Below are 72089 nucleotides of genomic sequence, written 5' to 3' on the forward strand. Positions count from 1 at the left end.
CTGTCTATGTGGCTAAGGGGTATCAAGCAGGCTGGGGAATTGTCCCATCAACCCTGATGGAACAGCAGAAGGTAACCAGCTGTCTTAGCTCTCCTCTTGCTCCATGGAGCGTGTGAAGTTGTTACAGGTATGTGCTGTATGTAGTAACACTCATGCATGATAATTTGGTGCAATTAGTTGTAAATCAAAATCTAAGTTCAATGGAGATGCAATTATGAGACTTTTACTTTCCTTATCAAGTTGTCATGCATGTAAATATCATCAGTTTGTGGTAGAACCATCAAAGAAGTTAATTTGCCTACCATTATGAATGTTATAGGGAGCATGTAATCAGAGTAGCTATAGCCTTGATTCGTAACTGTTGTCCAGGAAAAACTTTCTCTTGTAAGCCAACAAACAAGGCTTCTGTAAAATACTTTCAGCTGTGTTGTGCTTCTCCTCCTCTTCCTTTGCTCCATTAGCTAACAAATCCTCAGAGAATTGCACTTACGACAAGTTTCTTCATCACCTACATGAGTCAAAGGGTGGATGAATGCGTCTCCAAAAGGCTGACAGCAAGAGGAGGTACCTTCTGAAACAAAACAATCATTATGACAACTATATGGCTACTTTACAAAATAGTGTTAAAATCAGTTTTATTTTAAAGTTTTATTGCAGGAAGAGCGATGTAAGCTTAGAAGTATTTTCATAATAAAAAAGAGTCTGGGTTCCTAAGTCCATCAGTATCACAGGTGAGATAAGAAATCTAGCAATGATAGATGACCCAAGGTAACATGGTGCACATCACAATAACATTTTGTTACATTAACAGCAGACAAAATAATCTATGTATCCATACGCGCTGTGAACAAGAGCTGTTGTGAGCATTAACCTTTGTAGCTGATTTTAGTCATCTGTGACCTGATTACGAAAACTCCAGTCTTTTGCAATACACTTGGAAATAGCAGGCTAGGCATGAGAATGCTGATATAAGTTGATTATACTTTATCCAATCTTGTGACCCTTGACCTATCTAAAGTAACTATCAGATGACCTTTCTCGTTTTGTTTCATCAGCAAAGAAGATAGGTTGTTTTAAAGAGCCTTTAATAAGCAGCTTCATGTCACAGCTAGGATTTGGGAGGGTGGTTCAAAATAGCATTCAAGGTGGGAAAGTATTTAATCTAACTGCAGGTACAGAAATTGCCTCAGTGTGAGTCCAACACAGTCCCTGAGGCTCCCTCTATAGGAAATAGAGAAGAATCCCACCAACCTTACATTTGCAGGTGAGATCAGCAGTCCCTTAATACTTTCTGTTTTTCTCTATTAGACAGAGAGATTATACTTAACAACTTCCATCAAGATAATAACATCATTGCAAATTAATTCCACTAGGTATGTCCAAGAACAGAGGCAAACTGAGCTACAATTGCGTGCCATCTCAGTATGGAGCATTGAGCAGTGCTGCTGAAATGGCCTGCCAGAATGCCTGACCAATGAAAAGTAGTCTAAAATTGAACCATATCAAAATAAAAGTGGAACTGAGGAGAAGCCAAGAGCTTGAAGCAGATGTAGCTCAGACTTGGGCTCAGCACCCCAAAGAAGGGCAACTCATTCATGCTGCTATTTCACAACCAAACTTTTACTGACAAATGGTTGAGGTTGGTAAATGAGCACAAATCCTAGAATCTCCTGCATGTATTTTTTTTTTATAATTTGTGTCTGTGTGTGGTAAACATAAAACACTTTTCATCCATCTAATAAAAGGAGAATTTGCCTTATCTTTTTTAAATTATTATTTATTTTTATTGAGAGAGATAACAAGGTCAGTGTACTTGCAATGGTCTACGAGGATATCAGATCTTGCAGCATTGCCATGTCAGGCCCACACAGTGCTGTTCCCCTTAATGATATGCTGATGAAGGGGATCTCTGCATCTCTCCACATTTCAGATCACCACACCCCCTGGACTTACACTGAAGCCTTCTCAAGGGAGATATCAATACAAGACAATACTCCTCCTGCTCTGAAACGGCCTGATGGAGAATAGGGGGAAATGGCTAAGATTACATCATGGCTCCAAGCTATCTGAATCCCACAAATCTGGAAAGCAAATGTTGAACTCAGGAAAACCTTCATGTCACCAATTGTTAAGTGAAAGCCTGGGAGAAAAATGAACAAATACAATGCATTTCTTTCTAAATACTGTTGATCTGCTAAGAATAAATGTTCTAAAAATGCTCTCATGAAAGAATAGTGAGTATAACTGATTTTTGTTCAAGCACATTCATGAGCATGAGTAACTATTCATTTCCTAATTACTTCCTCTCTTGCCAGTACCTATTAAACCTTTCTAAGCATCTGTTTGTCTTGTTGACATTTGATCTGTTCATTGAGAAGAAGAGATTTAAATTTTTTGTTTGTAGGGTATATATGAAGGCTCACATCAATGAATTACTAAGAAGGAAATATTCAATTTGCCTGCAGAAGTGTCAGTTGAATGAAATATTTCTGGGGCCCCTGACAAATTTGCTAAAGGCATTACAGGTTTTGGACACAAGCAATGGGGATGAAACTTTGTTCACAGGGAAGTGATATAATATACCATAATGCCCAGAGCATGCCATTCTTTGTCTTCATAATAAATTTAAATATAAGACTATTAGTTTCATAGGTAAAGACAGACAAAATGAAATTTTAGGTTCTCTTCCATCTTGCACAATATATCAGAAGTCATTTACCTTCTATATTTAACACAAACATATTCTTTTCTTGCACAGAAAAGGTTAATGGATGATTTCAATAGTAAGTTACGTCCCTGACATTTTCCTTAACCAGAGACTGTTCAAGATTCTTCTACAAGTGTTCTCAGCTAAGAGTCTGCCTGCATGCTCCCTGATGGGCATGGCATAGCAGGCTGCATCTTCTGCAACTTTTCTGCTGACCATTGTTCTTATAAGTGGTGACACCTGTGAGTCAGAGCTTCAAGCACGTTACAATCAGCTCTCTCATCGTTACCAAGATAAATAAAGTCCCACGGGCAGCTGTTCTGTGGGCTCACCTCAGCTATTCCCTAGTTTTACCTTTCTCTGTCTCCTGTCCAGGTTTACTCAAGTTTACTCTTAGTGCAAATTTTCTCCTTCTTTCAGTCCCTTTTTGAGAACATGATGTTGGTTCTTCTCTGGTCCAGGTGGACCTGAAGCAAGCAGCTAAAATGAGTTCAACCAGGCTCTCCACTCCCTAGGTCTCCTTGTGGTCTCTGTTCTTAACTAGACTGTTCTACCTGAACAAATATGTGTCCTGCCCTGGTCAATGAGGAATTCACTGGAGTTCAGCATCTGAGCTGCAGAAATTTTCTTACAGTAACATTTTACCATCCTACAGGAATCACTTTGTGTCCATGAACTGTCTTGGAATCCTTGAATCACAGAACCAGAGAATTGTTAAGGATGGAAGAAACCCTGAAGATCACTTAGTTCTAACCACCTGCAATGGGCAGGGATACCTTCCATTAGGCCAGTTTGCTAGGGCCCCATCCAACCAGGCCTTGAACACTTTCAGGAATGGGGCATCCACAGATTCTCAGAACTACCTGCACCAGTGCCTCACTACCCTCATAGTAAAGAATTCCTTCCTAATATCTAATCTAAGCCTACTCTCTTTTAGTTGAAAACCATTACTCCTTGTCCTATCACTAGTAAAATCATAGAATGAAGTCGTGTTGCATTGATAAGGCGTTCATCTGCTAACGCTGCCAGGAATTTCCAATGAACATCACAAAAATATATATTTTAAAAGACTGTGTTGTGAAAATAATTTTTTCTCTTTAAATAGTGCACCCTCTTTCAGGTGAAATTTCTTCATTATGTTTTTCCTCTTTTCATGATGTTTTTTTCCAAGGCCTGTCACCCATCAAATGTAACTGATTTGTCAACAGCAATGAAATTCTCTTTTTCCATATTTCAAGATGAGGTAAGAGTTCTGGAATGTTTCTTCCAAACCATTACTCATGCTAAATATTTTCACTTCCAGCTATAAAATCATATGATCCTAATTATTCTCACCAAGTCAGGAATTTAGAATTGAGGGCGTGTTCTCCTTAGAGATTTTTAAGACCAGATCGTGGAGTGTCTCACAGAATGTTCTTGGCCAAATGCTAATTATATTGATAGTTTTCTATAACATCACTGTGTAAGCTGAGAGTGAAAGAGGTTTCTGAGTCTCAAAAGAGTAGGTCTTCACAAAATAGTGACACTACTCAAGATTACCTAGTGCATAAAATGCACAGCCTTTGTATTGCCCTGTTCCTTCATTTAGACTTAGCTTTAAACAACTCTAGGAGATGTACATTGCTTGTGATGGAAGACTTGATGAGTAGCTTGAACCTTCCCCACACTCCAGCTGATGTGATTCTCTTTTCTCCTTACCTGAAGGCACCATTGCTGTTAAATTCAAATCTAGTAATCTAACTTTGCATCATTGTTACTTGGAACACCCTCCAGCCTGAGAATCCTCCACAGCCACCTTCAAAGTGCTTTCTGCAACTTTGAAGTCACTGTAAGTCAGAGGAGCCAGCTGGTAGGGAAATCTCACTCTTTATCCCCTTTCCCTTTACATCAGGTGGTAGAAAGCCAACTTTTCACCTTGCGCAAGTCATCACAAGGCTGTTGATGACAGAGAAATTATGTATTCAAATTCACATGACTTCTCCAGAGAGCAACTGGAAATAACAGAAAAATATCCAAGGGATGCTCAGAGTTGGTGGTTTATTTATGTTAAGTAGTTCCTTATTCCCATCTTCCTACAAATATAGAAAAATAGCTTATTAAAACTTAAAAGAATACCTGGTCATCTTCTCTTTCCCAGCTTCTTGCCTTCCCAGACAGCTTGTAATTTGTCTAAACTTTACAAGATATTTATTTATCTACCATAATAAGTATGGGAGATTTCCTGTCCCCACTGGCCTTTGTACATATATGATTTTGTTTGCTTGTTTTAGCTCCAGCTCTTTAACAGATGTACAAAGCAGTTTGAGCCTGAAATCAGCATAGAGAATATCACTGCTGTTGAACTTCCGGGCTGTCAGCTTCAATTCCTCATGTTCTGTGAGTCCATCTCTGTAAACTCTCCTCTACCTTTTAGATTGCTCCTCATTCAGAAGTCTTGGAAAGCTGTGTGAGATAAGTGGATTTCCAAAGCTGAGCATAGAGATATGACACAGTGAAGTCACACACACAAGACTGTTCTTTCGAAGGAATCAATGAGCCTACCACTGCCAGCCCTTTGCTTATTAGCTGACACTATTTGCTGTAAAATTGCGTCGACTTCCTCAGCACTGTAATGCCTTAGTGACATTAGGCAAGAATAACCAGTTCAAGTCTATTACCACATACTCAGCAAGTATTAGCAGACGGGGAAAAAGAACAACTCATCACGTTCTGGGAGAAAGGTTATTTTAGTACTTTGGAAATTCTTTTTCTTCTTCTTTGACCTAGCAGAGCCTAGAAGCTGCCCAGTGGTTTCTTAGGAGTTTTGCAACTGAGTGGCAGATTCTGGCAGAATATCAATAATTCTTTCAACAAAAGCATTTGGAAGCAACAAAGCAAAATAAATGAGCCAGCACTAGCTATATTCACTCTTGGTCAACAAAGGATAGGATGCAGTCCTAGTGAGAAGGTGAGCTTTGAACATTATTCTGACACAGAGGCAACGTTACAGTGGAGCAGATCAAGGTACACCTGGAGTTTCAAGCAGAGAAGACAAAGAACAACAAAGGGCAGAGTGTTATTATGATACTGCTGGCTCTTCCTATGTGTTGCATATGATGCTGAACAGCACAAGGGAGTGCCACAGCTCTGATGTCAAATATTTTCTCCCAGGGGCCCAGCTGGCAAGTGATCACTCTGCTGTCCATGTACAAAATTGTGGATCTCTTTCAGTTTTACCATGTAAAGATGTCTTTGTCATCAACCCACACTGGGGCCTGTCAAGATAATAGGCCAGTTCCTAACAATACATAAAAATCTCTTAAACTCGGGGGTTTCTTTTAAGAGCTAGGAGAGGGATATCCTGTACTCCATTCTTCTTCTCCGCAGCACCTCTGGCCCCCTCCTTCTACTTCCACACCCTGAACTAGAGTTTGTAAACCTTTTGAACTATTTTAGAAAACGTACAGCTTGTCCTCCAAGACATAGGAAATTACATTTGATGGTCTATTGTATAAGAATTTCCATATTTAGAGGAAAATCAACAGATACAATCTCTGATTTCCTCTTCCCTATACTCCTCATATTTGCCTCCTCCTTCATTGCTCAATTTGGCAATGTGTCTGCCATTTTGTAGCACAAGCAGATGTCATCAATTAGGAGACAGATTCAAAACTAATGAAAGCTACATTCAAAGAACCTGTCTGCTCCTCTGGCTGTCACTGGAGGGATATATCTCTGCCTCGGCTCTCATCTGGTGTTGTCAATGCTTTGTAGTGCTTTTAAATGTACTCCTGAAATAAGCTTCTGTTCAGCCTATGCAAAAATATTCCACGCATAAGGAAATCATGGCTGACTCATCTACAGATTCTGAAGCAGTCTTTCTGGTACTCAAAAGAAGAGAGATCAGTGACATTAGGCTGAAGCAACAGCTATACGGCTAGACTTTTTTAAACGTACAGTTTGTGTTTCTTGTGGCTAACTCTTCGGTGTAATCTTAGCAGCAGTACTGATTAGGAAGGAACTCATTAAAAGGGTCTCAATTGCATAGTAGCAAACCTCATTTACAGAAGGGATGGAGCAGAAAAGCTACCAAGCAGAATAAAAACTGAAAGTTGTGTTTATAAATTAATGTAGTAGAAGTTAAGCTTTCTGATGTAGAAGTAAGTTTCTTAAGATCTTTAAAACTTTCTGGATAGTTTAAAAGCCAATAAAATAGTAAATTCAATAACTGAATTTGGCTCTCAAATTAAATGAAGATAAATAGCTAAAATCTATAATTTGCCCTTGAGACAATACTTCGGCGCTTTGTCAATTTAGAAAAGGAGTGGCACTCTTCATACATAGTTTCCAAACTGCAATGGGTTCCCATAACCACAAAGATCCAGCCTCTACTCAGAGAAAAGTGCAGACTTTGACTTGGCTTTCCCAGAACAAACAATCTTTTCTGTACCTGTCGCACACATATTTTCCTTGGACAGAGTTTGTGGTGATGGTTCACTGTTAAGACATGGACAAACAAATTTCAGTTTGGTACCAGAAGTAATTTAGGTGTCTAGCTCCTGACAGTAATTCAAAGTGCGGCTGTTGTGTTGTTCAAGAAATCTAAGGATCTGACTAAGTTTTCTCCTGTCGCACTGGGCTTTTTGTGGCAAAATGTGGCTACTCATCACAATTGAAAAGGTTATGTTTCTTGCTTTCCTCAGTCTCACTAGTTTAAATGTTCAGGAAAGCCCACTTTGGCAGGGGGGTTGGACTCGATGATCTCTAGAAGTCTCTTCCAGCCCCTGCAATTCTGTGATTCTGTTTTCTGTTTAGAAGGCACATGTAAAGCTTTCAGCCTGGTCGAGATTTTCTGTAGAATGTTCATTTAAGCTAACAATATTATTTTTCACTGTAAACTTTCTGTCTCTTTTTCACTGGTCTACAAAGAACATTTCGAACTGTGAAATACCCATGTAACTACAATGTTTGTATTCACGTGGAGAAAATTATAAGCACATGAAAGTAAAGTACATTCCTCATGATCTTTACACTGCTTGAAGATTAAGAATACAATAGATTAAAAGAATCCAGGAATAAAGTGGTCTCCGGGGAGCATTCACAATATTTGTGTAAGGCTGTGCAGGTTTAATACATGAATCACAAATAAAGCACTAATAGAAATGTTTGAAATATTTCCCAAACATTCTCATTACATGGCCTCACCCTCCTCCTCATATTTTGTATTTCTGCAGTGGTACTGTTCAGAATGGTTTGTACTGCACACATTTGGAAAAAAAATCAGTCTAATTTATACAACACGAAAGTCAAATCTATGTAGTCTTAGAAAAACTATGTAAACACTCCCAGAAACCCACTGCTTCAAAAAATGGATTCCTAAAATAAACACTTAGTCCTTTCTTGCTGTACTTATGCAATCTGATTTCCTGTAGATGCTCTCAGTGCTCTGGTAAATACTGGGAGCTACATTAAACTAATTCAGTGTAATTTAATTGATTGGCACTGCCTGGAAAGCTTGACCATTTCTTGCTTCCATCGAGACATTACAGCCATCTTGAAGAAAAAGCTGTTATCAAAAGATGTATCTTTTTGAAATGAAAGTTGACATTACATTTTTATATCTTGTTAAAATGCAGTGCACAAATGGCAGGTATGAAAATCTTATCTCGCAGATGCCAGCTGAAAAGCAGTAAAAGCAGCAATAATGTAAAATCACAAATGACATGCTTCAGAAAAAGTTCCTAATTTATTGTTCTTTTTCCACAATATCAGCTTGAGAGCAGTCTTCATACTTTTAGCATTACTCTAACTGCATGTCCCTGGTCTTATGTAGTTTCAACAGCAACTTTAGTTCAAGGCTCATTTGGCAAATTCTAGCAGTCTTCTCATTAGTGGTAAGAAGCTAAAAGCTCAAGTCTGAGGCAAATCCATGCCCAGTAGGGTTTGACTGTCAAGCACAGACTGACACATTTGCTGCTTTTTTAAAGTTAGATTATTTGGAATGAAAGGACAAAATCTTCACAAATATTTTATTATGTACGAATGGAACCTGTACCTTGATTTCTGTGATATTAGGAAAAGAAAGTTACATGAAATGGTATAGAAAGTATTTGCCTTGAAAGAATATTCACTTTTTTCATGTTTAACTGACTCTGTGTTCAGAGAGTATGCGTTTGCCTGCCTCTCTTCTAAAACCTTACAAATGATTTTAAGTCATCTTCATCCAGAATCCAGTCAATACCAGATGACCTAAGCTCCAGATGTTGATATTCTCTGTGAAAGTTCAGAAGTCAATGTGTTCATCTGGCTGAAAGACTAAGGCACAGTACCACAGTACTCCTTAGGCATGGTGTTGTGGCCTTCAGATTGTGAAATTTCCTTGGTTATTAAACTTCACAGCCTGTTAACATCATTGGATATAAACCACAGCTCTCTCTACTCAGCTGTGTACTCTGAATCAGAGTCCTCCATCTGAGTACCTTTACATAAAGTCAGTTCTTGGTCAGCATTGCTTTCTCCATCAAACTCCATTTTGTGGTGTAGACACCTCTGTGTTATCTAAAATAAAGAAAGCTTGTGAAAGAGTCATCATGAAATGAAGACAGTGTTATTGAAGCAGGGAGTTGAACTCGATGATTCCAAGTGAATCCTTCAATCTCAACCATTCTGTGATTCTGTGATTATAATCAGATGTTGTTAGCAATAAAGACGTAATTAGACTCCAGTCCCATGCATGGTACAAAACCCAAATAATCTCTTATGCGTGTGTTTTTATTGTGTGGTGTATTTAACAGAATCCTTCGATGCAATCAGATTCACATCCAGACAATTACAACCCCAAACTCTTGCAGACTTAAATCCTCAAGTGCTGTGGACAGGAGGAAACTTCAAAGCAGAGCTGCTGGCAGCCCCACCTTGCCTCCCATGCACTAGGAGAGTAGTGGATCTGCTGCCTGCTGGAGAGCATGCTGTGTGCACCTCAGCAGTGCTTCAATCCATCCAACCACTGGTGCTCCCACAGGCTCTGCATGCTCCAGCCAGATATTGGGATTGCAGGAATGCTCCTGAGGCTGTGAGTAAGCAGGATAGAGGTGGGCAGTAACGCGTTGTTGCTAGCAACATCTAACATGCAACTATTTCTTTCTTTTTGCTGACAAGGAAAAAGATTAAAAAGAGTCTATGTTTTTACAGAAGTGTTGTGGGCTGAAATCACACCTTCTTGATGATCTGCAGCTACACAACAGGTAACATCTATGCTAGTTAATGAAGTAGGGCCAGTGAGAAGATCAAACCCTCACGCAGGGCAGTCTATATTGTTGGATAGTTACAGTGGTGTCTCAGCCACTTTCCACACTGTGGTTTGTGGGGATAACATGGGCCAGTATAAATCCCCACTCAGCAGGTTGGATGCAGACCCCTAGTTTGGGGAAATAGAGGTGCATACGTAAATGAGTATTACTGAACTGATATGAAGAGCAGCTTTTATTGCAAAAAATTATGTCCAGACCACCTAACAGTCATGACTATTTTAAAAAGCCATCTAAGCAATTGTAAGACAGGTAAATAAAACAGAAAGATTGCTTAAATGACTACAGTGTGTATGAGATTGATTTGATTCATGTTCTAGGAGCAAAAATATTGCAATATTTGTTTAGACCAATGGGCAAGCTTCCCTCATATATGGTGCCAGAAGAGTCAGGAGAGTCTTTATGCTCTTGGAGCGTGATTCTGGTTTGTGAGTCTATGAGTCCTGTCTTACCGGTGCTCTTCTTCCTGTGGCTTCTTTAGGAGATGCTAAGGGCAGGGCAATGTGTCTAGTGGAAAATGAGACTTCTCAAAACAATCTTTCTTGCTCTCAAGTCATTGTATAGAAAGCAAGAGCATAGGAACTTTCTTCAAAACCTGAACAAAACAATTCAGAGGCATGCCAGAAATATCAATCTGAGAACAAATAAATTAGGTAGAAGAGGTCACAGACTTATCAAGGGAATTGAAAAACAAAGCAGAAGCACTGCAATGGCTGGTTCCAGGCCTGAGTGTGCCCACTGTTGTCATGGCAGAGCAACGTGTGACTAGGCTGGATGACCCTGAGTTCTCTTGGCAGAATTCTGCCACTTGCCCACGTCAGATATCTCGCTACTGCTTAGGGCAGGGATTTCCTTAGTTCCTGGATGTATTTCAGTATTGAAAAGGTAATTATGCTATTTTCTGATAATTACAGCCCACTCACATTTCACTGAAGTTAATGGGCGGGGCTATTCACTCCGCTTTTGTAAGTTTAAAGTTATATAAAGAACAAGTTGTATTGGATAGAAGTTCATTGAAAGATGACAGTAAGATATCTTTAAAAATCTTTTTCTAAGGTACTTATGTCCTATTAATTAAAATACAATTCCAATTTTTCCTATTTTCCTTGTTCTGGAGAGAGGAAGAGGGGCCAACCTGGCTCAGTAGTCCAGGAACACATTAGATAAAGTGCTTGAGTGGAAGTAGAATTTCAGAAATGAAAAAAGTTTTGCTATGGTCCACAGGGAGTTTGGAATATGATGTTCAGAATGCTGCTCCCCCCCTTTCATGAAGATGATTTTCCCATTAAGATTCTTATACTACCCTGGGAATACTGCGAGGAATTTTGTCCCCAGTTCAAGAAGGCAAGGGCCACATTCTCTGTGGTTAGATCACTAAGCCTAGAAGAGGCTGCTAGCACTTCTTCACTGTATGTGGCTAGTATGTTTACATCCACTAAGAGCAATTCTGTCCTATTACACTTTCTTCTTTGCCTATATAGAAGTTGAAAGATGTAAAAGAGTGATCAATGTGCAGTTCTTCCCACTATTTTAGTGAACAACAAAAGGTAATTATTTTTTCAGTACAGCTTTTTTTTTTTCTTAGACATATATATCAAGATTATTGCATGAAAACAGAGTTAACAGCAGCATTTACTGTACAGTGCTGTTGTGTGCAGTGCAACTGAGAATCGTGTAGTCTCCATTAACTTTGAAATACCAGGACATTTACTGAAATATCAAGATCTGTTCTGTTAGGTGAGCTTTCCCAGATGTTAGAATGGAGATGAGGACAAGATATAAAAACAAGCCTAAAATCAGAAACCCAATTTTATAGATGGATAAAATGAGGCACAGAAAAATTGACTAATCATTTGTTCTTTCAAGAACTGTACATCTTTAGATTAAAAAAAACAAAACAAAACAAAAAACCCACCAACAAAATCAGATATGATAGAAACTTACAAAGTCATTTGTAGTCATAGAATCATAGAATCATAAAATCATAGAATCGTAGAGTGGTTTGTGTTGGAAGGGACCTTAAAGATCATCTAGTTCCAATCTCCTGCCATGGGCAGGAACATCTTCTGCTAGATCAGGTTGCCCAGGCACCCATCCACACATGTACTGAAGTCTGCAAAAGATGAAATGAGAATGACTGTCTTTCTCCCATAAACTTTTTTAGAGTGCAAGACCCTCAGGAAGCTGATAGACAGTGACTGAAAAAGCAACAAAAAGCCATGATTTTCATATACCCACTAAAATCTGTTGAATGATGGAAACTGATTCCAGAATGCTGGGGGAGGCCAGCCATATAAATCTGTTCAAAATGCAGTCAGTTGAATCTAGGGAGGAAAACATTCAAACTCTTCAATGTAAGAATGTACAAGCAGTCTTATCTCAGGTGTTTGTACAGGCTGGGTGAAGATTTCCTTGAGAGCAGCTCTGCAGAGAAGGACTTAGGGGTCCTGGTGGACAAGGAGCTGGACGTGAGCCAGCAGTATGTGCTTGCAGTCCAGAAGGCCAACTGTGTTCTGGGCTACATTAAAAAAATGTTGGCCAGCAGGGCGAGGCAGGTGATTGATCCCCTCTACTCAGCTCTTGTGAGGCCCCATCTGGAGTACTGCATCCAGGCCTGGGGCCCCCAGCACAAGAAAGACACCAAACGCTTGTAATGGATCCAGAGGAGGGCCGCTAAGATGATCAGAGGGCTAGAGCACCTCTCCTGTGAGGAAAGGTTGAAGGAACTGGGTTTGTTTAGCTTGGAGAAGAGAAAGTTCCGGGGAGACCTCATTGTGGCCTTCCAATACTTGAAGGGAGCATATAAACAGGATGGGAATGACTCTTTATGAGGGTGGATAGTAATAGGACAAGGCAGAATGATTTTAAACTGAGACAAGGGAGGATTACATTGGATATTAGAAGGAAGTTTTTCACACAGAGGGTGGTGACACACTGGAACAAGTTGCCCAAGGAGGTTGTGGATGCCCCATCCCTGGAGGCATTCAAGGCCAGGATGGATGTTGGTCTGGACAGCCTGGTCTGGTGGTTGGTGACCCTGCACATAGCAGGGGGGTTGAAACTAGATGATCACTGTGGTCCTTCTCAACCCAGACCTAATGGGTTGAGAAGGCAACCTGGTCTAGCAGAAGGTGTTCCTGCCCGTGGCAGGAGGTTGGAACTAGATGATCTTTAAGGTCCCTTCCAACATAAACCGTTCTATGATTCTATGATTCTATAATTCTATGATTCTATGATTCTATGAATCTCCAGCAGTGCCTCAGTGTCTGGAGGCTGAAAGTATATATAAAGGAAAGGACCACTTGGTACATGACCTTCTTACTTTTGTGGGCTTTCCTCCATCCATCCATCTATGGATGCCCATTGCTGGATACCAGATCATAAAGACACTTTCAATATCATTCAGCACAGCAGTTCTCATGTTCTTATCTCTAGGTAAGCAATGCTTAGACACAGATTTATTTTAATGCATCTTTATCTCGAAAGTGCTGTCAAGCAATTTCTAAATGATTTGAATAATTTCTTTTCACATCCCTAGTAAGTGATGCCAGGAGCATTTGCTGTTCAGCATTTGTGAAAGTGCTGATCCATAATCAGATACTAATCTGTTCCTTTGCTGCCTGGAAAAAAAACGTTGCAACAAATTCAAAGCTGTCTCATGAGGGCTGAAAAGATCAAATGCTTTTTGTTTCCCGTTTTCATCCACAATAGCCTGCTTCACAAACTAGTTGCAGTAGGCAGTGGTACAGCAAGTGAATTCCGAATCACTCTGCTTTGTTTGACCCAGCAGTCAATATAAGACAGAGAAACAACTGCATTATAACTTCCTTCCCACAACACAGCATTGTTTGGAAGCTGCCCAAAGAATATTACACCACCGACTGCATTCCTAGCCCAGTGGGTATCAGGAGCCCAGAAAATCAGTTCCCTCCTTTGTTAGTTACAGAGCTTCCCAGTTTGTACTTGGTCCCTGATTCTCTGCTCCCTTCCTAGTATCACCAGAGTCAGTAAAAATAGGGATATCTTTGTAAACAGACCAATCCGATGCAGTAGAATTAAAAACATTCTGAACAGAAAAATTATAGCATTTTTATTTTCTGTTCATTAAAGAGCAAGCACTGTTTTAAGTGTTCACTTATTTAATATTTTCTCCCCCTTTCCTTCTCTTGTACCCATTCTTTGTCCTCAAAAACAATTTAGTCATGTTGTGTTATCTTTCAGGTAGCGGGACCAATATGAGCACACAGCTCCTGAATGGGAAAACACGGCATCGACTGAATTTATATGACAGTGATAAGCTATGTATTTTAATTAAAATCATATCAGTGAAAGCCTTTGTTTTCACAGAGGCAGGAACATTATAAACTCTTCCCATAAAAAAAGAGAAGGCAATGAGGGTACAAAGTCAAGTATGCTAATTTTGTGTTCAAGGTTAAGTACACACTAAGCTGCTACACTGATTCAGAGCTTAAGACACTAAGATATTATATCCTAGACATCCAGGAAGACAATTTGAGCTCCTTCAAGAAAAACTGTCTGATTAAACTGGTTAGATATTAACTGCTCATGTTAGGTATTGTAATTCTGACACAAACCTCTCCTTATCTAACGCCAAACAGTCTTTGGACCCAACCCAAAGCCCACTGAGGACAGTAGTTTTTCCACTGGCTTCAATGGGCTTCCAACCATGCCGTTCTGTATCATCCATTTATAAGCAGTGACTGTTGAGTTCTGCTGTATTTTCACACTATCTGGCCAGCTGTTCGGCAACCACACAGTAGTTTAATGGAAAGCATCAAGCAGGAGAGGTCCTTGAGGGACTGGAGCGGGAAGCCATGCTTGATGCCAGGGCAAGGTGCCAGGACTGCCAGGCAGGCCCCCATCCCTGCTAAAGGAGGAGGGAGGGAGGAGTGGAGTGCTGTGCTGCAAGGCATGCTGCTCAGGAAATGGCTTTTGGTTCTGGCCCCACTTATCGAGCATCTCTATGCGGATGTCCAGCCTCAATGTCCAGCTCAGACTGAGGTCCTGGGAGAGTGGGCGGCGGGCTTCCTTCACTTTCCAGAGCTGTTGCTTGCACTCCACCCTGTGCAAAATACAGCTTGGAAAAGGAAAGTGGGTTAATTAAAACCTTAGTGTCCTTCATTCAGACTTCCTTGCCTTTCTCCTGTGGGGTGGATCTGTAATACTTGGCAACGGTGAGCCAGGCAAGGCACCACAGGTGGTGCTATTCCCCAGGGCTGCTCCAACAGACCTGGCAAGGTCCACCCCGGACTGATGAAGGGCTGAGGTAAGGGTGAGTGGTGGGGAGTCCTCCACCTGTAACACTCCACAGTGCCTTTCTGGGAGGTACAGAATGCAAGGACTCCCTGTGTCCTGAAATGAAAACTATACACCAAACTCCAGGGAAGGATAGGATGGCAGGTGAGATAAACCTGTTTCAAACTGGAATACCTCTTGGACTTAAGTAAAAAATGTAATTATATTAAAAAATACATGGCATCTTCAGTGATAGCAGCAGTTCTTTCTTAGCAGCTCAGACGCAACAACATCAGTCTGAACAGGTACACTGCCAGCTGTATTGGACTGGGAGAGATGTTTTTCCTTATTCTAGTTACAGTCTTTATGGAAGACCATAAATTCATATCGAAAATAAAGTTGAATTGCTGCCCACAGAAAATTTATAAGCTCTGCTTTAAACAGAACTGAAAATTAATGGCTGAGACCACAGAGGTGAAGCATTAAAGGGTATCTCTCACTTGAGGGTAAGGATAGACTCTAACTACCTGCTTCACTCTGCCTGTTCAGTGTTGTTGTTCCTGGGAAAATCACTGTGGGTTCCTCTGACCCTGGCCTCCTGTTCTCACACATGCAGGACAGAAAAATGGCTTTTTAAGGTCAGTCCAGTGAGTCCTGGCTGTAGGGTGCCCATCCCAGCCACGCCACAGAAATGCCTGGAGTGGGTGAGCTGAGCCTATGCAAGTAGCTCTCCTTCAGCTGCAGTTTGAGCCAGTAGACAACGGCACCTTCTTGCTTCTTACAGCACCTAGATGGAAGATCTTAGTGCCCCAGATTACCTTCTTCCTGCAATTTTTGAAAGATAGTGTCTGTTTTGTGCCCTCTCTGCAGATTCACACAAAAGGTAACAGCCTCTCTGCTGTCACGTACCCACTGAGGACAGCTGAAAGATGTCTTTGCCGTTGGTCTTACTGAGACTGATAACAGACTGTGCAGGCAGCAGACACGGAATAAAACTAAAAACAAAAAAACAGAAAAACCAATATGTAACAAGATGATCACTGAGAGCTTTACCATTATATGCAAAAAGTAGAAGAATGGTTTCTGTAAGAACATTTCTTAACTTCAGAGGGCTTGACTTTGCAGACATTTGTTTTTGCATTTTAAAACACTGTATGGATAAGCTAAATATTTATCTCTTCATAAAACCTAGGTGACTCACACTACCGAAAATGAGCTGTGTGATTTACACTTCTGGCTTGCCAGCTGGGATCCAGCCCAGATCATTTGTCTGCATCAGGTGCTATCAGCAGGTGTATGCAGAAGCAGAGCGACGTGAGGGCTGTTTTCTACTCTCTGTACCACTTATTCCAGTGCCCAGCTTTGCATTGTCTGCCACGTCTTTCCACGGACAGTCATTGGCATTAAATGTATCATCATACATTAGGCACAAGTACCAAAATTATAGGCCAAGGATGATTTACGCTTAGGCAAAAACTATATGGAGAACTTTGTTTCACTGTGCAATGTATCCACCCTGACTAAGACAAACTGTCATATAGACAACTAAGAATAGTAGAGTTACTCATTGCTAGAGAGAGTGATGACTCACAAAACAGGTTTTAAGCTGAAAAAAACTTCCACATTGTCACTGAAGATTAGACACGCATGAGGAAGGTCACATTAAAATTTGGCATTTGGGCTTTTATTCTTCAAATTATTTGCCAACTTACACATTTCTTCACGCTCATCTACCACACAGTCCTTTTTGAGAAGTAATTTCTGTGCCCCCCTGCCCTTGACATCTGTTCAGTGAAAGAAAACAAAGAAGAAAAAATCAAGCTATGTATTAGCATTACATTTTAAGCTACTCCCCTAGTTTCAAACATAAAAATACATAAAAAAACCTGCTGCTGCTCCTTCCTTCCTTCCGCATCTGTCTCTCTGTTTCTCATTGCAGCAGGCCTGTCCAACTTGTCACCCATAGGTCACATACAGCCCTGGATAGCTAGTAATGTGGCCCCACAAGATCATAAACTTTTAATGTCGTTATGTGATTTTTAACTATGTATTAACCTTGCATTCAGTTTTGATAAAGAAATTTGGGAAAAAGTTTCAAAATTTAAAAAAAAATCGCCAATATTTTTGATACAATTGCAACTTGATTTTCAGTTGACATAATAGGTTGCCGGGTGACTTTCAAATGGAATTTATAGAGTTGCAACTGGATAAAAAATTCAAAGAAAAATGTGATCATGTCTCTTTACCAGACTCTCGCAAGATGTCTCTTATCAGAGAAAAATATCCCTCCCTTCCCAATCATGCCTTATTCATGTCATCACTTTTTGGCAGAATGTACATCTCTAAATAACTCTTCTCATGGGTGAAGTGCAGGAAGAGTAAAATTTCCTGAAAAATCTGATGAATACCTGGAGAACTCAGCAAAAATTGCAACCAATTCTATCGAACCAGACCGATGCATTAGTTTCACAAAAACAAGGTCAGATATCCCACGAGTTTTAAGTTTTTGTTGATTTGTTTTTTGTTTTAATTATATGCATGTATAAAATATTGTATACTGTAAGTACATTTTATACATTTTATATGCAGTCCAAAACAATTCCTCTTCACTCAAAGCAGCCCAGACAAGCCTAAATCATGTTGGGCACGCATGTGTTATTGGATTTCTGCTTGCTTCTAATGCAACTGGCAAGGTACAAAATTGACAGCATGTCACAAGACAGCAAACATTGTTACTAAATTCTCCCATTCCTTAGAATTACTCTGAGATTTCTGCATGATTTTATGTCATGTAATTAGTGTTGGAAAGTGCTAATTCTTAATAAATGTGATTCACTTAGCCACCAAAACAAGTTCAACAAAAATCTGCTGTAATAGTTAATTGAATTCAAAGGTTGTGTAAGTCATGTTGGGTTAACCACATCTTCCCCAAAACAGCTTTAAAATGAAGGATAAAGTATGGCCAACAGAGGTCTCTGGCTTAGGATGCATGTGACTTTTTAACATAAACCTTAATCCTGAGCAACAAAGCATTCACATGATTATTTAATACATATTTAAAATACCAAGAAAAGAACTCAACTTTGTAAGATCACTGATTTACCATTTTCTTTTCTCATGTATGGATGAAAAAACATTTTATAAATGCAGCTGCTTTTCCCGATCTCCTGGGACACTGTGCTCTGTAAGACTGGAAATTAGTTGTATAATCTGTAATATGTTTCCAGCCAAAAATGTGGTTTTTTTTTTTTCTGATTTCACTCAATCTAATCTTAAAGTATACATTAAATTGGAGAGTGCAAACTAGCTGAAAGCATTCTTAAAAAATAATCTATAAAATAATGGATATAGGTAGTCTGAAGAACTTCATTTTAGGACAATATCAGTGTTCCATGTGTCTGGGGCTGGTGACAGTAAAAGCACACAATTTTGGGAAGCACTGAAATGGCAAGACCTAGTTAAACTTTTCCTAGAGCCAAGATTCCTGTGAAAGATGGACAATGTGTCATTGAGGCACAAAGAGGCGCACTTTAGGAAATCTCTCTTCCTTTGTGGTGGCATCATTTCTGCATTTAACCTCTTCTGCCTCAAGATTTGTACTACATAAAAGGGAGTTAGCTGTGTTAAAACATCCGGGCAGAGAACAATATTCCTGTTTCCTCCAACAACATGTTGTCTCAGAAGTCTTTTAAAATAGTTTATAAAAATTCCAGTAGACATAGCAAAACAATAAGATGATAACCTAAATAAAATAATCAGAAACAAAATAGGAAACTAAGCTTTTAGGAAAAAGCTGGGTTTGACTGAAGACTCACTATCCACTTGGGTTTTAGTGCAAAGGGGAGGAAAATATTCTTCAACTGAGTAAGGTGGAGCTATGAAGAGACTTCATCAGGTTGCTGCTAGTCTTGCCTGCTATTAGTAATAAAAAATGGCAGCTCCATCTCCATCAGCTGATGTGTCATGCATCTTGTCCTCATTTCTTTAACAAATGATAGTACATGCTTGTCATGGGTAGTTAACTTTTGATACTTTATTTTGATAAAATAAGCTAATTTTAGCCATCACCATGTCCAAGAAATCTTGAAATAATTCCAACAGAGTGCGACCATCCATCAAATCCATTTTCCTCCAACTTGGTGACCAGAATTTCATGCAGGACAGTGTCAAACAGTACTACTACTTAATCATTATAACAGAATATTTCTCCTTTTGTTTTCTCTCACTTCTTTTCCAAGGCTCAGACTTTTCCTGAAGTATTATCATATAGACTTTTGGAAAACATATAGTCACAGAAAAGTGATAGCTTCTTGTTATTTTCCTTGTATGGTAAATCAGCTTTTACTGTTTCATTTTTTGTTTCAGACATGTTTAATATCACCCTAATCTTTTCCAGGACAAATCAATTGTTAAGATATAAAGACTTTTTACTAAGGAACTCTATGTGTAGAAATCCTATATGACACATCATCTTTGTTGCTACTAGTCAGCTTCACTGTCTGAAGTATCTGTATCTGTCCATACATATTAAAATATGATCTATCAGTAGATTTAGCTGATAGCATCCTGGAATGAAAATGGACCTTTGACAAAGTTTGTTCATCAAAGTATTTTGATCTTTTTTCATTATGAATAGTGTAGAGTTTCTTTTACTTTGCTGCAGAACTAACCCTCTTAGCTCTCTTCCCTTTCAAGTTCACAGGGCAGTATTACATATCCATGTGTGTAAGTTACCTCATTTGAAAATCAACACTCTGAAAAAGCTCTTCACAAAAAGAAAAGCATATATATACTCACAGGAAACCACCCCTGCAGCTGGATCATATTTGTTACCACATACCTATGAGATATCTGGGAAAATTCACAACACATAGGAATTATGGAACACTGAATCTTGTCCAAGCAAAATCCTTAAAATCCTGACCCAAGAATTGCCCTAGCACAAGATGTCCAAAATTATCACTGCAGAGTGTGAGAGAGGGAGACCAGAGACAAAGTCCAACCTACAGTCAGAAACACTGTGCACAAGATAGGAAAAGGACATAGTACCTCACATGGACAGACTCTAGCATGAAACTGTAGAGTGAGGAACACTGAAAAGTATAAAAGCAATGCTGAAAATAAGTGGTATTTTTATAAGAATTTTTCTCAATCTTTACTTTTTTGACAAAAGCATTTTTAAAATCAGTTTAGCGAAGAGCAATTTGCAAACTGACTTATGTGAAAGCATGAAATTTCTGAAAAACTCTTTGTATTTGCTTCAGATTTCTCTCAGTTGCAACTAGGGAATCCAAAAGGAGCAGCATCATTTTTCTTCTTTCTTTTTGTTAATGTTATTTAGCTACCATACAGCAGGATATAAAGTCTCGGACCGTGGCTACATCATCATAAGATGGGTCAAAACCATTTTCTTACACAAACTGCCTTTACCTCCATAGCTATATTTTGATAGTCTTGGTCACCACAGGTCTCATGCTTACCTATGCATGCACAGATTCTATGATTCTATGTATCAGAACTGGACTTATTGTGCCCTCACAGCTCAGAAAGCCAACCGTATCCTGAGTTGCATCAAAAGACAAAAGAAGCTTGATCAGCAGGTCAAGGGAGGTGATCCTGCTCCTCTATTCTGTGCTAGTGACACCTCACCTGGAGTACTGCATTCACATGTGGAGTCCTCAGTACCGGAGAGATGTGGACCTGTTGGGGAACATCAAGAGAAGGGCCACAAAAATGATCCAAGGGATGGAGCACCTCTCCTATAAGGACAGGTTGAGAGAGCTGGGGCTGTTCAGCATAGAGAAGAGAAGGCTGTGAGGTCACCTGATAGGGGCCTTTCAGTATCTAAAGGAGAGCTCCAGGAAAGAACGGGACAGACTCTTTAGCAGGGTCTGTAGTGCTAGAACAAGGGGAAATATCTTCAAGCTCAGGGAGGGTAGATTTAAGTTGGATATAAGGAAAATTCTTCTACAGTGAGGGTGCTGAGGCACTGGAACAGGTTGCCTAGAGATGTGGTTGATGTCCTGTCCCTGGAGACTTCCAAGGTGAGGCTGGATAAGGCCCTGGGCCACCTGATCTAGCTGTAATGTCCCTGTTCATTGCAAGGGAGTTGGACTACATGACCCTCAGAGGTCCCTTCCAATTCTAAGGATTCTATAATTCTGTGATTATTGTAAGGCAGTGAGGTACAGGTGCTTTTCCCCAGAGCTGTCTGGATGACCTTTACTAAGACCAAAGACCTGGCAAAAGTCATACAGAAACATTAGAAGGAAAAGTGAAGGGTGGTGCTACGATCTTGTTGTGCTTTCAGATTCATCTCTTCTCCACAAACTGCTGCACAGGAGTCAATGACTGATTAATTATTGCATTTTAAGGTAATAGATTGCTTAGTTTAACTGAGGAAAGAAAGCTTATCCTCCTTTCTTAACATACATTTAGATATTCAGGATCCCTCAATTCTTCAGTCTTTTAGTCATGTTCTGTCATCCTCACATTTTGAGAAACTTCTGACAAGTTCACAAGATTTAAAAAGTCACAGCCTACAAATGGGTTTGTAAGCAGTAGGAGTACCTCAACCCCATGTGTGTTTGTGTGTCATAAAAAGGATGTGTGTGGAAAGCATGCAAAATACAAAGGATAATGCCATCGTTTATACGTTATTTCCTCTAAAGAGTATCTCCTATTCAAATCCAGATGGTGCTTGGAGAATTTTCTGCTACTGAAAACAGATTTCTCTTCCTCTTGGCTGCCGTACATCCTTGCACCACACCTGGGAGTGACGTTGATCACATTCCCGTCTCCTGGCCATGGATCTGAATGTTCCATCTTGTTATCATAATGCGGACACTCAACTCCAGTCCCTGAGGTGACATTCTCCCCTTTCTCTTGGACCTAAGCAACATGCTGTTATTGAACTCTAGCATCTTTTCTGTGTTTCACCCTTTCCCCATCTGCCAAAATTGGTCTCTCCAGTCTTATGGAGAAAAGAGGAAGAAAAAAATGAAAACTTCTTGGGTGAGTAGTGAGTAATTTCCTGATTTAATAAATAAAACTTGAGAATCCTGCTGCTATTTTGTGCTGCTATGTTTTGTTTCTATTTGTGAGTAGAAAAACTACAGTATTTTTAGAAAGATATGAGGAACAAGGATCCAAATTTAGTTTTGCTTCCAGCATTTTGACTGTTTGTCAGATTGACGAGAACCTCCAGGGAGCCCAAACTGGGTTACATCAATACAAGAGCATTGTTTCTTAGAGCCAAGAAGGACCTTGTAGCCCCTCAGATTCCCACAAAATTTACTAGCACAACAAATGTGTACGAGTTACCAGAGGCATGAAGCTAACATTGAGTTAGGAGAGGAAACTAACTGGAAAGCAGCCCTCAGTACTGTCCAGCTGTTCAGCCCAAGAAGCAGGACAGTCTGCCAGATCTGCAGAAAGAACAGGAAGCCAGGTGGCAGCACGGAGAAACAAGCTGGCATCACCACACCTATGACACATGCGGGTATGTGACTCAGGCCATGCTTTCACAGCTGAGTGAAAGGAAGTGAGTTGCTTTCACTGCTCTTCTAAATAGATGATCATCATGCGTTAACAGAGTTAATCTTGTGTCCTGTGTACACAGTCAGAAATGTCTGTTTTCTTGGCATCACCAGTCCACCACCACTCTCCAGCTGGCTGCTCCTTGGAGCTCAATCGCCAAAGACAGTTCAACCAGAATAGTGCTTATAGCTCGGTGAGCTGTTAATCAAATAGCAGACAATAACAAATATTGCTTAGTAGTCAGGGAGGAAAGGCACATATTTCTAAGCTATTATTCATCTCCTAAAGATCTTTAAAACAAGCCACTAAACCCTTTCTTCACAATGGTCATTATTCTCTGTGAGCTATACAGACGTGATAACTCAGATGGATGATGGTGGGTGAAACTCCTCTGCTGAAGCTGTCAGCAGATTTCCAAGCTTGTTTTATGTGGCAGATCTTATGCAAAGTTTGAGAATATCTTTAGTCCAATCATATGTTTCCAATCTATGAACACCAGGCCTCAAAGGGTCATAGCTATCATACAGGCAAGTCCCACTTTGGATACCCAGAGCTATCATATGGATTTCAGAGAAGAATTCTGGCTTGACTACAGTCAAAGTGAAGACAAAACACACATCCTTCAACTGTTTTCACAGCTTCTATTAAGTAATGTGAAACTTGCACCAAAGAGCAATGCACCAATTCTTCTCTCATCCTAGAAAATCTTTGGGAAGATGACACGCAATTGCCTGGTCAATCACTCTACAATGGTGACAGGAATGAGAAGAGTAGCTTTTTTAAGAGATATCGAATATTCTGTTCTACAAGGCCATATTGACTGTTTTCAAGGCCAGATTGGATGGGGCCCTGGGCAGCCTGGTCTAGTATTAAATGAGGAGGTTGGTGGCCCCACATGTGGCAGGGGAGTTGGAGATTTGTGATCCTTGAGGTCCCTTCCAACCCTGGTCATTCTGTGATTCTGTGATTCTGTGACAAGAACTTCAACTTTTCTAAGCAGTAACAGATACAAAATCTGGTCATATTCATAGACTGGTTCATGACAGCATGCTGCATTCAGATTTAGGGTTTCTTTACTTAGTTCAGGTTTTCTTTCTCTCTCTCTCTCTTTTTATTTGTCACATACTGTTTAACATCCAGCTAATTATTTACTTAAGCAAAGGAGTAACTTCTACCAATACATTACTGTTCAAATAGTTTAAATCTCCTATTTCATATCACAGTTCAGATAGAAAATATGAGTAGTAGAAGGAAATTTATAGTGTTGTTCATTGTCTGAGTAATTTGCTCTTTTTCAATGGTTCTTGTTAAATTTGCTTTTTTTTTTTTCTTTATGTGATTAGCTTTTGACACATTATAACTTGTTCTTGGGAAGCTGAGGAGAAATCAACTGAGCTGTGATTCTCATAGCAGGTGCTGCAGAGGTGAGTTGGGTCTCAGGTACCCATTGCCTCTGGGACTGTTTCAGTATTTTGGTGTCTGAGAACAGTGGTCACTGGTTCTGACTAAAATGGTACATATTAATAGATAATTCTGTGCATGTGCTTGTGTGTGTAGATCTACATATACTATAGATCTTAGTGACGTGAGGAATTTTGTTGTGTCACTGCAGCCATCTGTACCTTTGGCTGATATCCCTTTTCTGAATCCTTCCTATTTAGAGCATGTTTTTTAGGTTTAATACTTTTCTCTTGACAAATTTGTTTTGCATTGCATTACTGAAAACTAGACGTGTGGCGTGGAGGTTTTACAAATGACAAACAGCATGTGCTGACAACCCCAGCTCACAGGCTGTCCTCCTGATTGCGCATCTCAACACAAGGTTTGTCTTTTTTCAATAACATCAATTTTACTGCTTGTATTCAGTCTGTGATCCACTACAGACTCTCAGAGTTTGTGCTGGTTGTTCCTTGTTCTCCATCTGGTGTGTGAGATGCAGCTGATATTGCCCAGCACATTTTTCCCTCCTGAATGTTCCCCTGACTGTTTCAAACTATTTCCTGAGTTTGTTGAAATCATCCCAATTTGAACCCTGCTTTCCGATGTGCTTGCATTTCCTCTCTTCTCCGTATGATCCATAAATAACATCTGTGCTATTATTGAGGAGATTAAATAGGACTAGGCCAGAAGTCCACTCAAAACATCCTACCAGTTTGACACTGAACCAATGACAGTACAGATATTTTTTGTATCCTTTCTCTGTAGGAACAACTCAGTCTAGCCTAAGTTTATAGCACGTTTATGAAAATGTTTAATGGATGACTGTCAGTGCCTTACTGAAGTCACTAAAGGTGAGGTTCACCACTCTCCTTCCAGCCACAAGACTTCTCTGTCACTCTGGTAGAAGAAAATGACATTGGTTTGAGTTGATTTATTCAGATTGACCTCCATTATATTGCTCTCTTTCAGTTTCTCATAAATAGCTTGCCTGCCATTCTATTTGGAATTTTTCGGAGGCTTTGCTATACTCTTTGCCCTGTAAGTTTCTGGCCTCTCATTTTATCCTTCCTCAGAAGTTACAGGACCTGTATTTCTGCTTTTAGTCATATCTATGCAATCATCCCATTCAGAACTTTGTTGTTAGCAACTGGCTTTTTTTTTTGGATTGTTTTTCGAGGTCAGATGCAGTTAATCTAAGATGTGAGCTAGCCATAACACACAGGCCTTGCAAAGGCAGGGGAATACAATCTTCAAATTATTCCTGTTCCTTGACACACATCTTCCAAAGTCATTATCTTAGACTCTAATGGCTGCCTTTTTATTTCATAATGCGATCTCTACCCAAGTGGATACAGCACCAGTATAAACTGTGATGATGGTTCTTGATTACATCACATTCTTCAGGTAGAGGAAGCACCACGGAGAGCCTTAGTGTTGGCTCCTGCACTCCTGGCCAGAGGCTCAGATTCTATCTGGAAAGTGGAGACTTTTATGCAACTACCCTTGAATAATCTGACTGCTTGTTCTCTTGTTAATTTAAATCAAAACATTTATGTTAACCAGGTAATTAGGGGCCTTCAGTGTTATGTCTTATCATTTCAAATTGCTTCATAATCCCACTATTAGCAAAGAGGGAAGATTTGTGAAAGAGTTAATATTCTCTTTAAATGATTTTGCCTATACACGCATATAAGAATCATTAAGGTAAAAAACTGAACGCTATGGTGCAAAGCATGAGAAGGTGGCACAAAGTTATATGAAGCTGTGCCTCTCTGCTAGGAACTTCTGAGTACAAGATAACTGAATCTTCCACATTCACTGTCTTTAATTTTCATATCCAATGTGCAGAGTTTCCAAGTAAAAGCTGAGAGATAAATGAGATTATTGCTGGCATGTTCATTAATGTAAGTATTGTACAGTAGCTAGATACAGGAAATATCTTTTCTTTCCAGTAATTATGTCTGTAGATTTCCCAAAGAAGCATAAAGCTCAGTCAGACTTGATACGGGCTGTGCTTTAGCTGATCTGTCATGCAGCTCCACTACAGACATCTCCTGTAGCTTTAGCCCTAGCTGTTAAAGCATTTATAAGCTTTGAAGCATCAATTTATAAGCTTTGAAGGATCAATTCTCACAGTGTTTTTGACCCTATTGCTCACGCAGATGCCTATATGGAAGCTGTGTCCACAAGGAAATGTGCTAGGAAGTAGATACGTTCACTAGGAAGTAAATTGAGAAAAGCCTTTTTCCCTGCCTTACACATCTCACATAGTATAATCAATATTGGTGACCACATTAAAAAAGTATGCATGTTTTAATCTAACTAGTCTTAACTACCACTCTATTGAGTACCTGAAAATAGATCCAACTGTAATCCAGTTATTGCACCCTTCCTAATCCCTGAATCATGCCATTTCTCACAATTTTAGTTTTTAAAATGTTCATAACATTTGAGGAAATTATATTTAAATATTGATTTCCTACCCAAAAAGTGAAAAAAACAAAACACAATCCTTTGAAAATGCTACATGGACAGTGTCTGCTTTACACAGCTTTCTTTCTCTTTAGTGTCTCAGGGAATACATTATTCCAAATGTTGTTGTACCCTTTAGTCCAAATAACATCATTTTATTGTGTTTCCTATCTGCAGTACAATGGCCAATGGCCAATCACAACGTTCCCCATTGAAATGGCAAGGATGTGCTTTAATTACCTCTTTAACAAAGACCTTGATTACATTTCAATTCCAGGATTTCTGAAGGCGATTTTTCAAGGCATCAGCCTATTTGTTTCTAACTGATTACCCCTTCGGCTCTGCTAACCTTTCACTCCATTTTAACACAGACATCAACAGAACATCTTTAATACAAAATGAAAATTAAGGAAGGTAACAACATCTTAAAAGGCAGAGTTGAGCAAATTTCTATACAGTGAAGAGTTTGTAAGCATGGCAAGGAGTTTCTCTATGAAAAAGATATGTAGTGAGGATCTGTTATGAAGGGCAACTTATTTAATAACTCTGTGTAATCCCCTCCCCCATCTTTGGCATTCCTAGAACAGTTACTGCCTGATGAAATGTCCAATAGGCATCAAGGTAGTGTAACTACAACAGCACCAAAGGCCTTGCGTTGGTCCCTAGGATGTGTGCAAATAAGCTTTGCAATATAATTGCAATACCACAAATGTGAACTCACCAAGAACAACTGAGAAGAGTTTAAAGGTACGTGGGACACCAACACAGGACAAAGACTTTGCTAGAGAGTCTGTGGCCTCTCCTCCCTGCTCCTTGTTGCACAGAAGTGAGTGGATTGTTGTGCACAGAATCACAGATTTAGCTATGCATCACCCAGAGACACTTTCTATTGCAAATAGTCAAATTCTGTCCAGTCCAAGGCAACAGCCACAGCACCCACAGGCCAGAGGCAGCTTTTGCTTGATTTCAGTAGTCCCAATGGTCTCTGTAGCAAGCAGAGGATGAGGTGGGTACTAGATCAAGCTGATTAGCTTAAACAATGCTATTCGTATGCCAGCATCAGGATACTCTCATGCCTAGATTAAGCAGCAGGCAAATGGAAAATTCACACATTTGGCAATGTGTTCAAGACATAGGCATCTTATCATGGTTTGGACATTCATTCCATGAGTATCTAGCCCATGTAAAATGTTTAGTAGAGGAGAAAAGCGTATCTGTAGTTAGGCACGAAACAAACCTTCAGACCACACAGTTCATATAAACTTTAATTTCTTTTGGAGACCCCAAGGACTGCATTATGTGCTGCAGTATCCCAAAGCGCTCCATTTCTGCGCTGATGTGTGCCACCTGCCTCATTGTTTTCGCTTTCCACACTATCAGTCCGGTTGCACTTTTCCTGTTTTGGAAAGTCCCCAGCTCACATGACATTTTGAAGTGACCTTCATATGGAGTGAAAATGCCAAATACTGGGATCCTAATAACATACCTGCGTCTTGTTAGGAATTTTAATCCTCAGACTCTGGAATATTAAATGCAATTCAAAAATCCATACAGAGGAGAGGAGAAAGGTGGGTTGTGTGAGAGGAAAGGAGAAGACAGTAAATGAATGAGAACTGAGTGAACAGTCTTATTTTTTCCCCAGTCCTGGAAAAACACAGCTTGTACCAAACTGAATGTTTATTTCCTTTTCTTGAGGAAGTAAAAAAACTGAAAACTGACATTCAGTTGGAGAGGAAAATTTTCCATTTAAACTCAAGAGAAGCATTTACAGGTTGCTGAAAGAAAAGCAAAGGAAATAAAGAGTGTGTTTGCAGCACTCACCACTCTGCGTGCAGCTCTGAGCTGGAGAACAGCTCGGACAGCTTGTGAATGATGTTATGTTACAAGGGGCAGCGCTTTATTTACAGTCCTTGTAACAGACACTGAAGACTTAGAGTCTCAGAAACTCTGACTCTCACAAATGTGAATCTTAATGGCAAAACAGAAGAATTTGCTCCTTTCTTACCCCCACTTAGGTTGGAGACCCGTATAAAGTTATCTGTAAATCACAACTCATATTTTCTAGGATGCCTCTTGTACCTTCAGGCAGCTGCTTCCAGTGAGTATGCATCGATACAATTGTGATCAAAGCCAGACCTAGTCTCAAGCTTCTCCAATGATAGGTAGAGAAGAAAAGTGACCTTTACATTTTGCATTTACAGATGACATTCACTTCCTAATTATCTGCTCAGCTGCACCGATTCAGATACTGACATTCCGGATCTCCCTTACTGTGAGAATTCATGTTCTCAACTGCAGAACCAGTAGGCAAAGGTTCACATTAGCACTGCAGCTACTAACAAGCCAAAATAAACACATCTGCCTATCACAGCAGTTTTAACCCCCCAGAGAAGGCAGAGAGAGTCCTGCATGATGACGTGGAGGTGATGAAAAGGGAAGAAATACTCCTCTTTGTGTTGTTAACATGAATGCTGTGGTATTACTGAATGCCAGTTAAGGAAGGCAAAAAGTAATAAGCTGCTCCAATGCTTTTGGATTAAGGAGATTTTCTGTTTTTTCCTTAGTTAAAAGCACAAAGTACAATAGGAAGAATGAACAGCTTAGTTACTCTATTGGGTTTAGCAGCAAATTCTATCCATTGAAATCTCTCTGTGTGCTTAACTCTAAACCCATGCTTAAAAATTGCTAGAAGTAAAAGGAATTGCTTTGCAAAATGAAACTCTCTAGCACTAAGATTTCCGGAGTTCATTGAGAGCTGTTTCACACTTCTTTTGAAAGTTCAAAGGCTGCTGGGCAGAGAAATATGGAATATATCCTGATAATTCATCCTCCTAAAGGTGCTCTCTTCCAAGCAAATGCCAGGTTATAGAAATTGGTACGAAGAGAAATATAAGCATTTTAGGATGAGAACAGTGAGAACAAATGATGCAGTAAAACTAAAAGACTGAAACAATAAATCATACTGCAAGTCAAAAATTATTGTGGTTAAGATGATTTTCCCTATAGGAACTATTCAGCAATAAAATCATTTACAGGAAAGTGACAAATTGCAGCCATGAGATGAGAACTTTCACACACATCAAGAAAACAGTGTTAGCCCTCTCCCAGAGGCAGATCGATTGTATTTTAGCATTTTATGCAGAAAAAGCCTGACCATCTACACAGACAAGAACAACAGAAAAGATGGGCAGCATCCAAGAAAGCAAACTTTAAAAATTGATGTGCAGACGCTCTATTTCATTTATTGAGAAGCTTTTATTGAGGCACCACAATATTCTGGATTAGTCACACTATGGCTCTGGAATATCAAATTATAATGCAGTCATTTTCCCAATAAAAGGAAATAAAATAAAGAAGCACAGTGCATGAAGCTTTGATCACTGGGCTAGTGAGAGTTTTTAGAGCCAATCCCAGTCCGGTGCAGAGAAGGTGTTTCTTCACACTCTTTCATAGACTCTAGTGCAGACAACCCCTTTCATGGCACACTCCTAAGGCACAAAAGAAAAGATTAATATAAGAATCTCATTGGCAGCAAATATGTCTTGTGCAGTACCACTGAACTCACTGAAAATCCAGATGTCATATTTTGAAAATCTGTATAATTTTTAGAGCAGATAGCAAAACTATAGTTACAGTGCAATATGTGATTTTTTGTTTGTTTGTTTTTTCTTTTAATCAAATGGCATATAATGACAAAAAGAATGCAAAATTAACTTCAGCTTACAGGAAAAAAAAAGCACTCTCGTTGTACTGGCTTGATAGAAACATCATCAAGGCCGAGTTTATCATACTGTGGCTCACAAACGCTTTCAGTTTTACAAACACTGTTTTTGTGGAAACAGATGCAGCCTGTGCAGCTCAGAGGTCAGGATTCTGGCCTACAAAACTTTGCACTCATGAATCACGAAATGTTTCCCCTAACCCCTTTGTCCTGGTGGCCCTCAGTGGCTCTCAATGACTCACAGCCACCAGGCCAGTGCGACAGAGGTAGCAGAACATGAGGCAGGGCTCAGCAATGTGCAGAAATGAGTCCTCCTCAGCAGTCCTGTCCTAGGCCAGGGATAGGCCACAGGCAGCTGATGGAATGAGCAAAACACTGACACAGGCTGCCCAGAGAAGCTATGCTCTATGCCTGGAGATGTTCAAGGCCAGAGTAGATGGGGCCCTGAGCAGCCTGATCCCCTCATGGCAGGGGGTTGGAATTGAGTGGTCCTTGAAGTCCCTTCCATCCAAAGACATCCTATCATTCTGTGATTCTAAGATTCTTCTCTTTATTCAGAAGTAAAATCTCAATTCCTTAAAATGTATTACGACACCTGTGGCTTTTATATGCCTAGTAGAGAATCATAGAATCATAGAATTGCTCAGGTTGGAAAAGACCTTCAAGATCATCAAGTCCAAATGCAACCTAACCATACTACCTTAACTCTAACAACTCATCACTAAATCATGTCCCTGAGCACCACATCCAAATGGTTTTTAAACATATCTAGGGAGGGTGACTCAACCACCTCCCTAGGGAGCCTATTCCAGTGCTTAACAACCCTTTCTGTAAGAAAGGTAGGCAGGTTAGATGGATTGAGGAAAGTCCCCAGCCTTCATGAAGTGTGGGCTTCTCTCAATGCCAAGGGCCTTTCAGAGGAGCCATCAGGAACATCAGAACATCACCAGCAGAATTAGGCATAGAGAACTGCCTTTCATGCAATAAACCTCCAGCACCTTTAGCTAGATGTGCTCATGCCTGAAAAACAAACAGTACTATGAACTGACTGGCACAAGTAGAAACAGGTGTGCAAAAAAGGGATGAAATCAATTTTCTTAGGTGGACAGGATTCATTCTAAAGATGGAAAAAAGCAAAGAGCCATTCCAGGGACAGAAATTTCTGGCTTGCAAACTTCTTTTTACATTTCACAGATTTCTACTCTATGAAAATTGCATTTCTTTTAGGCAGAATAATTTTGAGATCAGTATATATGATCTCAAATCATGACAACTCTGCCAGTATAATTTCTTTAATGACAATTTGCTGTTATGGAATAATATTTATTTCCTTCCAGATTGTTTCCTAAGCTTGTTTCCCATTTTCTCCATACTTATTTCTCTCAAAAGCCAAAACTGCTACTCTGCTTAGACAGAGGCCAACTGAACGTTGCATCCTCCTGCCACGCAGCAGCATACAAGGAGTGAGAGCCTGGTACTTACCACCACCATTTTCCCATCAACCAGTCTTCTTTTTATTGTGGTTTCCTTGCCATTCCACTTCTGAACTTGAACCAATGACCCTTTCTCCAAGGTTACAACACTCTACAAAGGCCAAGAAAAGAGTCTCAAACTGTAATCAAAACTTTGCAGATTAGAATAGCAACTCATTTTATATTCAGCCAGATCTGCGTTCTCTGCTAATGATAAACTTCTTACCAGTGGTGCCAGCATCATACTATTTCTTCTTTCAGTGCTTTTCTTGAATAACCTGGGAATTTCACAGTACACTAGGAGGGTAAGAAAAACTCCTCCTGTCTCTCTTCTAGTATGTTAGGACCACTCAGAGAACATCAGCCCCCTTACCTTGACTTTCCGGTCATCTGCTGTTGTTTCATCAAACTGCTGACCCAATTTGAAGGAAATCTCTGTATTTTTGAAGGTGCTTTCCGTTCTGAGGGTTACTATGTCCCCTTTCATACTAATGATCACATTGGGCTTTGACAGGCCACCCAGTTTCCTGGTTGCTAAGCCCACTCCTAGAAATCAGGAACAAAACTGTCATTACATTCTAGGAAGCAAAAAGCTCAGTATCACAGTATCATTTTTAAAAACTTCAGTAGAAAAATGAGGAAAAGTTTATTCCTGAATACTATAATGCTTTCTTCATATGAGACACTGATTCTTCATATGTGGAAGCTCTGTATTCAGATGGTCATGCAACTCCAGTTGATAGCATGTGCCTCCAGCAAGAAGCAGATTCACTTGAGTATGTACTGGTGTATACATTTAACTAGGAAGAAATACTGGTGGTTAGTAGTGTGCATGTATCTTTGTAGAGATAGAACTGTTTCTCACAAAAGCTCAACTAAATCTTTTTTATATAAAAATTGTTAAATAATCTTAGAATCTGAACTTCTCTTAGCGAGATGCGGGGAGGAAACTGGATTCTGAACTGCCAATATGCTGTTACTTATTCATTAAAGCAAAGAATATACTGGAGAATGGGCAATTCCTAGGTTTTTACTAAGATACCTTAGGGATCCTAACTCTTGAACTTCAGAGGAAAAGGCAAGTACATGTATAAATAATGATGTATCACTGCTTTATAAAAACAGAAAGGGGATAGCTGTAGTTGTTGCATTAATGCTATGAAGTGCTCATATGAGAAGATACATATAAAAGGATATATGTTGTTATCTGTAAAGTATAATACTATTTGCAGTAATTATTCAGTACTGAAACATTTCTGTTCCAATCTTCAGAAAAATGTCTGTAGCTGAACTTGTATCCTACATTTACTCTGGTTAATTAATTTACTGAAGTTCTTTTGTTACTCAGTTTAACATTTCAAATAAGGGGAATTAGTGTCTCAGTGAATCATTTTATATAGCAAAAGAAATGCTGTAACTGACTGTGTGCACTTGCTATCTAGGAATGAAGCCAGCATTAGAATTAAAAACAATGCCCAATTGATTACATTCCTGGCATTTCTCAGAAACAGATATATTCATTCATAGGATTTAGAACTCCGAAACCAAAGTGTCATGAGACATCAGCTCCATTATATATTGTAAATTATCACAAATCACGAGTTTGTACAATGAAGAGAAACATAAAACAATGCTGCATCTCCTTAGATCCTTCTCATTACAAACAGGTTAGATCAGGTTAGTTCACTTAGACAGAGGTAAATTTGTAACAGAAGCCTTTATTTTCTTTCCATGTTAGGTGTTGAGGAAGTAAGTTATGCTAGAAAAATAATTGCAATGCCTATATGGCCAGAAAGAAAGCACTATGCATGAGCAAAGCATAAGATGAAGAAGCGGCATTTGCAAAGGAAACTTACATGGAAAAAAAAAAAAAGAAAGAAAGAAAAAGAAAAAGAAGAAAAAGCACACAACATCTCTCACCCAGTTCTTTCATATAGTCATCAAAATTTTCACTGGAGACAAGTTTCCAGGTTCCCACAAATCGGTTACACATCGTGTTGGCTTTGTGAGGCAGTGGTCCTAGAGAGAGGCAGCAGTCACAGATGCTTTTGGTGGGAGCCAAAGAAATTTTGTGCCTGACTCAGATCTCTTTTGCCTCCTTTTAAAGATGTCCAGTCCCTGTAATGGTCAGAATGGGCCAATGGGAGCAGCAGTGCCAGGGCAAGACAATGTGCACCTTGTCCAAGGCAGCCGTATCTGTACCAAGGCTCCGGGTGACGCCTGCCTCAGCTTCCTCCACTGACAGATCAGGACAGTGAGGCACACATGGGGATGGGGATGTGAGGCTACTGCTGGAAACATGGAGCAGTCTGAGGACTGAGGTGGGATCTGAGCCATATGTAGCCATCAGCCACTTTATCCCTCTGAAATTCAGCTCTGACTGTCCTCCCAACACCATTCTGCTGCTGTCACCATTACTATTGTTGTCATTTTCATCCCCCTGAGCCTCCTTTTCTCCAGGCTGAGCAGCCCCAGTTCTCTCAGTTTTTCCTCACAGGAGTTGCTCCAGTCCCTTCATCACCTTAATGGTCCTTTCCTGGACTGTCTCAAGTATGTCCAGGTCTCTCCTGTACTGGGGAGCCCAAAACTAGATACATTTCTCCAGGTGTAGCCTCACCAGTGCTTAGCAGAGGTGATGACATTCCTTGGCCTGCTGGCAATACTACTCTTAATGCAGCCCAGGATATCATTAGTACTCTTTGTGGCAAGGACACTCTGCTCACTATGTTAACCTGGCATTAGAAACACTGAGTTTGAAAGTTGGAAAAGCTTTTTTTGTAAAGGTGCATTTAGAATTACTGTGTTGTGGTTAGTAACATAAACCATATGTGTACTTGACAGGTGAGAATGTGAAGCATTGTAATTCAAGACAACCCAAAATACATGAAAACTGCAGTGTGAGACCACATCAAGTGTAATTCTGTCGTTCTCCTTTCTAAACTAACTTCCTGGAGAAAATGATTGTTTGTTACATGAAAGTATTAAGAGGCTTCTTTCCTATTTGGCTTCTATACTTATTTGTTTTTTTTTTTTTTTTTTTTCATAATTAATTTCTGAGCTACGACCATATATGGGAACATCTCAAATCTTCACTGCAAGGATGAAGAGATGCTGGTATGACAGGTAGCAGAACTGAGTTTGTTGCATCCAGGATAGAAAGAGTGGAATGGAACTGATGCTGGGATGAGGTAGCAAAGACGTGAGTCTTGTCTCAACAGCTGCCATATGCAGTAAGGGAAAAATGCTTAAACAGAAGTAAGAAACAACTTGGGCAGGGAATATAAAATAATCGCTGAATTATTCTGAGGTTGTGTGGAAATGTCAGAGTCTTAAATTACAAATATTGGTTGTAAATGCAAAACATTTTTATCCTATCAGTGCTAAGATGAATGAGGATAAATTGAGAGAAGTTCCCATTATTGCTCAGGTCTAATTACAGTGCAATGTAAAGGGGTTCAGTCCAGAGTAATTAAAATAAAAAGAAATAAAAGAATAAGTCTTTCTTCCCACAATAGGAAGCAGATATTTTGTCTGTAAAATGTACATAAGTGTGAATGAATTTATGAATATGTCCACACAGTGTTATTCTAAAACATTACATCATATTTAGTGTAAGAAATGGCTAGGTCTTTTATCCAATCTTTGGAAATGAGAAAGCTTCTTCTAAATGAAACTATCCATTATTTCTCAATGAATAATAGGAAAATATTCTACCGTCGTCCCTCAGGCATTCTTTGTTCTTTCATTTAATTGTCCTATCCACATAATAAAGGCACTTTAACAAGACAAGGCTGGTGCCTTTGGGAAATAAAAGATGATTGGGACATTGTAAAATCAGGTCCAAAGAAATTCAAAAAGAGCAAATTAGTCAGAATAGAACAGCTATAGTGCAGTACCAGTAACCTTAAGAAAAAAAAGTGACAGAGAATTATTTATACAGACAAAAACCCCAGTCTTAAGCAGTCTCAAACAATGTTGACATTGCTACCATCCATCTCTTTGTCACCAAGAAAGATCAGTACTTTCATTTAAAGGACTTACAGCATAGAAAGAAGAAGAGCAGGGAATTATAACTTCAGTAGAAATAGTATCTGTGGAAATGAATTTTTTCAAGTGTAAAGAAAAAATGTGGCAAGGATTGTGCATGAACATGATAAGAGGATCTTTGATTCCATTTTTTCTTGTGATTGAAGTGACATGGGATTTGAAATAAATGCACTTGGAGAATATGAAGCAGGACTAGAAAGAACGGTAAAAACTTGTAAAAACAGAGTCAAAACATGAGGAGAATGTATATTAAAAGAACTTAAAATGTAAATTCATGTCAACTTCTTTAAAGGAAATATGATCTGGACACATTTCATCCAAAGGACATCTTAATTAAAATCCTAGGGGAGATCAACTAAACAGAAATAAAAGCAGAAGAGAGAGGCCAAATGCCTGCCTTGCCTAAAGACGCCAAGGATGTTTTGATGCTGACATGAGGGAGCCGAGGGACTGGCTGTGAACATGAGGCCAGCAGTCTGCCTATTCCCAACAGCTCCAGTTTGGGGGTGTGAATGGCTTTTTGTCTGCTTAGCTGGGGGACCCAAGAGACCAGGCCAAAGCTGCTGAGGGCAGGGTATGGAGAGCAGAGCTGGGTGACCTTGGGCTTGGCAGACCCACATGCAGAAGTATTCTGTGTTCCTCCCAGTGTTAACCAAGAATTAAAAGCTAAACAGGAAAATAACAGGAAGCTCAGAGCAAAGTATAAGCCTTGTATCATCCTTCTTCCGAGCTGCTAAAAATCTGTGGCTGAGTCCCCTTCTCCTCTGATCATCCATGAAACCTTTGCGGGATTAGTGAGCCAATAAGCTAGCAAGTAAAAACCTGCTCCTCTTAGCACTCAGAGGTGCCTGCTGTGGCCAATGGGGTTTGCAGGAACATAGTGGGATCCTCCTTTTTAAGAAAGGAATGCTGTTGAGTGGTTTCTGATTTTTGGAGAATAGTTCAGCACTTCAAAAAGGAGATGGTGGACTGTACTGCTCTGCAGGTGAGGGCAAGATGCTTAGAAATGTATATTGTCACCTTTATTCACTTTTGAGAGAGCACACTTCATTTACCTGAGGGTTAGCTCCTTTTACTCAAGAAATGAATACTGTATGTATGTATGGGATACTCAAAAGCATTCTTCCTTCCCCTATGCAACTGCTGTTCTTTAAACTCATGACATTTCACAATCAGTGAAGCCATAATAAAAACAGGGAGCTGCTTGTTCACGGCTCTTTCAACATTTTTCTGCAGAATTTGCTGACAGCCTTTCAGAACTGCTCTTAAATGACTCCTTAGTTCATCTGTAGGTTAGAAGCCCTACCTTTTCCCCTCTTCAGCTGTGCTAATAGTGTAGAATCTTGGACAAGGTCTGTCCTGCAGAAGAAAGTCCAAGTGTATGTATGAGGTTTCTGCTGAGGGCAGTAAGGTCCCAGTGCTGTTACCTCTGACAGTTGATTTCAGGAATGTGCAGTGTGGTTCACAAATAGTTAACCCAATCATAAGCTCCAGATGTGGTGTTTTTCCCATTTTGTGGATACTGCACATCTTCTCAGATGCTTGTTCAGATTTTCCCAAGACTTCCTAATTTTTCATCCTCTCTTTTTGTCCCTCCAGGTTAAGAAAATAAGATTGAACATTTGAAGTAGGTGTTGAGAACTAAAAGCCATAGAAAAAAGGGACTCAAGAACAAGAGGAGTGTAAAAATTTGGCTCCTAAAGGTCTTTGCATCTAAAGAAGTTAGTGTTCCCATAAAAGCTTTCTCTAACAGATATAAAATGCAAAGACTGTTTTAATCTAATGACCTAGTAGAAAATGTGTATAGGAGAGTAAGGATGCTGTAACAAGAGAAAACCTTTAAATTCTTTTTAGTAGGCTTGAGAGTACTCTCTAAACTATGATGCTTTTTGTCTGATGTAGGGCAAAAAAAAAAAAAGTTAGGAAAAGGCACATTATTAACATAATCACACTTGAGAGCTCCAGCAGCTCTGATTTCACTCCAAGTGGAGCTGAACAAGAACAAACCACTTCAGATCATCCACAAGCTTAAAGTTTTCAGCTTTTCTATGTTCTCTCAAACCATAGCTGTGGGTGAGGTGCCAGGTTGCCTGCTCACAATGAACTCCAATGGTGGGCATCTTGGCCACAGGCTCCTTGCAGTTGGTGGACCATACAGCAAATACACGTCATCAGATGATGCTTTGTATCCAGGTCTTCATCTATTTCCATTACATAGCAAATACCACCAACTGGATGGGCTATGACCCTCTTTCTGCAGTGAGATGGGCCACAGTTACCAAGCATGGTGCTGGCTTTCACACGATACATCCCACATAGCACCATCCCCACAGTGCAAAACCCAAGGCCCTTTCTGAGAAATGCCAACACACACAAGAGTTGTAGAAAGCAGAATGGTTTATTGAATAACCACAACAAATTAGGCTAGCTGCATGTAATTTTGAGGGATACATCTGTAAAAAATGCAGTTCTGTCCAAAATGTATTTGTGGAGTTTTTCTCCTTCGGTGAAGTTGTTTTTGTTCAGCCTTGAGCATCAGTCCCATGTGAAGACAGCTTCCTCACGCTCTTTCATAAACTCTTTTGCTGGTAACATTATTCATGGTGCATTCCTGGAAAGAAATGCAAATTTAATCAGCTTTTAATTCTCCCTGCATATTTGATAGTCAGAAGGTAGAGAACTATTTGTGTACTGGGAGCCAATGCAAGAAAGAATTTGCATTTCTCCTCTTTCAAGAGCAATTGCCAAAATGGTGAAACTCAGCGTTGGAAGCTTCAGAAATAAAAGTCTAAAATATTCATAGAAGCCTAGGACTAAAGCAACATCAAAGGACACTGCTTTGGCCTCCACAGGAGATTTCTAATTTCCTACATTTCTGGGCCTCAAAAAAGGCTCCTGGAACACCCAAGGAGCACTTTAGATCTAGGCAGTTGTCTCTTGTCTCCTCACCTTCTATAGCTGTGGCTCATCTTCTACATATGTGGGTACAGCACATACACAGAGTCCTACTCAACTTCCAGCTGCATGTGTCATCCTCTGTATTTTAGGCTCTGTCCTCATCTATTTTTCTGCTAGATCAAATTCTGTTTTCTTCAGACTTTTCTAATGAAGTTGTTATTAAAAACTACTTTTTGTTTATTCTCCTCTGGTCTTTATTCAAATCAATTTAAGTATTACATTTGTAGACACATCATTTTTTCTAGGGAAAGCAGAACTCTACAAGAATGTAATGTATGTGTATCATTTTCTAGCATGTAGGAATCCCAGCTGCCTTTTACAAAGACATTGTTAGTTCTCCCCCAGGTATTTCAAAGTGTTTTTCCTTAAACTGGAGAGCAACACTGGGAAACCACAAACTGCATCTGAGCCTCACTGGCACCAGTCAAGCACAGTGCTGTCTGCTCAGATAACAACAATCAAAGGAGATCAGATACTGATTACTTTTTTTCCTTTCTTTTTATTTTTTTTGCTACAGCATCGTAGCACTGACATGGTTACTGATAGTTTGCAACATGGCCCTCAGACATTGCTATGGGGATCTACTGGAAATGAACAGAAGAAGTATTTTGTGTCAGAGAGGGTGAACCTAACATGGACTTTGCTAATGCATCTGCTATCCTGTCCAGAACTTTGAGATTATAAAATATAAACATTTCCCTAATTGAGATTATATTTCACCCTATTCTTTCCTAACCATTTCTTGCTATGGATGGAGTGCAGATATCTCTATACCATTCCATAAGTTTAAGACTCTTTCAGTTTTAATACATGCTCCAGACTTGTTCAGAAAGACTTCTTACTCAATGCACAGTCTTTTCAGATGTTTTTGTTCCCTGTGTTTGAATCCAATATAATGCATCCATCAAAATAGCATTTTGCACAGTGACTTCAGTGATTAGACAGCAAAAATGAACTCACCACCAGCAGATTCCCATCCACCACTTTTCTCTTGATAACAGTCTCTTTGCCATCCCACTTCTGCACCTGCTTCAATGTGCCATTGTCTAGGGTGATGACATTCTGTCAGAGGAAAAAAAGCAAAGCATGACTATTTCAGGGTGCTTTGGACCAAAGAAGAGATTGTCTCCATGTCCACAAAGTACTGAAGCAAAAAGCAATCTGAGCACGTTTACCTTTGAAGGCAGCATTTCAAGATTTGATGTCAAAACAGCAACTCTGTCCTCCTTATCCGCCAATCTTTTTGAAATATATATAGTTGGAAAACGCCATTTTTGGACTCACCTTTGTTTTTCTGTCGTCTGCTGTGGTCTCATCAAACTCTTCACCCAGCTTGAAAGAGATCTCTGTATTTTTGAAGGTACTTTCTGATCTGATGGTTATTACATCACCGTTGATGCTGATAGTTAAATTAGGTTTGGCCACACCAGCCATCTTCCTGGTAGCAAACCCCACTCCTGTAAATAAAAAAGGGCACTATAAAGTTTTATCTTCATGGTTTTCTCTTATCTGGGGAAAATGAGAGACTCTCCCCATTAGCTGGTATGTTTATAGACCAAGCCAGATGGATAGATAAGGGAATTGTACGCTCTGTTGTCAGAGTAGCAAAAGCAACATTTTGAAGACTGAGGCAAAGTTTCAGTGCCAGATATTTGCATATGTACTTGCTCCAGACAACCGCAGTGATTTATGCACTAACTTGTATGCTAACTGTATCTAAAATTAAATAAGCAGAAACATACAACAGTTTGTAAGCCACAAAAACAAACAAATAAAAAAATCACTTAAATTGCAGATATATTTATCAGTGGCTAGGCTGAATGAAAGGAAATGATTAAGAAATAGCTGGCAACTTTTATGTCCTGAATAAAATCTGGGGTAAAGATGAAGAGTGTGAGAATCTCACTGAAAGCCATCTGAATCCATGCTGCAGAACTTTCAGCGAGTGTTTTACCCTTAATCTCCAAATGGATTCCAAATGAATCTCCGTGGATTTTTACCCTGTATAGGTCCAAACTGTGCAAGTTACCCTATACTTCCCTCATCCTGCTGGAAACTTTTTAAAGCCCAATTTTAATTCTAAGTGAGAAGTCTACACCTTTAGAGTGTTATTCCTTGAGTCTTTTGCAAGTATGTGCAGTATCTGCATGAATCTGCACAACTTTCTTTATTAATATTCACTGGAGGCAGTCACAGAGTTTCATTCACTTTCTGTAATAGCCATGGCAATTAATCAGTGTCCTAGTCCAAGAGCAAATTTAAGTGTGCTGTTCTTAGACACGGAGAAGCTTGCTGCATTCTAGCATTACACCACTTTATATTTCCAAAAGCTTAAAAGCAAATTCACATAAAATACTGCAGCAAAGTGCTTACTTTCATTTATAGCACTACCAGTTAGGCATGCATAGACTTGGCCTACCTGAAACTACTCTTCCCAATCAAGATTTTTCTATGTTATAGGAATGTGACAATGCTACTCCAAACAGACAAGTTCTCCAGTATAAAATTATTTAGTAAAAATAGTTGGACTAAAAAGACCTTGGTAAACAGCATAGCCAGAAAAAGCAAGTAAGGAATAGTGTTCAAATTCAGCATTCAGCATTCCTTCCCCAGACACAATTATTTCAAGTAAAATTTCTCACCCAGCTCTTTCATATAGTCCTCAAAGTTTTCACTTGAAAGGAGCTTCCAGGTGCCCACAAACTGGTCGCACATTTTGTCAGGCCAGGTAGCAGTCTTTCACAGGAGCAAGCAGAAATAGAAGCTGTGAGGATAGTATGAGCTCCAAGAGATGGGCTTTAAAAAGGAGCCTTGGCCACATGATGTACTAGGATGACCAATAAAGAGGGAGTCCTTAGTGCCCAGTGTTTTCCTTCCTCCCCTACCCCTCCTTTGCCAGTAGGTCACAGTGCTATTATTCATATGCCCTTACTAGCACAAAGATCACTGTCATTTTTTTTTATTTAATTGTTTTTATAATTTAAGAAGACACTTTACCATAAAGGCCAATATTAAAATCATATTTTCTTTGAGAATAAAAAGTTAGATTCAACCCCCAGAGGGTATGCTGTGTCTCCCATATTCCTTTTCTTTAATTTCTGTCCTCCATATCACATGAACACAGATAAATTCCTAGACTGCAAGATCTGAAAGACTTGGGATCATTTAATTTTCTTTTTGCACAACTACAGTTAGTGATTTTCTACAGAGAGGCACAGAACTAGAGGAAAAAGTGGATCTGGGGAGAGAAAGCAGGAGTGCTGGTGGCTGTAGAAGGATATATCCTTTTCCTTGGCTGAGGACTGAGATGCAATAGGTCTGTATCCTGCTTTCCTGGGATGCAGTGGGGACATAGAGTTCTATGAAATGCAGAGTAGCACAGCTGATGACTTGTCTCACTTTTACTTGTGTTCCCTCTAGAGACCTATTTCCCAATGACATAGCATTATGACTACTTACTGCAGAAATCTAGGTTCTGGTATCAGTCCACTGAAGGTCTCTGGATTTATCATTTTCTTTCTGTTTGCACTGTTTATGTAATTATCAGCTCAAGACAAAGTGTATACAGGTGTATATATAACGAGGTCTGCCTGGATCAATTCTCTAGTGCTATCTTAGCTCAGATCACAAAAAACTGAGGCAGTAAGCAAAAAATTTACTAGACATTCCTTCTGGCTGTAACATGCTATTACGTCATCAGAAAAAAACACATGCATTCAGTTTTATGCATTCTTCTTTAGGTGGATTTCTTCAATAGAAATACTTTTCTGATCACTGAAACAAATATGTTGGTCCATATATTTTGATATAACAATGCTATATAAAAATTATTTGTACTGGATTGTAAGATTATAAGAAAATTCAGACAGGATGGTGCAGCCTTGGGCAGGACCAGCTCACACCAGGCTGCCCAGGGCTGCATCCTCTGGGGAAACTTGGACAACTCTGAGGATGGAGTTGCACAGCCTTGTGAGAAACTTGCTCCTTGTCCAGTCCTGTGTCCCTGGAGAGAGAGTCTCCTCATTTCCAGTCTGAAATACTCTTCTTTAACTTCTATCCTTAGTCTTTTACCCCTGGTTACAACTCATCTGTCACATTCCATAGGTGTTATGTTGTAAGCACCCATGGCCTTTCTGTTGCCACCTTTAGGGCTGTTGCTGATGAGCTGCTTTCCAGCCAGTTCATCCCCATTTCATTGCTGCACAAGCTGAATATGTCTGTACATGTATGATTAGTTACCCTTTTGTCCCTTTTAGACTGCAGGCTCTGTTTGAGGGAAAAAAAAAAAAGAAGATTTTTTTAACTCCATCTCATTTCTCCCCAGAGAATATCTAAATCTGAAGTTTAGTCCATTCTTCTTTTGAATCTTTGCATATTTATTGACTTTGGGTTAATCCCAAAACAAATATAATAATATTCTAATTATGGAAGTCCCTGATTTCTCTCCTGATTGGCTTTCTCAGAGTATCACATGCTCAGATTCTCTTTAGAAGGAAACTCTGAAGGACCTGAAGATTGTGTCTTTTTATTACTTAGGATTAATGGACTGAGACACACTACACCATGTGTGAGAAGTCTGTAGAAACCTGAAAACTCAAATCCAGTAAAAATATAAATACTTGAAGGTCTTAGGTGAGAAATGCTGCAGTGGCTCTAAAATAAAGGATGTAAACTTGCCAAACTCAGTTCCTGTACTTACTTTTTTTGCCTTTTGGGAACTGTTCTGTGTGTGACTTACTACAATTAGCATTCACTTATTTGGAGGGGAAATGGGCCTTTTATATTCAAAACCATAGCCTGAAAATGGAGATTGGCTTTACTTCGGTGTTAACAGCTGTCTGCAAAGATTCTGCTGGAAAATGACTTTTGGGAGACAGTTGAAGCACCTGTTCCATGCAAATCAGTTTGGAGGAGACAAGCTCACTCACCCCAGGCAATCAATTGCTTACACCTATTTGAAGTGAATCTGAGCTATTTGTAGATGTCTTGCAAACAAGATGACTCAAAAATGCACACAGAAGAAAACCAGTTTGTGGGCCGCTCATTCACTTCAAAGCAATCTGGGAGCAGGCTTATGGGTTCTCACTTGGGAATTATCCTATCCATGGTCTTCTCTGCCTTGAAAGAGACTTCTGTGACAAGAGATAAGCTTGTGGCATTGATACCATCTAATAGAGATCCTGCCTGCTCACTGGAGCAAAGGTCTTATGTAATACAACCCTGCTGGTAGAAGTTAGAATACTTAATGGTTATGGAGAAATTGATGATGATTTTGAGCCCAAAAACTTGGACAAATATGGGATTTGTCAGTTGCAGAAAACTTGCCAGCAAGAGCTGGGCAGCGTGTGGTCATCAGCACTGATAGGATTTAATACTATCAAAAGCAAGAAAATCTTAAAAAGTGTGGAAATCTCCTTGAAAATAGGAGAGAGTTTTGAAGAAAATGCAAAAGGTAAGAGGTAAAGCAAAGAAAGGATGCTGGAAAGGACTCAGGAAACAGACTCACCACAGGGGAGAGCTCTGTCTCTTAACTGTGATATGAACAGATATAGCTGAAGCCTGCAAACAGTGATGGTATACTGTATGTAACTTGTGTTTGGGGTGTTACGATCTCTGAGGATGGTTCCTGACACAAGAGGTGCAGAAGTGGAACAGCAAAGAGGCAGCCATGTAGGGAGATCAGTGGACAGGAAGGTGGTGATGTTGGGTTGTGAGTCAGAGCTGCTGTGCAAATCTGAGATAAACAACTTTTTACAAAAATGAACACTATAGTAAACACCCTCTGTTTCTTTCAGAAGTAAAGGAGGAACAACGTCATTTCCACTAGACTATGTGGGAAGAAGAATGATTTTTTTCCAGCAGATCTGTCACTTTGGGCATCTTTTGATACAGAACTGTGCCAAAACTTTCATGGTATTTCAGATGTGCATTGATTCGTCAAAGTAAAAAATACAGCTTATTCTCAAATGTGAAAACGTGAAAAAGCAAATCAGAATTAGGGCTACTGGCAGGAGACATGAGCAGGTCCCTTCTCCTCTGCTCAGCACAGCAGTCTCCAGAAGCACACTGATGTTCCCCATGCACTCATGGCTGTGCCCTCCTGTCTCACTCAGGACTCAGGGCACTATTGCTAACGGTCACTTTGCTAAACAAGTTGGTTTGAATTTGTTTTGTTTTTTTTTGTCACATTGAGAAGGGATGCAGGTACTTCCAGAACATAATATAGGCCTTTATGTATAAGAGTATATAAATGCCAGAGCTTTACTTCAAATATACTGTATTCAGCAAATGCAATAGCGAGGTTAATGAAGTCTAACTCAATGACTTTCAAAAACCGATATGAAGATCCTGCTTTTCTGACTCCAATCTACTACAGATGTTTCATGTTCCTAGGTACCTACTGACTTCCTTTATCTAACAAACAAGCTTAAAGGTGTTTAAAATTTCTGATTCTTAAACCAGTCCTGCGTTTTTCCTATACTGTACATCAAGGCGTTTCTTCTTGAGAGTCTGCCATAACAGTTGGCCTTTCTCTGACTCCCACTCTGTTTTTTTCTGTGGATGTTATTTCCCTAGACTTGTCTTCTAACACATAAATCCTACCTGCTCTTTCAAAAAAAAAAAAAAAAAAAAAATGCATATATAGTCTTATTTATCCTTAAAATTTTCTCTAGATTTGCTAATTTCATTCTGAAAAATACGTTTGCAGTCCTTCCATAGAGATGTTTTTTTGAATTATCCCAGATCATCCAGCTGAAACCATAACTTGACATATCCATCTGATCAAAGTGATAAGACTGTTGGTTATATCTGCTTTAAGCTGCCCAATTTGTTTCCAGTTCTGCTCTGTTATTGAAGCTCATATGATACTGCCTGCAAAGACCCAGGCTTGGGTCTGATTTCCAGAGATTCTCTAAAGTCAGTCTCAAGTCTGCAAAGGTCCTGGCTCAGGTTAGACAAGTAAAACCAAGGTGACTAAAGCTGTCTCCTTATTAATTGTTTTTTCCCTACCAGAAATCATGCAGGGCCTCATTCTTTCCCTATCAGTTGATGAAGAGCTAAGAGTGGGACACAGATCTATTGACTCCTAGGAGGAAATTCCCTCAGATCTTCCTAATTCTTCCCACACATACTGACAGTCTCAACAGAAGATGTACAGAGAATAAAGAGTATCTGCTATTGTAAGAACTTGAAGTTTCTTAGGAAGATCTTTAGGATAGCTAGAGTCTCTTTTGGTGCTTTAAGTTGGCAGTAACATTGCATATGCAAAATATCAGTGAGAAAATGTATTACTTTTGGAAGATGACTGTACCAAACCCAGATTCTTTACTTTCTAGCCAAGAAACTAATTGTTATTAGCTTGCATTTAAAATCTTAACATTAACAGCTTAGCCTGAATCACTTCCTCTTGCTGTTTGTATTAACCCTACTAAGCCTTGCCTTTTTCCCAGGGAGTGGCTGGTCTTCAGTACGAATATAGTTACTGTGGATGTAGCTTTCAATGTTATGATAAAGTTGAAATTTTACATTTAAAATTCTTTTTTGTTTTTCCTCTCTTTTCTTGCTTGATATTTCCAAGCAAGCTGAGCAGAAGTGCTGACATAAAGACGATGGACTAATGCATTTTGGTAATTTGCAATATCTTGTAAGATTTAAGTATTCCTCCCAGTGGCTGGCATTCTTTTGTAACAGCAGACGTTCTCTGAAGCAAGAACTTTCCCAGAATTTTGCTTCTTCTAAGAAAGCTGAAGAAAGAACGAAGTTTAAGAAATGCTATTTTAACAAGGCTAAAAAAGGAACACTACAAATCACTGAACCTTTGAGGGAACTGTGGTTTAGGTAAATATATGCATTTTTCTGTCCTTATTTCTACATCTCCTCACTCTTCATGTCACAGTGTCTTGCAGCCAATGCGGTAGCCTGGCTGCTTGGTTCTGAAACCTTTCTGAGATCTCCTGTTGTATTTGCTAGAAAGCTCTCAGTTGTTACAGATGTACTGGGATTGCATCCAAAGACCCATTACTCCAAGTAAAGGAAAGGAAAATCCCCAAGGATGAGATGCCCTGGCTTCAGAGATCCAGCCTTGCTGAAATCAGAGACTCAGCCTTGCTGATATCAGAGACCCAATCTTGCCGCTGTGTGTGCAGAAGGGAGGTGGCTGGAGGCTGGCAGCTTCCCCACAGCCTGCAGCTCTGCAGCTGAGTGCTGCCCCTGGGTGCTGGGAGCCAGAGGGGAGGAAAAGGCCGCTTTGCAGACTGCCATCTGGCCTCATTTGGTGATCTTTTACCACACCTCTTCCTCAGCATCACCAGCACAACCAAATAGCTTGATCTCCTGCTGGTCAGTAGCCAAAAGGACATCAACAATGTTAACGTTTGGCATGTAAGCTTCCCTCAAGGAGTGCCTATAGATGCACTGTTTAATCTCAGGTAGTAAAGCAGCTCCTCACTTGGAATGCTGCAGAGGAGCTGGAGGCACAGAGTAGCTGACACAGGGAGGCTGTGTCAGCTGCATCCTCTCCAGGTGTGGACAAGGTGCGTCCCTGTGCCTCCTGGTGCTTGGATCCCTAACCTGAGCTAAGACTTAGTGTGGGCATACACAGGTCTCTAAAGTTTGTAGTGCCATAATGATGCCTAGCTGATCCCTGAAAGGGTTCCAGCAATCAAAAAATGTCTTCTACTTTTTCCCCTCTGAGGATCTTATCACAGCTTTGAGACATGGGCTGGGGCTGTGTGTGAGTTGGGGTCTCTAGTGAAAACAATATGAGGAAAAAATGGAGATCTCAGAACTGTCAGTCATTTCATTGATTTATTTTCCCTGTGTATTAAACAGGGATTCTACTCAACATAGCATCTTCCCAAATTCTGTTGCTGCTTCAGATTGTAACTAGTAAAGCTGCTGCTGGTTGTCAACAAAGTTGGACAAGAAAAAAAAGACCCGGAAGCCCTGTCCTACATTATCTATTTGTATTTCTGCTACCAGCTATTGTAATGATGGTGTGGCATATTTGGCCCATTGCTGTTATCTGCCAGCTTTCAGACTTTTGAAGGTAAAGCTGCAGTGTCCTTCTGAGCTTCTTACTGCTGAAGCGCACAGAGCCATCTGCAGAAGTTTTGATGCTTGGTTTTCCGTATAGCATGTGCTCGCTGCATTGGCCACCTTCATTCACTCTATTCCTTTAGGCTATGCTGAGTTCTGCCATTTCTCATAGTGAAGGCTGTTGTAAATTCTTGGTGGAGTGTTTACTCCATGGTGAAGGTACCGCAGAATCACAGAATCACAGAATGGCTTGGGTTGGAAGGGAAACTGAAGATCACATAGTTCCAAATCCCTGCTGCAGGCAGCGTTGCCACTCACAACACAGCAATTTATGCCACATTAGAGGCCTGTACCCAGTAGACCTGGGGAAACTGCCAGTGCCATGTTCATGGAAGGACCATAGCAGATCTCATTCAAGAACTGAAGGAAGGGAGCATGACGGAGGTTAAGCGTGCTATTTTTTAACAGACTCTTTCTCCCCCAGCCCCTGCAGATACGATTTCCTTATTCTCTTGTATCATTTTAGTCCTGTTGCCAAATTACCCAAGCTGAACATAACTTGATTGCTTTTATGATCTGATATAGCTTAGTTTGTACATATCACTGTTCTAATAGTACTTTGTATGCTAGTTTTTTGTTTTGTTTTGTTTTGTTTTGTTGTTGTTGTTGTTGTTGTTTCTGTGTGAACTGCTAGTAAGCCAATACCATCTTGCTGGAATTATAGCAAAATATTTGAAAATCCCTTTCTGTTTTCAAGTTACTGTTATGCTTATTGCTGCTTCAAACCACTTGGCCACGATTAAGGCATTACTGTTGCCTTCTTGGTGTATACAAAACTCCTATGAGAATTCCCCTTAGTTGTTACACCTCCGGTTCTCCCTTTGCTTATATGCATGGCATGAACATGATCATCAGCATCAAGAGCAGAAGATGGGAAAGGCAGAAATGTCAGTTCTGACTGCTGAAAATGACTCCCCAGGAACAGAATATGTCAGCATCTTTTTTAAATTTTTTTTCCACAAACATCTAGCACAATCCTGCTGTGCAGAAATGGGTTGTGGTATATCAGATCCTAAAGTGAGTGACCATTATTTGCAAAGTAGGAAATACATTCTCCACTGTTGTCTGTTCATTGTGCTCCACTGCTGCCTTTTACAACTGCCAATACTTGGCAGCAGGATGATCTATGAGCATGTTGAACTGTCACACAGACCCTGCACATCCATACAGATTGCACTTCATGAAGTGAATAATGGTATATATTAACCTGCCAGTTTTATGTTTTTGCTGCCCTTTTATTTTTTTTAATTAAAAAAAATTAAAAATAAAAGAATTTTTGTTACTTATATACATTATCTATATTATATATTTTATATGCAACTGAAGATGATTCATCTTCACTTAATGCAGCCCAGGCAAGGCAAGAGTTTGGACACCCATGAATGAGACCATCTTCCTAATATGACTTATTGCTAAGCACAGTGGTGAATTCCCAATAATGGGAAGCTGAACACAAACAGGACTAAATGCATTTGGCACATGTATTGGCTCTGCAAAGAAAGCCAGGAGCCTAATAACACTTAGAACTGTTGGTTTTTTCCCACAAGCTCCTTTTACTGCCAACGTGCTCATGACCAGACAAGCTAGAATACAGGATTCAAACATCCCACTGGCATCAGGCCTGAAAACAAACCCAAGAGAGAAGCAGATGGACTCACAGCTGCAGCAGGACTCCTCCAGAGTCTGGAGGTGCTTTGTGTTATTTAAACTGGTAACAGGAAGAATGAAAATGCGATGCCCTCACTGAATCTTGTTCTCCTCCCGAGGTGCTGCTTTCAAGAGAAGGTGAACCTGGAGTAAACAGTCACTGTATGATATTGCCCTGTACATTACAATGACACCATCCTGCTTCATAGTGAGATAAGAGAGGACTGTAAAAGTTTAATATAAAAACCTGTCTTGTGTCAGAGAAGCCAGAGTTTTACATGGTGTTGGTAATGAGACAAAAGTGACTGTGGCTGCAGAAGCCAAAAGTGTTGAGGAGCAGCAAAATATAATACTCTGCTGATTTCTGAGGTAATACCAGATGCTTTATTGCCAGGCTTCCGTGTTAAAAGAAACAGGAGACTTTCTCCTGAGCTTGCACTCCAGCTGCCTGTGCCAAAGCTGGAAAAAGTCAAAGTTGCTACATGCAGGAGGTACAACACAGATGTGTGGGGAAGTCTCTGGACTCTCAGGACGCACTAGAGACATAACAGCACACCAATGTGGTTAAAAGCTATTAGTCTACTTTATTGTTAATCACTACTCTATTTATACATGTTAGCAGAGCATTCTGCAAAAACACTCTTCACTCGTTCACACGGAAGCTTATCCAGTCAGAGCTACGAGATGTTCTTTGTTCTTCAAAAGGTGTCCTCGATACTGCTTATCTTGCTCCGCAGCTGCTGCTCCGAGCAGCTCCCCCTGTTCCACAGCTGCTGCCTTGAACAGTTTTTTCTTACATTCCCACACAGATGTGTGAATGTTACCTAAGAGGATGATGCACATGACCACTCCACCTGCAGACTAGGAGATATTCACATCTGGAAAGAGGACCTTGCAGATCAGCAGCATGCCATGCAAACAGCTGCAGAGCATGCTTGTACTTACCTGGCCATGCATGATCAGGTCTTCTGCCAAGCTGATTAGGAGAGACTGCAAGCCTGAGGGAAGCACCCAGGGATTTCCAGAGCTGTTAACAGGATGAATAAGCTGAAACTACTCCACCTGACCAATCCCAGGAAAATTATTTGCCGCACTGGTAGTTCTGTGCCCTTTCCAGAGACTGGCCTGCAAAAACAGCAGATTTTTTTCCATCTTTGTCTTTTCAGAAGTGAGAGACGTTCAGTGATGCAATGCATGCACATACAGCAAATGTCTTTATACCTGTGGCTTGGTGGAATTTTTTTCAGAGCATCACTACCATGTTCTGACATCTTCCATGATTGATGCTCAGGGCTGCATAAAGATGTCTTACGGTAAGCAGTTTTGCAAGTAATTTTTATGCATACAGCTGGGGTTTTACAGTCCATGTAAACTGAGATAAAATGAAGTCTTCAAGACAAGCCAGGACCGGGTCTATTCATAATACTTCTTACAAGTCCACTAAGAACAATCTGTACCCATCTGGGAAGGTAAAGTTGAATCAACTAGTGGTGCTTATTTTGAGAAACTGGAAACTTTAGACACCTGGCTTACCAATTCTTATTTTATTTTTTTTCCCCAAATGTAATATGAACACTCACATTTCATGTAGATTTTAATTCTGATCACAAGCTTTTCAGTAGTGGTGGCAGGCATGTCCAACCTGCAGGCCTCATGCGGCCTGGCCCAACCCATCCAGCAGCCGCCCCCTGCCCTGCACCATCATGGTGGTGGCTCTTCCCACCAAGCGGCCCAGCCCAGTCCCAGTCCCACACCCATGGCTCAACAACAGCACAACAACCATTACCAATTCAGGAGTGTAAAACAGCCTAGCTGAGGCTGATGAGAAGCAGCAACTGGAACGGAACAAAAGTAGGACCAGACCTGCTTTCTGCTCTGCTCACCCAGTTATCCAAAATCAAGCTTAGATAAACAAAGCTCCAGTTTTGGATGAAAGTAAATGATGATGGGCTGCATTCCCAGAGATAATAGATGTTCAGTGCTCTGGTCCTTGGCTGAACATCAGCAAGAAATAGGAAACACCAGAGGAAGGGAGTGAAGGTCACCTAGGGAGACGTGGGCATAGTTAGTAAATCTAAGTTTAAGATGGGTCAGATAAAGGCTTGTGACCAGTTTACAGCCAGGCAGAAGAAAAAAGTAGAGGAAAAAATGTAAGTTAATAAAAAAGTAAGAATCCATGGATTTGAGAAGTGGATTCCACAGTGACTCAAAAACAAAAAAAAGCAAAAACAAAAACAAAACCCACAAGAAGTTGAGTTGTGCAGAGTTATAATGAGAATTCTGTAGAGAAACAGAAGGAAAAACAAATTTGTTGGGTAGAGGAAGGGAGTGTGCTTAAACCTTGTTTGTGTTTCTGTTGTTTAGGTCCTTTCCTGGTGCTAGAGGAGTAACTCATTCTGTGATCCTTTATCATCATCATGTCATTTAGTTTTCCAACTATTTCACTTACTGTAGGTCATCTGGCAAAGCATATAGCATTTTATCATTGGTTTATCTTCTCAATCCATGGTGCCAGCTGAGGACACAAGAGAAGCCTTGTGCCAAAGGAGTAGGCAGTCCCAGGGGAGGCAAACACAGCTACTAAAACAAATTAACATTCCTACTGAACTGCTGCCCCTTGACTCTCTGTAAGGACCTATGAGTCTCAGGTGTGTTGACACTTAATCCCTGGGAGATGCATCCCACTACAGCTAATACTGGCCAATTAGTCAAGTTACCAGTGTGTTATTTCTAGTGGGCTGTTCTCCATGCCCTGAAAGTTTCTCTAATCTTCTTTTCACTAAATCCCATTCTAAAGAATTACTTAAGAGAAAATGTGGTACTGGGTTGAGCAAGATTAGAACCACGATGTTCTTGATGAGCTGAGCCTCAGGAAAAGAAAGGTATCTCACAAATATAAAGTCCCTGAGGCTTAGGCGTCCTTTCTCTGAACAGGATTAAAAAGAACTTGACAACTTGCTAATGCTTCACCTAGGGCTTCCCGCCTCAACACAGTTTCCTGGACAAACACATAGCACAAAGAATTGCAGAAACCTATTGAAGAAATTCAAGATGACTTCAAGTTTGAAGTTTCAAAATGAGTCCTTGACTGGGGAGAGGCTGAAAGTCATGGAGTTTGTGTATGGAAAACTCTGAATCATCCATCATGGATAAAGTTTTGAAACAGGAGGAAAACTTGTTATTCAAGGAAACTCTCTTTAAGCAGTGGTTTTATCATCCTCAAGGCGTAACAGTCCAAATACTAATTCCCACACTTTCACAAGACGTGAGCAGTTCACCCTTGAGAATATACCTGGAAAAACATGCGTAGTTCCAGGACCTGCTGAAAGTCTTAATGTCCAGGAAGGGCTGGCTGGTAACAGACTCACCTATGCCAGCAAGCTTGGCAGATTGCTGCCAGTGCAATTTTTGGGGGGAGTAAAACGAAATGTTTTCAAAGTCCAGAGAGTGCCATGCTAAAAAAGAGCAATTCGAGTGAAGACCCAAAGCCCTGACAGGAACTGTTGATGAAGATAGCCTGTGACTTCACCCTTGATGAGAGCAGTTGTGCTCTGGAAGTTTTGTCACTGATAAGAGGATATTCCACATAGTATATGTACAGGATATTTCCACCCTGCTACCAGTTCTGCCAGCTGATGTGTCTACCTCACCTCTCAGCATCTAACAACTTCCTTCAAGTCCCATGGGAGACACAAGGCTCCATTTAAAATGTGAGTTTCTAGATTTGATGGGAAACCAAACTAAAGCAAAGCAAAATACAAAAACCTAGAAATGTGTACTCAAAAAGAAATAATAAGTAACTTAGTTTTTCAAATACATGTGTATTTTAAATTGCCAATATGAACACATTTTTTTGATGTTGGAGCTGACTCTGCTGAATTTGCTTAAATGTGTCTACTTATATACAGTGTGCCTAGTCAGAGCTACGGTTGATGGGCTGACTTCACTAAGATCAGTCGTGAAATGCTGCCAGTTAAAGGGCTTGTCTTGCACCATCAGGAGACTATTAATTTCTGGTGATCCAAAACGACAAAGAAGTTTAAGAGAGAGGCAGTACTTGTAAGGATAGTGACAGTATTTACAGACAGACTGATGTTTGGGGAAAAAAATGGGCAAGCAGCTGAGCACTTCACCTCTTCAAACATCTTTGCTTTTCTGTATTTATGCACATAGGACTGGCGGTGCTTCATCCCTGGGGTCTACTGACCATAAGACAAAAAACACACACAGTTGTTCCCTGTTTAACATCACCTGAAGAGCAGCCTCAGACTATGGAGGGAGGTCTGCAGGCAGGTCCCAGCCGCAGTGGCTGCAGGTAATGGAGGTGGGCTGGTAGTGGAGGTGAGCAGAGTAGATGTGGTGTCCCACCCACAGGATCTGTAATCTCACAGATTCATTATCTCAGAGGCTTTAAAGTTAGTAGTGACATAGCAATACTTTTCTGATATCATTAACATATCATTCAAATGCATGCATACGCACACACAGAGTTAGCTATACTGCAGTTGTGAAAAAGGCTGCTGCTTTTTATGAAACTTGGTGATGTGGGCAGATTGATAGCTGAGGCAGGAAAAAAAGGATTTTGCTTTTCCTTGACGAATGTGACATGTTACTATCAAACCGATATACAGTAACAAGTAGCAAAATCAAAGGAAGGACAGCAGGGAAAGGTCCCAGCTTGCTGTGGATAAACTTTTTATGTTAATAGAGATGAACAAAGAAAGGCTTCTACAAACAGCATGAGCAACAGCCATCACCGTAATGCAATGCCCAGGAAGAGCACACACAACTGGAAGCAAACAGGAGAGTCATTTCTTTTGGAAGTAATTGATGTCAGCTTATTTCATGAGTACCTGAGAGTTCCTAAACTATGGAGCAGACTCCCATAAACTCACATTCCAACCTTCATCTTTAATACTAATAACATTCATCTCACTCAGCATCTGAAATTTGTCTAAAAGGAAGGAGAGCATGGTGTGCCAAATTAGAAGTAGAAAGTAATTTAACCTGGCTTTCCCCTTTCAGATTATTCCAGTTATGGAGATACATGGTAATAGACTCCTCACTAAATGAATCCACGAGAAGACTGGTCTTTAACTGGATGGGTGAGACTTTCCCTGTCCTGTGCAAAATCAGGTGAATCTGAGCTGCATGGAGCTCCTTCCACTCCTATCCCTCTTTGAATCTCTTTCAACCATGCTTATATAGGAGACAATTTATGCTCTAGACAGCTGGGGTTAGTGTTCCTGGAGCCCTGCTGGGCACCATATTTCTCTGATTTTTCCTACTTTGCAACTTAGACTGGATCCCAATTTCTCAGTTTATTCATTGAGCATCCTCGAACCATCTCAGCCCACCAGCTGAAAATCCAGCAGTGCCAGAATACTTGTAAAATTCTGGTTTTGAGAATTTTTCAAACAGTAAAAATATGTTTGTTTTTACAGACACATCCTTTTATGCCTTTATTGGATTGTAGAGCACGTAATTGGCTGGTTGAGTTGTGAAATGCCTGGGCTGAGCCACTTGCATTTTTCTGCAAACATGGCTGAGTGTGGAGGGAGGATATCCAAAAAGCTGAGATCAGAAATCAGCAGGTTTTGTCTCAACAAGTCAGCTGAATTCATTATAGGTTTTCTGCCGAGTCTGCAAGCAGAAGCAAAGGAGAAAACGTCACTGCTCAGCTGGTGCAGCAGCTCCTAGCTCTCCTCTGGTGGCTCACGTCTGCCAGCTCAGAATTAATTTAACCTGCCAGATTGAAATCTGCAGTAGTGATGCATACTAATGTTTAGAAGACTCCTTCACATTGCAGATGAGAAGCCCACAGTTATTACCTGCCACGGTAGATATTTGTACATCTTCAAACTCCACTGCAACCTCAAGAATAATAAAAGATTCAGTTTCCATCTTCTAAGTGCTTTTCTGCTTATCATGTAGTTTTATTCTTATTTTCTCTGCATTACATGCATAGACACTTCCTCGAGGATTTTCCATTCTCCTGAGACAGGGCAGCAAAGGAGAAAGTCTTGATAAAGAGCTGGATTTTCTTCTGGTTGCTAATATATCTTCTGTCATATCTGCATCTATTTGTATCTTATCGCAGAAGTACAGACAATGTGGCAGGAAGGGATCTTAAGAGGTCATTGTCCTTGAAGGGACAATCACTAATGTCTCATTTCTGATGTATAACCACATTACCTGCTCTTGACAACTTGCAAGTGCAGACATTTCCAAAGCTCTCTGAGGCTTTTTTTTCTGAAGATAACTAATATTTCTTTCTGCTGTTTAAGTCTATCGTTCTATCACCAGATGCTTATTTCCCTTTTCTTTGTGCATCAGCTGCATTAGTATTTCAAATAAAACTAAGTAACCCCTCAGTATTTTTATCTGTCTAACAATTTTCCTCTTAACAGCCCAAATGAAGTGTCTTCCCAGCAAACATCTGTTTGTCTCCTGCATCCCTCTGGCTAGCTGGCAGCTGTTACTGTTGAGAACTTGGCAGATGCATTCCTGTTGTCCAGTGTGCCTTTGCTGCCCTGACACAAGCAGGTGTTAGATGCTGTTTTTACTAAATAAACTTTTATGAAGTGTGAAGCTACAAGTGACATGGCAGATTTGGATCTAGCACTGTAATCAAGATTAAGAAGCTACTGTTCACGCACAGTGTGAAGCAATCATACAGACAAAGGTATATGAATCATAGGAAATTATGGCTGGAAAAGGCTTCCACAGTTCATCTCTTTACCTCCCACCCAAACACTGGATAAACTCTATCCATGTCTCTCCCAGCAGATGTTTGTCTGGTCTTTTGTTAAAAGTTTCCAACGATGAAGCTTTCCACAGATTTCCCAAGGCAAAATATATTCCAGGGCATCACTGTACTCATTCATTTTCCTAAAGTATAGTTTAAGCAAGACTAATGTGTAACTTAGCTTCAGACAAGAGAGCAGTATGATGAGAGAAAGATTTCTACCTATCTGCAGTAGTACTGCAGCTACAGAGTACACACTGAGCTCCACAAAGGTGCTGAACCAGAGTAACCCGTGTTGTTCTGTAACCCATGGACATGGGCATGGCAGAAGCAAACTCGCCAGGAGGCTTTGTAAATTAGGCCACTGGAAGTGCTGAGGTGTGATATTTTCCCTACAATTCTCCCTCCCTGTGAGGTGATGCTTGCCTCCATGCAGGTTTCCGAACTCGGATCCTTTGCTTGCAGCCTCTCCTCCAGGGACAGGGCTCACTCCCTTCTTCCACACATTGCAAGGAGGAACAAGCTGTATGCATCACCCAGTTGTGGAGTGCTCATGTAAGATGAAGAAAGTTGGGTTCAATGTCCTCTTCCACCTGAGGAGACCGGGCTCATGACATGCACCAAGGTGCCTTGTCTGCAGGCTGCTCATCGTCTTCTCCTGTTGCAATGGCCTACTTGGTATAAGATAGTTAAGGTTTTCATTACATTGGAAAGCAAGACTGGGACTTCCAACCTTGCAATTAGATGCCTGCAATGAAGCTTTGGAACAGTGGGTTTGAGCCTGGCAGGATTGCATCAGTATTTTATGCAATATTTATTTCATGCCAAACACATACACAAACTTTGGCTTGAAGGGCAGGTATCGCCCTCCTCCCCAACCACCTTTCTCAGGAAGCGTGCACTCTTCCAGTGACTCACTGAACATTTCACTTTTCCACACAGTGGAACAAGTTCAGCAGGTGAAGCAGAGCCTTCCCTGCCCTCTGCTACACACCCTTTGGGAGGTGAGTCATTGGTGGTCTGAGTCCTTTCCCACAAAGATATGAACCCTATAGCCCACTTCGTGGTGGGCTATGTAACCCTATAGCTGACTTCTGGCTCTACTCGCGCGAGAACACCCAATTTCTTCATGGTGAACAACTAACAAGCAAAGCTCTCAAGGACCCCAGGTAGATTTGAGTTTAATAGCCTCTTCATGAACAGGCAAGGAATCTACAAAGCTGAAAACTTCCCATACTCCACTGTAGTGATCTAACTCCCACATTAAACTTAGTAATGTGATAAGGGATGTTGACTGCTCTTAAAATTGTTATCCTGCATCTTAGAGAATAGGACACCAATTAATTAACATAACCTTCTTGCAATTACACATCAAAGAATTTTTATCTAACAATGGAAGTTTACTATAAACTTTTCCCTGGGGAGTTTCAGACCATGATATTGCTAGGAGAATTGAATAAAGTAAGGCAAGGTGAGGTAAGGTAAGGTAAAGATGCAATATTCTAATTCAGTCATTTGGGAATATTTTAGTGTCTAATTCCCACAGATTTTCTTATCTCTTTTGTTTTAATCTCAGATGTGGTCAAGTCAATTCTGGAAAATTAATTAACAACCAGTACAGAGAAAACAAGGTTGAAAGCAACTTGCTTGAATGTGACAAAAGAAAGAGAATTCCCAAATAAAAGAAGAAAAAGGGAGAGATGCATAACAAAGCAATAGACTTCAAGAAGATAGATTTGAGCAAAATGAGGTAAACACTTGAATAAAATTTCAGAGGAAGCAAATGAAACCAAAGGGTAAATTAAAGAGAATGATTTTCATTGAGGAAGGACAGATACAGAGGAATTCGGAGTGCAGAGCTAAGGAACGGCACAGAGGCCAGGCTGCTTCTGCTTCACTGTAAGTTTGTGCTGTCTCTAAATGCAAAAGGAAAAAGAACAAAATGGAAAGAAGGTCATATTCATAATTACAGGAAAAGAAGAATAGTGTGAGCAATGAGGGATAGGCTCCTAGAGGCCAAAGCATAAAACAAGCTGCAACAAGAAATTTGGCTTTTAAACAGGCTTACAAAGGGAAGAGCCGGGCAAGAGGAAGGCCTCTGCCTCACTAAAAACCTTGATGTAGAGAAGGATACTTTCTTTTGCTTAGCTTTCCCTAAAAAGTTCAAAAACAAGCAAACCTATAATAATTAATACCTGCCAAAAAAAAAAAAAAAGTGTAAGATTTCAGCCTAGAATAGGGAAAGAAGGGATGAGGAGGTCTTGCAGGGCAAAGTTTTTGATGCTTAATGTTTTAGCATAGCTGATATATTGCCAGGTATATTAGAAGTCAGGCTTAAGCAACCTCAGTGAAGAATATACAGGAGATGAACATGAGCCCAGGATAAGTGCCTCCATAGCACCTGTCCTTGGAGAGAAGAAGAGAAATAGAGACCAACAGGCCTTATTGACAGTTGTTGAAAAACCAACTGTAGGCATTCAGATGATTTTAAAAAAAGGTAGTACTTGCTAACACAGATATCAAGAACAAGTTATGACAATACTACTGTATTTTGGAAAGATATGCAGGAACGTTGTCAAGGACATGCAGAGATGCCACAAGGAAAGCTAATTGATTGTAACATAATCTGGTAAAGGACAACAAGAAAAGCTTCTTTCAGTATGTCAATAGCAAAAGAACGATGGGAAAATGTGGGTCCACTACTGAATGAGATGGGTACCATGATAAGGGAGGACACTGAGAAGGCAGGGTTACTGAATGCTTTCTTTGCTTTGGTTTTTAGTGCTAAGAATGCATCTTGGGAATCCCAGACCTTGGAGATAAGAGAAAGAGTAATAGAGGAATAGAAGAATTCCTCTTGGTTGAGGAGGATCTGTTCAGAGACCATCTAGGCAACATCAGTGCACACAAATCATAGAATCATAGAATCACCAAGGTTGAAAAAGACCTCCAAGATAATCTAGTCCAACCGTCCACCTACCACCAATATTTCCCTACTAATGCATTTCTCTTAGTACAACATCTAAGGTCTTGAACACCTCCAGGGACAATGACTCAACCATTGCCCTGGGCATCCAATTCCAGCACCTGACCACTCTTTTGGAGAAGAAATTTTTCCAAATATCCAAGCTGAATCTCACCTGGCGCAATTTGAGGCCATTCCCTCTTGTCTTATTGCTACTTATGCAAAAGAGACTGACATTAAGTTTCAGTAATATTCATTTTAGACATAATTAAAAACATTTGTGACTATAAGTAGCACAAGGAAAAAGAGACTACTTCAGAATTTCTATCACTGGAGGTCTGTAATAACAGACTGAATGAACATGTCAGAGTTAAAAAAGCTGCCTTGAAAGAGAAGAATAGGTTAGGTCTCTTATCTCCCTCCTTTTTGTCTGTGATTAAAGGTTTTCAAACAAACAAACAAAAAGCTTTACTCAAAATGTAATAAAAGCCACTTTACATGACTTAAAAAGAAGAAACCTCCCAATGGTTTCTGGAATCAGGCCCTCACATAGCCTCTATCACATCAAATACCGTTGATGTTTATGAACAACACTATCTATCTGTATCATTTATCTTAATTTCTAACAGCTGTAATCATAATTAAATTTCAACATTGCAGTTGTGGTTCATGTTAAAGCTTCTTGCTTTGAATCGTCATTGCTGCCGATAATTAAACGACGAACATGCCACTGGGAATACATGTGAACCTAAACGTAAGACTTGAGGAGCAGCTGAGATCCCTGTGTGTGCTCAGCGCAGAGCAGAGGAGCTGAGGGGAGGCCTGATGGCGGCTGCAGGTCCTTACAGGGAGCGGAGGGGCAGCGCTGAGCTCTGCTCTGTGTGACAGCGACAGGGCCCGAGGGAACGGCATGGAGCTGCGTCAGGGGAGGAGCAGGTGGGGGTCAGGGACAGGTTCTGCACCGGAGGACAGTGGGCATGGAACGGGCTGCACAGGGCAGTGGGCACGGCCTGAGTGCCGGAGTTCAGGGAGCGTTTGTGCTCTCAGACATGGGGTTTGGATTCTGGGTGGGGCTGTGTGGAGCCAGCAGTTGGACTGAATGACTCCTGTGGGTCCCTTCCAACTCAGTGTATTCTGTGATTCCATATATGTAACATAATAATGGGTGTTCACGGATTTTGGCTAAGTAACATAAATCATTTTCTTATGATGGTATCAGGAGTCACCTCCGTGATTCATGAATCCATGACTGATTGTTCCAGCATGAAATCTACTGAGTTACGCGAAGAACCGTCCTTACCTTACAGATTTTCTCCCTTAGTTTCAGTAACCTAATTAGCTGAAATTACATTCATTAGAATGTTATTAATATGACAGAGTAACTTCTGTATGTTTGTTTGGCCCACTTACAAACCTGCTGTGAATGCGTCTGTTTTAAAAAGCCATTGAACTAAGAGCTGAAATGACACCAAACCAAGCACGCTTCGCTGCACAGGGCTTCACTTCATCCAGTGTCTTCCCTCTAGAAGGAGGCTATTACAAACTGTCTTCTCTACCGTTAGCTTGCAAGATCTCTGTCACAACAAAACAGCTCGCATGCTCTTTTCAAAAATGAGTTCATGTTGTCCCTAATTGTACTTCAGACTGAGTTCATTAAGTTTGTGTTGCCTCTGAGCTCACTGACAAAGACATTACAACAGGCAGGTGGAATGGATTGCAGGAAGGCAGCTGCTGTGGTGTGTTTGGAAATGGTATGGGCACATTCTCACAGGTTGTAATGGAAGAGTCACACATCTTAGACACTGCCTCTGCATGTCATCTTGCATATCCCAGAACAGATGAAGCAAGGAGGGTAGAAAAAGCCTTCAAATGAAATAAATTTTTAAAGAATGTGTGCAGGTATAGATGAATACAGCATACAGTTATATATGTGATTGGTACAATGCAATCTCCAATACAATGTAGGCTACAAGAAAGACTATTATTTGTCCACATGCGCTGTTATTTAGTTTTTGAGTCCTTATTTCATAATCCAAGTAACATTATTAATGTATTTACAAATCTCACTTATTTTCATTGATGAATATTTTACTGTAGCTGATGCCACCTACAGAAAATCATTAGCCTTCTCATGGGTTAAAACCATAACTGTGTCTTTCCTGGTTTTTCATCTTCTGGCATCAGTCAGATGATACCTTTATTGTGAAGGCAAAGCCAATATAAAATTTTAAATATTTCTGAAAAATTGTCGTATGATTTTCCTTTGTAGATATTCTGCTAAGATTAACATATTCTTTTAAGAAATGCAGATGTCTCTAATAAAATAAGAGCAAAACAGACAAACATGCTGGTTGCATGTTCTTCATTCTTAGGAAGATCAGTCAACTAACATATAGTTACATAAAGACAATAAGTGATACTCCAGAGGACAAAGGCTCCCTGGGCTCACCATCTTCCAGAGAATACTCTCTAAAAGCTTTTGTTCTGGACTACAGTCATAAGGCTGAGGGTTCCGCCTGGGTACAGTTCTTATCTGAGCAGTGCCCTGTATGAAGCTGGAAATAGCTGGTTTCAGAGTTCATTTTCCAGGGTGTTTATTCAAACTTGTTACTGCAGAATACAAACTAAATCACTAACACCGACAGGCAGCATGTTGAATGTGCATACTCAAATAGTTAAACACTTGTTGGAATCAGGGATTACTTTTTCCAACTCCTGAGTACAAATGGCTCTTCTGGATGGGGCTGTGGAACTGATCCCATTCTGCTGAGGTGTATGGAAAATGTCCCATTATGCCAGGATGATCCCAGAAATGTTTTCATGTAGGTTATCACTGAACATGTAACCATAAGAGAATGGAGAAACAGGAAAAAAAAACCCAAACAAACCAACAAACCCCAATTCAAACCTCTGTAACTTGTCTGTACCTTGAGTTACTTAAATTGGTTGGGAAATGTGGGCTTTTGTACTGCATGTTTGTTCTGTATATTGTCTTTTCCTTGCAAGTGTAAGAAGTCTGTTGTGGCTTCTCAATTCTCAAGAAAAAACACATTCCTGAACTCTCACTTAGCATTTGTTTTCTAGGAGTGAAGATGGTGGTGTGACATCATGGGGGCAGAATGACGGTGTGACACTAAATGTTAAGTTCTTTACTAGGAGAGTGATGAGGTGCTGGCACAGGCTGCCCAGAGAGGTTGTGGATGCCCCATCCCTGGAGGTGTTCAAGGTCAGATTGGATGGGGCCCTAGGCTGCCTGGTCTAGTATTAAATGGGGAGGTTGGTTGCCCTGCCTGTGGCAGGGGGGTTGGAGATTCGTGATCCTTGAGGTCCCTTCCAACCCTGGCCATTCTGTGATTCTGTGATTCTGTTGGGCTGCATGTGTCCAAACCCAGTGATGTGAGTCCCTCTGCTGGTACAGGATGTCCAGAATGGCAGTGAACAGATGTTGCTGAAGAATCTTAGCACAGGAAATATGGGTGCCTAAGTCTCCAAACTCGTTATCCAACAGATCTCTGCAGAGTTGCAGGCTCCCACTGGCAGCACCTAATCACTCTTATTACTTTGTTATTTGTCTTGAGAATTCCTGAGATGCCCAAGAGGTATGTGGCAGATGCCCAGAACTGCATAGTAATTTCAGCAACTAACACCTTAGGCACTCCAAAATTTAGCAAGTATTTTACCTGTAAATCTGTTTGAGAATGAAGGTCAGACCAAGCCATTTGAGAGATTCTGGAAATTCTCACAGCATACTCATGGGGTGGCAGCATCTCTTTTCAGAGATTAAAGGCCAAGCTGTACTTGTACGGTCTGTTTTTGCACTTACTGAAGTGCAAAAAACACTGCTGTTGCCTAGGAACTGGAGAAATAAAACCAAAAAACCTCCAATTTCATGTGCAAATGTGTATCCTAACCAGAAAACTGCATCCCTCCAATCTCTCTTGCTTGCTCTCTAGCCCAATGCATGTCAAATTCTTCTTCTCTTATCTGAGAATGGAGCCTTGAGTCCCCTCAAGCAGAATAAAAAACAAAATGTGGCCTCCCATGTGCTGTGAGAGTATCCTCCACCAGGTACTCATCTTTGCCTCTAGTCATGCCAAAATAAAAAGGGGGCAGCAGGTAACCAAACAGTTTCTGCTTCAATTGTACAATAAGAGCAAGAGAATCACACACAAAAAAATTTGTCATGCTCCTAGCCTGTGTGTCATCCACATTCAACTCAGGAACTTCCTGAGCAAGCTGAGATTTATTTATAACTTCTAGTGAATTTCACTTCACTGGTGACTTAAGTCTAGTCTACATCCTTTTTTGGGAACTGGTTTTCAAGTTCTGCTAGGAATAGAATTGAAGACGTAGTGCTACTCCTCAGTTTTGTCTACAGAATAATTGTTAGAATTTCCAATTGAGGATAACTCTGTTTTGAGGGGCCCCTATTTCTCCATGTTTATTGCATAGAAAAATGAGGTAGACAACTATCTGGACAGGCTGGATAGCTGGGCTGAGGCCAGTGGGATGAAGTTCAACAAGACCAAGTGTCCTTCACTTCAGCCACAAACCCCAGGCAACGCTACAGCTTGGGGCAAAGTGGCTGGAAGACTGTGTAGAGGAAATGGATCTGGGGATATTGATTGATGCTTAGCTGAACATGAGCCAGCAGTGTGCCCAGGTGGCTAAGAAGGCCAATGGCATCCTGGCTTGTATCAGAAATAGTGCTGCCAGCACGGGTGAGGCCATACCTTGAGTACTGTGTTCAGTTTTGGACCCCTCACTACAAGAAAGACATTGAAGCCCTGGAATGTGTCCAGAGAAGGGCAATGAAACTGTGAGGGATCTGGAGCACAAGTCTTATGGGAGTGGCTGAGGGAGCTGGGATTGTTCAGTATGGAGAAGATGCTCAGGGGTGACCTTATCACTCTCAAAAACTAGCTGAAGTGAGCTTGTGGTGAGGTAGAAGTCAGCCTCTTTTCACATGTACTAGCAATAGGACAAGAGGGAATGGCCTCAAGTTGTGTGAGGGAAGATCTAACTTGGATATTTGGAAAAATTTATCTGAGAGAGTGGTCACGCACTGGAATGGGCTGCCCAGGCAGGCAGTGGAGTCACTGCCCCTGGAGGTGTTCAAAAAGTGTTTGGATGTTGTACTAAGAAACATGATTTAGTGGGAGATATTGGTGATAGGTGGATGGTTCAACTGGGTGATCTTAGAGGTCTTTTCCAACCTTGGTGATTCTATGATTCTATTCTGAATTCCCAAGGAGAGGATCAACATAACTGATGCTGAGGTACGCTGATACTTCCCTGTTGAAGATTGCAATGAAATCTTCAGGAAGTAAAGGAAATAAATACTTGTAACAGAGCCTGCTGAACTGGAGGGCCTAACTTTGTGCACAGACCTGGACTGACATTTCCTAAAACTTCAAGTATTAGGCTTAGCAGTTGGCAGGTACTTAGAGGGCAGAAAAAAATACTTCTCATTGGTTCACAGATTATGCATTTTCCACAAAATTTCAATAAAAGGCAGAAGAAATTAGGTGAACAGGAGCACATGCTAGTGTGTAACTTATTTTCTCTTTTAATTGATTTGTTTTTCAGCATCAGATTCACAAATGACTGTTGGTGGAAATCATTATTTCAGGGTTTGCACTGCCTTTCACTGAAAACAGCTGTTTAGACCTAAGTGTCTACAGAACTAAAGCTTTTAACCTCTCTGCTCTTTACATTTAGTTTAACATTATGAATTCCATTTCAGCTAGCGAGCTGAAAAAGGTGCACAGATGAAGTGGGGTACAATTTACTTTCACATAGTTAATACATTGCTAATTACACCTGAGTAAATATTGAAACAGAAATTTCTAACAGCATTAAGTATTACTCTCTTTTAAATGTATTTTGCTGGAGGACTGTGCAGAACTGTAATCAAAATTTCAAGTATAATGAAGCAGAAAGAAAAGGAGTTTTTACTATTTTTAGCTTTCAGTAGTGAGGTGAAAATAATAACTATTTTTCAGCTGTTTGCCTACACGAGGCCAATTCTAACAGTCAGTAATCTGGAGGTTTCTGTCATTAATAACAAAAAAAGTTATCCTAGACCTGAATTAATCTTTTGTTTGGGGAAAGCTGCATCTGCTTAGGCTTTCAATATAGCTATATGGAAAACCTATACAGAACTCACACTGGCTGTTCATTATTGGAGATGAAAATAATTGCCTTTCTAAAATCAGAAGAAAAATATCATAGGTACTGATGCCAGCCCCAGGATAGGACCTCTTGTCCATTTTACAGTTATCTGCTGCTTTGGCCTTCTCTGGCCAGCCCCTCTGCTGTCCTCCTAAGATCACACACCCCATGCATTCCCCAGGTGGTTTTTCATTCCCACATCAACACACTCGCACAGCTGAGGCTGTCTTTATGCAGCAGTTTGTCCTTAGCCAAGCTCCTTACTACCAGAAACAGTACTTGAAACTTTACTCCAAATGGGAATTTGGAGCTGAGGATAGCCAGAGGAAGAACAAACCTTTTGCATCACCACAGAGGTCATAGTGGAAGAAAGTTATATTGTTACGATCCCACACTAGAGTAACTTGGTCATTTTATGTCACCCTGGCTTGTAATGAAAGTGAGTTGCAGGCACTCCTGGACATATCTCTCCTTTTGCTATATGCTATTAGGATACAGAGTGCCTCAGAGCCTGCCAGTACCCTGTGTTGATGTGCTCAGCAGAGTTTACAAAAGGCAGAGCATGTTTGGGATGCCAGGGTCCCTCCAGATGTGCTATAGTGAAAATTGTGAACCATTCGTCTGTAATGTATTAGCATTACTTTTTCTGTCTCTCACTACCTTCCACAAATAAAGAGAAACTTTCTCTTGTGTGCTGCATATAGACCGATGAGAGAAGGAAATAAAGGGATAAGTCATCTGTCCATGCTAGGACAGGTTATTAAAAGCGTAGTCTCAATACACTTTATAGTCTATTGACAGTTTAGACAGATCTGGTAAAGCTCCTTCAACATCATCACAACACATTTGGAAGAAAAATGGTTTCTACTGGTCTAGAGTTCTCTTTGGGTAATAAAATAGTAACATTGCTAAAATGATGAAGAGCTGTTCATTTGTGTCTGGGCTTGTAGCCCAAGAGCTGTTGTACCTGCAGACAGATTGATGCACAGATACCCTGACCATTATCTTATAGGTTTAAAAAAGGCTTCCAAATGCCATGTCCTAATTTATGACAGCAAAAATCCAGGGGAAATGACTACAGACTTAAATATAGTACAATCTAATATTTTGCAAAGCATCAATAAATCAAAAAGCTTGTGCTTTAATTTAGAATCCAAGTTCCTGTGATAAATACCACCATCTTTCAATACACTTATGTTGAAAGGCAGGGAATGTTAATGCTGCTGGCACAAGAAAAGTCCTGTTTCAAATTTTTTGTCAAGACACAGACACACAGAGTGAAAATCCTCACACATCCCACATATAATTCGTCTTAATAATTATCTGATATAGTTGTAGTTGTTAATCAGGGACAGCAGAACGGGGTTGAAAGGGGTTGAAGGGAACCGTGGTGTTTTCCTGGCTTTGGCTGCCATCTAGTGTTATGTCAGGAACGGTGAAGTTCGGCTCAGTGAGTCCGTGTGGGTCTCTGTAAGACTGAATTCCATTTGTGTGCAGAAAGGATGAATAGCACAGATCCACAGATCTCCGAGGGACAGGAGAGGGGGAAGATTTAACACAGCAAGGGAGGAAGAGCTTCTATCATATTCGATGCCAAGTATTTCTTCTGAATTAACTGCTTTCCATGGTTGTGAATGCGATCCCTAAGAACAGATGTTTCCAAACATAAACTTTGATCCCTACTGCTTGAAAAGGGAGTGGGTTTCCATACTTCACTACTGCCATCATACAGTTGTTACTGTTCTATTTTGGACTTCTTTTCCTTTCACTTAAATGGGTGTACAAATGGCCTGATTCTTAACAGCAGCAGCAACAGTGGTGTAGAAAGAAAAAATCCCAGTGTAAAACTCTTGACCACAACCGTGGAAACAAATTGCAAGTACGATACACAGTGTATAAGCTCAAACTAATGTAGAAGCCATCAGCACAGGTGATAAGCTTCTGGGACAGGATGGACATACACCATCATTTCTACCATTTTGGCAGCTTGAATTGTGGTAAGAAAATTTCTGTTCTACTGCAGGAGGATCTAATCCATCCTCCTCCGACAGGTAAGAGTTTGTAGCATTTCACTCAGCGACAGCTAAGCATGCTTCTCAGTTTTCTTTGGATGTTGCATATAGCTCTGAAGCTTTTGCTTGTCCTGTTGTTGTAGCAGACAGCGAGCACAAAGGAGGACATTTTAGAAACTCGTGCTTGTCTTTAGGAAGCCACAGATCTGCATGTGAAGATTGTGCAGACTGAAGAGTGACGTGACAGACTGCATTCACTGCCACTTTTGGTGCAGAACAGGCGGTAAGCCAGAGATGAAATGGATTATGTTGTCCTGGAGATGGCTGGCTCTGGCACAGGCTGTTGAGGTGTCACATCACCAACAATAACCTTCTGATGCGTGGAGTTTGCACAAAGGAAGTCATGCCAACCGCTGCAGAACCAACAACAATATGCTGTTGGAAAATTGCCTGTCAGCACTGTAAAGCAGGATCAGACTTGTGAAGTAATTATTTCACCCACAAATAATGAATAGAACTGAATTAGCAGCTGACTTTGAGATGATGGGAAGCTCATGAAAAGACAGATCTGTATTTAAAATGCTTCACACTGAGCTCACGTTGACATCTTGCGTCTAGTCAAAGTATCTACTCAGCTCTAGGCATTAGACCGTACAGAAGAGCCTTAAAATCATAGCTTTGGGACATGGATATTAGGAATAATAATCCATATTTATTATTAATGGAAAAAAATGATTCTTCAGAGCTGCTTTAGCAATACTACATGCAGGAAAAGGTTTCCGACGATAAAGTCTACTAGAAGACCCTGCTTTGAAGAAGTAGAAAAGCCCTGCAGTTTGTTATAGAAAATTATCACAATCTAATCTCAAATCAGTAAATGGAGAGGGCTACTGATCAGGGTTGATAGCCAAGAAACATCATTTTCTTTCTCGTACATAATCAGTACTAAAAATAGATTTAATGGATGGACCATTTAGTGGTAAGGAATTGGTTATATAGCCACATTCAAAGTGTTGCAGTCAATGGCTTGATATCCAGGTGGAGACCAGTGGCAAATAGCGTTCCTCAGGGATCTGCACTGGGACTGGTGCTATTTAACATCTTTGTCAGTGACAAAGACAATGGGTGAGGGCACCCTCAGCAAGACTGCCAACAACACGAAGCTGTGGGTGCAGTTGACATGCTGGAGGGAAGGGCTGCTATCCAGAGGGACTCTGACAGGCTTTAGAGGTGAGCCCATGCGAACCTCATGAAGTTCAATGAGGCCAAGTGCAAGGAGAATCTCAAGCACAAATGCAAGCTGAGCAATGCGTAGACAGAGAGCATCCCAGCTGAGGACTTGGGGTTGTTGGTGAATAAAGAACTGAGTATGAGCCAGCAGCGTGCTCATACTCAGTTCAAAAAGCCAGGTGTATCCTGGGCCACAACAGAAGAAGCGTGACAAGTAGGCTGAGGGAGTCAATTCCTAGTTCCTCTCTGTTCTGCTCTTTCGAGACCCTACCTGAAGCAGTGAGTTCAGCTTCGAGACCCCCAGCACAGGAAAGACAAGGAGCTGTTGGAACAGGTCCATAGGAGGGCCACAATGATGATCAGAGGGCTATAGCACCCTCCAGTGAAGACACTGAGGAAACTGAGCTTTTCCAGCCTGGAGAAGAAAAGGATCTGGGTTAAGATCTTATAGCAGTCTTCCAGTACATAGAGACCTACAAAAAAGTTGGGATAGGGACTCTTTACCAGGGAGTGCAGTGGCAAGCCAAGGAGTAACAGTTTTGAACTAAAACAAGGTTAGATTTACATTAGATACAAAGAAAAAATTCTTCATTCTGAGGACAGTAAGGCACTGGAACAGGCTACCCAGGGAAGCTATGGATGTCCCACCCCTGGCAGCATTCAAGATAAGGCTGGATGTGGCTTTGAGCAACCTGGGCTAAGGGAGGGCCCCCTCAACCCCCATTGCAGAGGGGTTGAAACTAGATGATCTTCAAGTTCCTTCCAGTCTAAATCATTCTGTGATTCCATACGTGGTAACTGGTTTTCCTTTCTGATTATCTCACATGAATTGTCCAGCAGAAGCTATCTCGTAAATATAACACTTCATATAAAAATTCTAGAATATAATTTAAACAATTTCAGCACGACTATCTTTGCCACCCCTTTTCAAAATAAAATAGGTGTTTTATTGAACTTTCAGGGACCACATCTTATAAATAATCTCTCAAAAGCATATTGATTACAGTTATCACAATTTCACCATTTTACTAAACCTTTTCTCAAAATTGCACACTAACAGAACACACTAACAAAAAGAAAATGTGTTTAAACAACAATGACATTCAGGTGTACTTTCTATATGACTAGAAGTCATATAGACATAAGACACATCTTACATTACGACTTATTTGAGAGCATCATGCCTCAGCAAAGTAGCAAGCAGGGATTTCTGATGTCCCTGAAAGGAAAACTGAAGTTAAAAAGAAAACAGAGAACTCCTAAAAGCTGTCACATAGATTAAAAAAACAAAACAAAACAAAACACACAAAAAACCTAGAAGGTGAATATTAAGTAAGAAAGTAAATATGCGAAATGATGCTCCATAAATTCTCCAGAGAGTCTTAGGAAAGCTAAGGGTGAGAAAGCTGTGTTTCAACCAGCTGATGGGCCTCACAAACAGTGAAGAAAGTAAAGTGCTCTGTAAGATTTGAGATCTGAGGACTGATGTAATTAGCACTATGATCTCATGGGAAGCTGTTGAAATACTTTTTATAAAAACACTGGGCTGTGTATATACCTGCACTTTTTCTGTAGACATAACAGTTTATGTGTATCAGAGGCCAAGAGGACAAAGTTTTCAGCTCAGAGACAGCCCCAAGCTCCTTTACCCAGCTTGCTGGGTCCCAGCATTGTACTATGATGAATAGTCACATTTTTTTCTCCTCAGAGAGAGATAAGACATTGCAACAGATCACCCAGGGATGAAGTGAAGTCATCATTACTGGAGGTGTTTAAGGAAAGGGTAGATGCAGTACTAAGGGACGTGGCTTAGTGGGCAACGTTGCTGGCAGGTGGGCCATTGGCCTAGGTGATCTCAGCCATCTTTTCTAACATTAACGATTCTATGATTAAGGAGGGAAGCACACTTGAAGCAGTTGCTGCTCCAGGACCCATTTATTTTGAACACATTCTCTCACTTTATTTTTTTTTTAAATCTATGTCTCCATTTCACTAATTAATCAGTTTAAAAAAAAAAAGTTATGCAGGGTTTGTTCTACAAAAGCCAGAGAAATGGTACAACAGTCATACTCAAGAAATAACAATGATCCCAAATCATTTACAGCAATAAAGTTACAGTGAAATGGCCAAACAGTCCCTATCCACGTCAAATGGAAACTTTAAAAGTAAAATTAAGCCTGATCTTTTCTTTTTATTATTTTTTAAAAAGACCTAATAATATCAGGCAGCTGCAGATCATTAATGTTAATCATTTGGAATTAGATACAGTTTCAAATACAACATTTCAGCAAATCAGTAAAAAAAAAAAACAAACACCAAAAACCTGATATTAAAAACTCAAGTTACATAAGAGATCTGCTGGAACTTTCAAGAGAGAAGATCATTTGCCAAAACAAAAATAGTGGGATAGCAGTACAAGTCGGGTTTTCCAAAATGTTGCTGTCTTTTGACTGGACAATCTCTATAAGACAACTTTATTTTGGAGACCTCAGACACAGAAAAATCAGGTTAAAAAGTGATCTAAATTAAGGTTTTTTCTTAAAGTGCTTTCATTGTTTAGACAGTAGACTGATACTTTTAAATACAAAAATGCAAAGAACTGTATAATTTTAGAAGTTTAGAACTATAAAGCATTAGATTACTGGTATTTCTTAGATTTAAGAACACTTAGGGTTAGAAACATATTTTCTTTTGTGCCTATTCACAACGTAACACAATGGAAACTGAACTCGGTCAGTCATCGCTTTTATAACTTACAGAGGATGATGTAAGAAGCCCAGACTACTGGCTTATTTTTTGCCAGTTCAGACTTTAATTATTCCTTATGTTCTGAAATAAATTAATCATGGAGAAACTCAAACAAGATTAATGGGTATTACAGTTCAAATAATAAGAGTAAGAACCTAGTAGATACAAGCTGATAATTCCAAGTGACAGGACAAATTTAAGTCATACTTAATCTGGAGCAAGTCTCATCTGTCAATAGGAAGTGTACTCAGAACTTTTTCTTAGGAAAAACACGTTTTCCTGGCACAATAATTATTATTTCTGCAACCGTAATAAATATGCAAGAATATTGGCCACATAAAAAGCAAAAGAGTAGACTGTATTTATCTAATGTAAAAAAGGTAGAACCATGACTACAAAAACAAAGACATGTAACTAAAAGGGGCTTTAAATGAGATCCCAAACTACAAGCAACTAAAAAAACCATTTGGAAATACACCAACTACTTCTAGAAAAACCCTAACAAGTTAAGGAAATTGATATGTTGATGCCACTGAAAAAGTAACAACAGTCAGGAGAGAAAAGGTTA

General features: G+C 40.2%; 3 protein-coding genes across 3 annotated transcripts in view; all 3 read right to left on the reverse strand.

Annotated features, from left to right (window-relative positions):
* Positions 1-29935: 29935 nt before the first annotated feature.
* On the reverse strand, positions 29936-34013 carry LOC100550128 (myelin P2 protein). Its single transcript, XM_003205138.5, has 4 exons — positions 33814-34013; positions 32267-32439; positions 31904-32005; positions 29936-30188 (listed from the first exon to the last, which is right to left on the reverse strand). The coding sequence occupies exons 1-4, from the start codon at positions 33884-33886 to the stop codon at positions 30138-30140; spliced, it is 399 nt and encodes a 132-aa protein (XP_003205186.1). The 5' UTR covers positions 33887-34013; the 3' UTR covers positions 29936-30137.
* Positions 34014-38319: 4306 nt separating this feature from the next.
* Positions 38320-41700, reverse strand: LOC100550279 (fatty acid-binding protein, adipocyte). The gene is made up of 4 exons (XM_003205139.5): positions 41541-41700; positions 40183-40355; positions 39859-39960; positions 38320-38551 (listed from the first exon to the last, which is right to left on the reverse strand). The coding sequence occupies exons 1-4, from the start codon at positions 41611-41613 to the stop codon at positions 38501-38503; spliced, it is 399 nt and encodes a 132-aa protein (XP_003205187.1). The 5' UTR covers positions 41614-41700; the 3' UTR covers positions 38320-38500.
* A 27997-nt stretch (positions 41701-69697) lies between these two features.
* IMPA1 (inositol monophosphatase 1) overlaps positions 69698-72089 on the reverse strand; it is a 13922-nt gene continuing 11530 nt past the window's right edge. The window contains exon 9 of the mRNA XM_010709073.4: positions 69698-72089. This exon is cut by the window's right edge and continues 517 nt beyond it. The gene's annotated coding sequence lies outside the window, so the exon portion shown is untranslated.

This window comes from Meleagris gallopavo, chromosome 3 (assembly GCF_905368555.1).
Source record: "Meleagris gallopavo chromosome 3, MGAL_WU_HG_1.1, whole genome shotgun sequence".
NCBI lineage: Eukaryota > Metazoa > Chordata > Aves > Galliformes > Phasianidae > Meleagris > Meleagris gallopavo.

Coding starts and splice junctions, on each gene's coding strand:
- LOC100550128 (XM_003205138.5), bottom strand. CDS start 33,886: ATGTGTAACCGATTTGTGGGAACCTGGAAACTTGTCTCCAGTGAAAAT. Junction 32,440..33,813: donor TGACTATATGAAAGAACTGG/GTGAGAGATGTT, acceptor CCTGATTTCTAG/GAGTGGGCTTAGCAACCAGG. Junction 30,189..31,903: donor TTGATGGGAAAATGGTGGTG/GTAAGTACCAGG, acceptor TTTGTGCCTTAG/GAGTGTGCCATGAAAGGGGT.
- LOC100550279 (XM_003205139.5), bottom strand. CDS start 41,613: ATGTGCGACCAGTTTGTGGGCACCTGGAAGCTCCTTTCAAGTGAAAAC. Junction 40,356..41,540: donor GGACTATATGAAAGAGCTGG/GTGAGAAATTTT, acceptor TTTTATTTACAG/GAGTGGGGTTTGCTACCAGG. Junction 39,961..40,182: donor CAGACGACAGAAAAACAAAG/GTGAGTCCAAAA, acceptor TTCCTCTGACAG/AATGTCATCACCCTAGACAA.